The 72,089-nt window shown below is 43.9% G+C and overlaps 1 protein-coding gene across 2 annotated transcripts; it reads right to left on the bottom strand.

Annotated features, from left to right (window-relative positions):
- Nucleotides 1-18,918: 18,918 nt before the first annotated feature.
- On the bottom strand, nucleotides 18,919-63,275 carry TAPT1 (transmembrane anterior posterior transformation 1). 2 transcript variants are annotated; one of them, XM_084799196.1, is made up of 14 exons: nucleotides 63,036-63,275; nucleotides 54,771-54,901; nucleotides 44,001-44,119; nucleotides 34,686-34,848; nucleotides 33,565-33,700; nucleotides 32,761-32,858; nucleotides 32,523-32,592; nucleotides 29,103-29,183; nucleotides 28,309-28,418; nucleotides 26,731-26,790; nucleotides 26,385-26,453; nucleotides 25,662-25,738; nucleotides 21,803-21,963; nucleotides 18,919-20,936 (listed from the first exon to the last, which is right to left on the bottom strand). In XM_084799196.1, the coding sequence occupies exons 1-14, from the start codon at nucleotides 63,223-63,225 to the stop codon at nucleotides 20,707-20,709; spliced, it is 1,695 nt and encodes a 564-aa protein (XP_084655322.1). In that variant the 5' UTR covers nucleotides 63,226-63,275; the 3' UTR covers nucleotides 18,919-20,706. The 2 variants fall into 2 exon arrangements, with proteins under 2 accessions (XP_084655322.1, XP_084655323.1); XM_084799197.1 differs by lacking the exons at nucleotides 54,771-54,901; nucleotides 63,036-63,275 and adding an exon at nucleotides 47,669-47,774.
- Between the last annotated feature and the right edge of the window lie 8,814 nt (nucleotides 63,276-72,089).

The raw sequence follows: 72,089 nt of genomic DNA, 5'->3' as shown, positions 1-72,089 counted from the left end.
TCAATGTCTCTTCTACCCTGAACACTTAATACCCAACTCAGCCCCTCCTCCTTCTACATGCTTCCAGGGATGTGCTCCCAGGAGCCTCATTTGTGATTCCCAGCTATTGCACATGGTGTAGGTTAACTGCTACCCATAGAGGTTCCCAAGCTGGGAGGATGCCTTGGTAGTGACAAAGTGACACGAGTGGCATCCATGTGCAGGCTGCTGTCTATGGCATGTAGAGAGGAACCAGATGGTTGTTCCAATCATAGTGCCAGCCCTTGTCCCTTGGTGACAAAGCCATGACCAGGCCTGGGGACTCACTCTCACTCCAGGAAGCAGGTTGTTCAGTGGCAACAGAAGACAAGAAGGAATGTTTATGGAGAGCCTGTGCTTTCCCTACCATCAGCATCCTCACTCCTGTGTCTGTGCTCCATAGCACAGAATGAAGCATCAGTTCCTGAGATGAAAGAAGAAGCCCTTTGAAGGCTTCTGAGAAAGAATTTCCACCCTGAGAGAAAGGTCATTCAAGGAAAAGCTGCCTGTCCTATTCGTGGTTATGATTCCATGAAGTTAAAGAGATCTCAGGCCATCATTTTACACCCATGGACCAAACCTGAGGGCAAGAGTCAGTAAAGACAGGGCTGCCTGCCCCTGGATAACATTCAAAATAGCAGCAGAAACTAAATCACCTGCTCAGTCTGCTCTTGCATTGTTCCAGACACCAGATAAGGAATCCTTTCTTCCTTGATAATGAAATGCTAGAGCGTACAGGCACCATTTATAACTCAGCAGCAGCATCGGGTTCCGTGAGACTAAGTGAGCCCAAGGCTTTGCATTTTAAACAGTCTCTGGAATGACGCTTGGGTGGATGCTAATGCTGGCGCTGGCCTATGCTACACTTCTAGGAGCCATGGCCAAGACTAATTTTAAGAGCATGCTAGTATATATGAATGAGAGTAGCCTATGCAGGAAGTGCTTTTAGGCATATGGTATTAACAAGGCAATTATTTTACTTTGAATTTGACAACTGACATAAATGTTAGTTCAATTGATAGGGCCGGAAGCCAGCTTATTTTTCAGAAAAGAAAAGAGCCTTAGAAAATTTTATTTTTAACTTACCTTTGAAGGTGACGAAAACCTAACTCCAAAGGAGCTAAAACACAAGAAGAAAGCGAGGCCTGAGTTAATACAGAGACAACAGGAGATCACTTCAGGTACAGCTCAATTCAGTGCCTCGTCTACATGGCTTGGGCTTCCCTAGCACTGAGCAGCTTTCTTTGGGTGGTGGAGAATCTGAAGACTGGTACTCCGAGACTCCTATTCCACAACACCAAATTAGGACTCCAGAGGAGGGTGTCTCACCCACTTAGTGTCTGGACATAAAACCGCTTGACCCACGTGCAGAGGGTGAGAGTGGAGACAGCTACCAGGTCTAGGAAAACTGCCTGTGCCTGTGATAAGGCAGCTTACTTCAGGGTGGAGGAGGTGGGGGAGGAACTGCATACATTTAAATCAGGATATCTTTGTCTACTTAAGCTGGGCATGGTGGTGCATGCCTTTAATCCCAGCACTCAGGAGGCAGAGCCAGGCAGATGGCTGTGAGTTAGAGGCTAGCCAGGTCTACGAAGCAAGTCTAGGACAGCCAAGGCCACACAGAGAAACCCTGTCTTGAAAAACGTACACACACATATATAATTTTCTATACATGTATATATATATAAGTAGATTTTTCTATAATCAGAATTCTTGTTGGAATACCTGAGTGAAAAGATGCATTCCCCATGATTGCAGAGCCAATTCAGTCCTACTTGTAAATGTATGAGCACACACATGTGCACCAGTGTGTGCATGTGAACACGAATGCCGTTGGAAGCTCGAGGAAGGCATCAGACATCCTGTAGCTAGAGTTATGAGACATTGTAAGCCATGGGTATGAGCCCTGGGAACTGAACTCAGGCTATCTTCTAGAACAATACATGCTCTGCACCACCAGCCATTGCTCTAGGCTCCTCCAGGTCCCCTTAAAAGAGTTTTTTTTAAGTACATGGCAGCCTGGATCCTCTTTTTTATTTATTTTTATTTTTTTATTTTTTAGATTATTTATTATGGATACAGTGTTCTGCCTGCATCTGTGCCTGCTCGCCAGAAGAGGGCACCAAATTTCATATAGATGGTTATGTGGTCGCTGGGCGTTGCACTCAGGACCTCTGGAAGAGCAAGCAATGCTCTTAACCTCTGAGCCATCTCTCCAGGCCCCCGCTCCCGTCCCCAGGTCCTCTTGAAGCCTCCTGAGGTTGGCAGAGCAGACACCATGACACTCTGCTTTCCTACTGAGTCATCTAAGCCTCAGAGAGTTCTAGAAACTTCCCCTCCAGGGCACACAAGCTTTTCTCACACTGGCATGTCCTGTCCTGGCATCTGTCGCAATGTCCTCTCTTGCAGCACTCAGCTGCCATGGGCTTCATTGCTTCACTGAGCCAGGAGTTGGACCAGGAAGAGTGAGTGGATGGGAAGGTCAGGAGACTGAGGTTAGCCAAACGTCATCTCAAATATTTGGGGACCTGAATGCTTGAAAAAAGCCACATAAGCTCGCTAGAACTAATGAGTTGGCTCTCCGTCAGCACCCCCAGGAGATTACGAAGGCAGTTTCTGTAAATAAGCAGGGCTTACTGGAGATTTTCACAGCTGTCCCCAAATAGCTGGCTCTCTGTGTGATGGAGAGACCGGCCAGTCTTACTAGGAGATATGCTAATACCAGGGGACACCCCTGACTCCATACAGTGGAAATGAGCCTTCAGCACAGACAGGTGACATTCCTAGGCAGCTGTCCTCCACTCTGCCCTAGAAATGAAAGTCTTTGTGTGTGCATAGGACTCTTATCCTGGCCAGAGGACAACTCACCCACAGTCCTGTTGCCAGCTGGTCCCATCTGTTGCCACAAGCTCAAGGAGAGAAATGATTGCTAAGGTAACCATGAGGCCCCCCACCGGGGGTGGGGCGGCAAGGAGCAGACATGGACACACAGCAGCTGCTGTTACTGGGCATGCAGCCTGAGCTCTGCTCTAAAGGGAACCCCCCCCCCCAGGACCCCTTTGCCAGCCAAATCTCAGATTGGGGCATGTAGAGGTGCTTGGCTAGATCTACCTTCCGGGTCTTTGTAGTGTTTACAGAGGCCCATGGGGGGCATCTTTCTCATCTGGGGAGCTGCATAATGAATGTTTAAAAAACCCACATTAGCCTGCTAAAATAAACTCAAAGCTAGCCTTCAACAGCATTTAAAAACTATTTAGATCCCAAATACTTCACAGGAAGTGATCCTAAGGCCACCAGTAGTACTTTCTCCCTCTAAGGCATACTGTGTGTGTGTGTGTGTGTGTGCGTGTGCGTGTGTGTGTGTGTGTGTGTGTGTGTGTGTGTGTGTGTGTGTGTTGAGACAGGGTTTCTCTGTGTAGCCTGGGTTGTCCTGGATTAGCTTTGTAGACCAGGCTGGCTTTGAACTCACAGCGATTGGCCCGCCTCTGCCTCCCGAGTGCTGGGATTACACTCTTGATGTAGTGGGCTCTCCAGAATCTCATAGAAAGTGGCACCACTGCCCAGGGAATGGCGCAGAGGGACCATATGTGTGCAGGAAGCACTCACTGAAGGTCAATTGTCTCCGTTCCTTAGGAGCTGCTATAACAAATTACCACAAGCTTGGTGCTTTAAAAACAATAAAAAGTCTGATCCCTTACCCTTCTGGAGCCCAGCACTCTGTGGAAGTACACAGCATGTTTATAGGGCTGGATTCTCTCTGGAGGGCCTAAGGGAGATATTCTCCTGCATCTTCCACCTCTGGTGGCTCCAAGCAGTCATTGTCTGTCTCTGCATCACTGCCTGGTCTGCCTCCTCATCTTCAGATGGACTTCTTCTCTGTATCTCCTCCCTTTGTCTCCTTGTCAGGATATTCATCATTGGACTCCAGGCCTGACTTAGCCCAGGGTGATCTTAATTCAAATTTCTTAACTTGAGTTAGGGTTGTAGCTCAGCAGTAGAACCCTTTGTCTATCACTTACAAGGACATGGATTTGGTTTCTCAGGGCTTCAAGAAATACGTAGTTATGTTTGCAATGACCCTTCCCCAGATAAATTGTATGCACAGTTTCTGATGGACATATTTGAGTAAAGGTTGGAAAACATCCCACCTTCCACAGGCCCAGCTCTGTTTTAAAGCCTGGCTATAGCAGGAAACAGGGTAGAGAGGCCTCCATGACATTTCTGCTCCAGTAGAAGGGAAGCAAACTGCCACAGTGTAAGCCTAGCATGCTTTCAGATAGTGAAAGCTGCTGCGTTATTAAGGACAGGGAGAGCATCTGGGTAAGGATGGGTTCCTCATTAGATCAAATGATTGGAAAAGCTCTCTTACAATCCAATAGCTGGGAACCAGTTGGCTTACATCACTCACGAGTAAATGCCTATCTATCTAAGTAAAGGGATTGGAGACCAAGAAGATAAAAACTTGTTGACCTGTCTTTTATGGGGTATGCATTAGAGGGGAGGAACATTCCTCACAGGCCTGTGGCAGCCCATGATTGCTGAGGGGACCGTGATAGGAGTCAGTGGTAGAGCTGCTGTCTAAGGAACCCTGACTCTCTCTGGTTCGCCCACTCAGCACTTGCTGTGAATGTGGCATTTTATGTCTCAACCAGGATGTGGAGGGGGATTGTTCATGGGGCATGCGATTTCCTGAGGCTCCCAAACTGAAGACAATGGTTCTCTCACCTATTTTAAAATAACATGTTAGATATGGCTCCTAGAAGTGTCTGTGCAGAGATCTCTGCTCTCTCTGAACTACTCCAGAGGCGTTCAAAAGACTGATGGAGAAGACTGTCTCTCTCAGTACAGTGTCTCCTCTTTTGAGGGGAACAGAGGAGAGCAAGGTCTTTATCCTAAATGAGGAGAAAAAGCAAGAGAAGGAAGTGTGAGGAAGGTGCAGGGCAGGCCAGGTTGGTGTCTGACTTGACACTGATTATCTCATGAGCATTCAGGGTGCAGGCCCATTGTCACCTTGATAGCTGGCCAGAGAGAGCACAGTGGCCCTGCTGCAACATTGCTAGGCTGTGAGGTGGTACAAGTCCCTTTCCCAGTACTGTCCAAGGTATGTAGGGAGAAGTGGGGCCATTAAGGAGTAGCCTGCTTTCACAGACACTGTCAGGGCCAAGAGCGTGTAGGTTTTCTATGGAGCCAAGGAAGTGACAAGAAAGGGCACAGATGATGGAGACCTACATTAAAAGCCCTTGGTAAGAGGACTACTTCAGGTGAGGAGACATCCAGGGTGAGATCCTAGAGCAGAAATGAAAGGATTAGAAGACTCTGTGATTGGCCAGCAGTGACAGATAAGAGCAAGAGTAAAAAAAAAAAAAAAAAAAAGCGGCAACGCCCAGGGCCAAACATTGTGGAGCTTTGGGAATCCTACAGAAGAGGGGGAGGAAAGGATCGTATGAGCCAAAGGGGTCAAAGACACCACAAAACTCAGCCCACAGAATCACCTAACCAGGGCTCATAGGGGGCTTTCAGAGACAATCAGGGAGCCTGTATAGGTCTGACCTAGGCCCTCTGTGGATATGTTATGGTTACATAGCTTGGTATTCTTGTGGGACTCCTAACAGTTGGAGCAGGGACAGTCTCTGACTCTTTTGCCTGCCTTTGGGACCCTTTCCCTCCTACTGGGTTGCCTTGTCCAGCCTTAATATGAGGGTTTGTGCCTAGTCTTATGTCAACTTGTTATTCTATGTTTGGTCACTATCCCTGAGAGGCCCACCCTTATTTGAGGGGAAACAGAGGAGGAGAGGGTCTGTGGAAGAGGGGTGGGGAAGGGAGGACAGGAGGAGGGGAAACTTCGGTTGAGATGTAATATATAAGAGAAAAACTAATAGAAAAAAAGAAACAGGAGCAATGAAAGACTAATACAAGGGTCTCGCAGGAAAGAAAACACAAAGCACTGCTATGGATTGAATTGTATCCCTGAAATCTATATCAAACTCCTAACCTCTCAGTTCCCATGGCTATGAGCTGACTGGAAGGTGAAGTTGTGGTTGATGCAATTAGTTAAGTGGGCGGGGTGAGCTTTGCTCATAGGTGTCCTTATACGAGGAAAATGTGAACACTTCCATAAGCAATGGTACTGTGTGGACACAGAGGCAGACTGAAGTGCTGCAGCCACAGCCAAAGCAAGCTTGGTCTCCCAGAGCAGCCCAAGGAGAGGAAGGTTCTGGGGATACTTCCTAGGAGGATATTCCTGGCAACACTTTGACTTTGGACCACAGGCTTCCAAAACTGCTTAAGAATTAGACTTACATCGCTGTGAGCTACGCAGTCTTGGCACTTTGCCAGGCTTAACCACTAGCATGAGAATCAACCTCCAGGCATCTGCCATACAACAGGACCCCAGGGCCAGGTGCTACAACAGAAGTCATATAAGATCCTTCATCGTTCACATCTTCCTTCCTGGCTCAAATTGTTCCGGATGCTAGAAGAGCCAGACGCAGCACGTTTGATTGTTAGTGTTTCAATGTCAACTTGACAACAATTATCACTTGGAACAAATGTCTTTGAGAGAGTATCTTGATCACATTAACTGTCTGAGAAGAACTGCCCACTGTGGGTGGCAACATGACCTAGCAAGGGGATTCCGAAGTGTGTAAGACTCTTGTGGAGACAGTGAGCTGAGACAAGCTGTCCTTTCTTGGCTACGGGTGCTCAACGTACGGCCTGTTGTCTCAAGCACCTGATACAGGACTTCTCTGCAGCTGGGAACTCTTAGCTAAAACAGCCCTTTGTCCTCTGATCACTTTTTTATTGGAGCATTTCAAAACAAAGGGAACTAAAACAGCAAAGGCACTGAGGGAAGAGATGGTTGAGGGATACACGTGGTTCTATCCTGGCTTCTGTCTAGCCTGAGGGAAGAGAAACTTCTTTGAAATGGACACAATGGCTGAGGATGCAGTTCAATTGGTACAGTGCTTGCCTAGCATGCGTAAGGTCTAGGTTTGACCCTTAGTACCACATAAACCAGGCGTGGTGGTGCACACCTATAATCCTAGCTCTTGGGAGATGGAGGAGAAGGATCAGAAGTTCAAAGGCTCCTGAGATATTTTTACCATCTTGACAATGACCCAAACAAGTTGTTTTCCACACCTAGAGTGAGATCATTGTCTTAAATAGAAGAAAAGAAAACATAAACAAGAAACATTCAAGTGGAAACGGTTGATGAGCACTGGTCTAATTTCTTCTTGAACTCCCATGCTCCCGGAACCTGTCTCTTCAGAAACAGGAGGCAGGAGGTCTGCTGAGATTTTCATCACATTGAGGGCTTTTTCCTCAGTAAAAAGAAGGCTCTGTTCAGCTTCACTGAGAGGGTGAACACTGTCCTCCAGGGACAGATGCTTAATCTAAAGGCCAGGTCAACGAAGGAAGTGATCCAGACCTCAAGGAATTTCAAAATGCTCGGTGCGCAACAGCTTTCCCCAGAGGCTGGCCAGCAAATGGAACATAATGGTCAGAGTACCTATTCACAGCCAAGGAAATGCTTTCAAGGACTCAGTCCTTTGGGACCAGCCCATGTGCTACATAGGCTGGTGTTCACAGAACAGGACTCCCTTCCTGGTGGAGGGTGGGGTGCCTGAGACCAGCAATCTCTGGGTGACTGTCTCAGTGGGGCACCCAAGGTGAGGTACTCTGCCATCAGACTTTAAGAGAAGAAGCTGGCTCCTCTCCCCTCTCTGAATATCAAGGCAAATGGAGACTTAGTAAAGATATCTGAGTACCTACCAGGTGGTTTCATCTGGAACCCGTTGATAGGAGAAGAGCCTTAGGCAGGACCTCTAGGGATAATAAACAGCTATCTGAATTTTGTACTTTGTCATGTACAGTGAACCCAGAGGTAAATGACAAGGTGGAAGGACTTTGTGTGCCCACAGATCCCTAAAAGCAGGTCATCCTGTATACAGCAATAGGTTGCTTGTGGGAAGCACTAGGGTCCTCAGGAGGCAGAGGGGGTGAGTGGAATGTATTTGCAAAAGGTATGGTTCCCAAGCGAAGAAACACATAGGGCAGGGTCAGCAGGACTGGCTGGTTTGGATGATTTCAGTGGACTCTGGAATATTGGGGAAGTCAAGAATGATCTAGTAGGTAGGTAGCTTTGAGAAGAGTAGGGAAGGCCAAGGAGCCATCCTTGGGGAGAAGAAAGTTCAAGGATGGCTCTGGTTCCATATGAAAAGCATGCTGACTAACATAGCTAGAAAAGTTATTTTATTTAATTTTAAGATTTATTTATTATTTATACAGTATACTGCCTGCATGTGTGCCTGTCCACCACAGATGGTCATGAGCCACCATGGGGCTGCTGGGAATTGAACTCAAGACCTCTGGAAGAGCAGATGGTACTCTTAACCTGTGAGCCATCTCTCCAGCCCTAGAAAAATTATCTTAATCAAAAGCATGTGTGTAGTGCCCGGGTATGCGTATGTGTGTAGTGCCTGGTTATGTGTATGTGTGTTTACCTGTGTACACAGTACAGCCTCCAGCGTGATTCTCTCCTATCGTGTTTGTCATTGTGTATGCCAGGCTGGCCGGCCAATGAGCTCCCAGGAATGCTTCTATCTTAGTCTCCTATTTTGATGTAGGGTCTCTAGGGTGTGGAGGGTTGCTCTGGTGCTTTGTATTATCATGCTAATCATTACCCCCCCCCTCCCAGATCTGGTTGCTACCCAAATGAGCGGATTCACATACCCCCAAAATAACATTTGTAACCTTGCCTAAACACTTATTCCTTTTTGACAAATGGAGAAAGCCTACACACCTGGGCAGGCAAATGGGTTAGGCGGGCTTTGAGGACAGAGAGGATCTTGGGTAAGGGAGACCACGAGGGAGGAAGAGAAGGAGGAAGAAAGAGACAGGATCCGAGGAGAAGGAAATGGACCAGCTCCATGGCCTAGCGTGGGAAAGGAGCACATGGCTGGGTCAGTGTGGATGGAGAGATGAAGAGAGAACATTAACAAGTATTTTGGGGTCACAGATGGGAGGGAGCCTGCGATGGTTTACAAGGTAAATACCTGCTATGCCCCAGGTGAAGGTTTGCTCGAATTAAATATAACAGGTGTCTGTGTTTTCATTGATTGCTATCGGGTTAGCAAATACACTCGTAATAATAATTAACCTAATAATAAACGTTTATTAGGCCATACTTTTAAATTAACCACAAGATTGGGGTTGCACACACACTCCTCCCGCTTCTACTTGGGATGAATTTTCCACTGTCACTACCATTTTCACATGCCCCTCTAAAAGGTCCCAGACATCCCAGATGGCTCTGTCTTATTGGTTCTCTCTCTTGCCTGGTCTCCCTGTTTCAGCTTGTCTGTCTGTCTGACTGTCTGTCTGTCTGTCTGTCTGTCTGTCTGTCTCTCTCATGTCCTCATTCCAAGCATGGTGTGATCTCTTAGTGGCCTACCTTGGCCCCGGACCCACCAAAGGTAGCCCCTCTGATTAATCCTAACAGTGCATCTGGAAGAAGAGGTTCTGGCCTCATCCTCCACCTCTCATCTCAAGAAGCCATTTTCCTACAGTCTCAACTAAGCGTCCTACCCTTTTTATTGTCATTCCCTTTTACTGGTCACCTTGTGTGGCTGGTGGTGGTGTTTCAGACGGTAGGAGTCTTGCTTAGTCTCCTGCTGGAGAGGATAGGCTGGATGGCACAGTTGTTACCTGGAAGGAAAACCAGCCAGACAGCCTGGCTGTAGGTTCTTCTTGGGTACGACCAAGGCTTGTCACTTCTAAGGAACGGATGTTCCATCTGTAGTGGTGCTTGGATCTTGGTCCTTGAGGAAGTGCAGGAGTACAGAGACTTTGGTTCCTTCTGGGCTTGGTTTAGGCTTCCATTCACATGAGCTGGCTCTTTCTTAATCCCCTTTTTTATGGTCGATACCAGCCCCACCTTGTGAGCATTGCCTCTGACCCTGACTGGAACAATGTTAGACAAACTAAGTACAAGAATCGTCTCTATCAACTTTGCAATATCATAGGGCTGCCTTGTCCTTCCTGGACCCCAGGCTCCTCACTTAGAAACCAAGATAAGTCTTTCCTTGCTGGGGGGGGGGGGGCATTTAACACAGTATGTGGCTAACCACCCTCCCCCTGCATAGTAAGCCACCCACAGAAATGCATCTTTTCTTCTTCACTAGTTCCCCAAGAGCCAGCTGATGCTTATACAATCCCATAGGAGGTGGAGGGTTCTACAACCTCCCTTGGGTCTGATGGTTATGTCTCCTCTATAGACTAAGCCATGCGCTAAATTGCCAGCCAAGTCCTCAGTAGCCCAGATGGGCTGCAGATAGAGTTCATGGGCTAATGATGCTATAGATCTCGAAGCCAAAGCACCCAAGCTCTAGCCTCCCTGTGCCAGTGACCATGTCACTATGCTCTTCAGTGTTTCTTGGATTCTATCTCATCTACAAAAAGGAAGGGTGTGTGTGGAAGGAAGGATCTCACATATCCACTGTAGGATGGCAGAGAGCAGCCACAATAAGAGCACCCTACAAACAAAAGGCAGTATTGTCTGCTGGGGCCTTGGCGGGGGCGGGGAGGGGGGTGGCAATTTGATAAGACATGGGATGGGGCTATTGGTCAGTTGTGGCTAGTTAAAATGAGAGTTTCCTGTCACTGCATCATAACAACAGAGAGGGAAGGTGACATGCTCTAAGGTGAAATCCGTGGGCTGGGCGGTTGCATGTGAGAGCAGTTAGGAGCCGCTTCTGCGTATAGACTTGGCTTCCTAACAGGGGTCAGGGGCTTTTGTGGGGTGGGGAGTAGTGGTTATCTTGTAGCCTAATTAGAAGGAAGTTACAGGGCCCTGCAAAGTGGAGGCAAAGACTACTTCAGGATCACTCTTGTGTGCTAAATTGACAGAACTAATTACTTTGATTTTAATTAGGACACGTCGGGAACTTAATCTAAGTGACAGCAGGGTGCTGCCCTCAGGCCAATGATATACAGCCTAGAGTTGTATGTCAGACACCGGCATCTGGATAAACCTTTGCCACCAGTGATCTAGGACAGCCCTCTCACCTTTTCAGTTTTTCATTTTAATCGATTATTTGGGAATTTTTATATAACACACCCTGGTCATTTTCATTTTTCATTCCTTCAATATCTGCCCCCACCACCCATGGGGCCTCTCACCCCCCAAAAAAAGATTTAAAAAAAGTCCAATTTATGGTACCCATATACTCAGTGGAGCGTGGTCAAATTCCCAGTGGCCCCTAAAGAAAAGCGAGTCCTTCCCCACCCCCACTCCCACCTCCACCAGTAGCCATTTTTCTATGGAGAGCTACACTTCAGCATCCTTATCACAACTTATCACAACTTTTAAGATTTCTCTTTGAAACCGAGCAGTGGTGTCGCACGCCTTTAGTCCCAGCACTTGGGAGGCAGAGGCAAGTGGATCTCTGCGAGTTCGAGGCCAGCCTGGTCTACGAAGCAAGTCTGGGACAGCCAAGGCTACACAGAGAAACCCTGTCTTGGGGGAGGAAGGGGAAGAATTCTCTTTGATAGCTCCCTGTCTAGGTTGTTAGTTTTCTGTTTGTTTTGTTTTCCAGAGGGATGGGGTTGGAGTTTCCACAGAAACCATTTATGTCTCTCTTTCTGAACTGTGAGTCTGCAGTCATCGATGCCGCTGCGAAAAGAAGCTTCCTTCTCTTTTACAGTCAGCAGCAGTGCGGATCATGGACTTCCACGTGGCATCTTCTTCAGGTCTTATCTGGCCTCAAAAGTGAGAATAGTTAAACCATTCCATTTACTAAATAATATACTCAATAAAAACTAAATCCCGAAAGTATCAGGTCATGCGAAAATACCAGGGTTGGCTCTCATTGTTCTCCAGAGGGGCCCTACCTTCCCAGAGAGTGAAGATATTTGTTCTCTTTGTCTACTAGTAAACCACATGCATGTCTGGTGCTGAAGGAGTCCAGAAAGGGCCATCAGATCCCCTAGAAATGGAGTTATAGATGGTTATGAAACAGCATATGGGTGTTGGGTCCTCTGTAAGAGAGTCAAGGGCTCTTAGCCACTGAGCCATCTCTTGGGTCCCCAGATAGTGGTTTCCTACACATAGTGTATATATTACAAGAAAAGTCGTCCTTTGGGATTATTCTTTTTCTGTTAGTTGTGTGAATGAATGAATGATAATAAATTGGAGTTCCTTTCAAGTAAGATTCCAGGAGCATTTCCCCTGTGTCTGGTTTTCACAGGGCTGCTGAGGATTGAACCCAGGTGCTCACACTTGCATACTAAACACTTTAGCCACTGAATGCTCTCCATAGCCCCTGGTTTTGTTTTGGGGGCACGGTCACATAGCTCATGCTGCCCTTGAATTTCCTAAGTCATCAAAGATAGCCTTGAACTCTTCATCCTCCTGCCTCTACCTCTCAGGGGCTAGGGTTATGGGTGGATTGACAGGACTCTTCTGCAGCAGGCAAGGCCCATAGTGCAGGGCAGGGCCTAACCGGCTTTCTGGGTATTGCAGAGTGCAGCGGGCCTGACACTGAACATGCAGATGCCCTGCCTTCACACACAGAACCATCACACGCATATACACACACTGCCTTCTTTTTGCTGTTGAGTGTCTCTTCCTGACATCTGCCTCCCTTCCAGTCTTTGCCAATGGTCCCCGAGGCATTTAGGGCTAGTATGCACCAGGTGGTTGATTATGCTCGGGATACTGAATGCTTTCTGAGCTATGAGACATGCTCTATCATCAGAGCATGGAATCAATTTAGCAGGTTAAGGCCAGCACTGAAAAGCTACAGACAATATTCAGATTAATCAGAGCAAAGGCCAGTTTCCTGTATAGGTTTACTTTCTAGATAAAACCGTGCATGTACTCAGGGTTACAGTGAAAATCTTATTTCTTAATATGGATCGCAGTCAACACTCTTGAAAACTGCTGCTTTAGTTTAATCATAGGGCCTAAGTTCAATTTCCCAACTGCACTTGTTAAACGTAGCCACGGCATTTCTAGTTAGTGTGAGCAATGTTTCCAGCTGCAGGGGAAGTGCCTGGGTAGCTGTTGCCTTCCTGATTAAAGGAACAGGCATGGATTAGCATGTCATCTGCCTTTGCCTTGTTTCCCTGCCTCGAACACAAGTGTGATGCTTTGAGATGCAGCAGCCACCTTGAGACCAACAGGGGCACTGTCTGCTCTGTAACCAACATTGCCAGAAGGCCAGTGCCGAAGCTTCTCGCTGTGTGAAGCACACTGCCCCAACTGGCCTCTTGTGGAAAACTGCTGGAGATTGCTTGCAGTCCTGCGAGAATGTATTCTTTCCCATGGTGTTTATTTAGCCCAGTGTGCCCCTGTCCCAGACCCGCCCTCACACTTACTCTCACTGTGTCTGAAGGTTCTTCCTGTGGTGACTCTGTATCTACAGATATAATGACATATTTGGTTCATCTTGGGTCACGACACATCATTTCCCAGGGCACTGAGAGCACTGCAAGTACATGCTTGTTAGGTGAATTTGACAATGCAGGCAAGACACGAAGCTGTTTATATCTTACGCTGGGAGAGCAAAGAAGTATTATGAAGTAGCATCCTCGTGTCTCAGTAGCATCGTCGTATCTCACTTTTAAGCAGGCAGCCGTGCTTGAGGTGGGTGCTATTTCCACTCTGCTTATAGGGGAGGGAGCCTCAGCTAGGCAAGACGCTTGAGCCAAGTCCCTCAATGGGGTAGATATGATGCTGCCTGGAATCATACTAGGGCCCTCTTGACTACAAAGCCCAGCTTCTTCCACTGCCTCCAGCATGTAGCCTTCCAGAAAACAACAAACAAACAAAACTTGTTTTTGAGAAAAGAAGACCAAGCTCTTAATATCGGAGTTACTTCTTAGGGAGGATGTCCAGGGCTTCAGAAAGGTGCCGAGAGAGTGTAAATCAGGGGACAAGTCTCCCTCAGGTCTCCACTCAGTGATCTTTGAGATGAAGGACAGTGGCTGAGAGACTCAGCTCCTGCTTCAATCCCCCTCGGGGTGGAGTCTTTTAGGTGAGTGCAGGCGCCTGCGGAGTCCAGAAGAGTACACACACCACATCCCCTGAAACTGGAGTGACAGATGGTTGTAAGCCAACTGATGTGGGCGTTTAGATCTTAACTTGGGTCCTCTGGAAGACCAATAGATACTTTTAACCACAGAACTATCGCTCTATTCACTTTACTTTTTGTTTTAATCGTTTTATATATACATATACATATATATGTATATATATATAAAATAGTAAATTGCTATACTATAGTAAATAGTAAAGTACTACTTGAGGATCTAAACTAATAACACGTTTAAAATGTCGGTTATTTTCTTGAGCTAGAAAGGGCTTGCTCTCTGCACACCTAGTCCTCAGCATGGAGACAGCAGTGCTGAGCATGTCCTGCCCATGAACTGGGAGCCCTTTACAGTAAGCAGTGCCACGCTCTTGTCAGGCTCCTCCTTCCCCGGCTGGGCTTAGCACCTCTTGGAAAACCAGAGCCTCTGTTGATACCTGGACACCATCATCAGCCCTATTGTGCACATCCTGCAGTGTCCACTAAGAAGTCAAGGAGAGCTCACTTGAAAAATCCTGGGCATCACATAAATCCATGCTGTTCTGCCCTCCTTTAATGGTTCCTTAGAGAGAGAGAGAAAAAAAGATGCTTCCACCGTGTAAGCAAAACAATCCATTCCTAATCCAATTCTAAAAATAGCACTCTACAAAGCTGTCTATGGAGAATTTGAATCATCAGAGAGTCAGAAAATGTCAACTGACAGGAGAGTACAAGGGATGAAAAACCACTTACCTGGGCATGCTTTTTGCTGAGAAATGCTTTGTGTGTGCTGGGGGAAGCTCTCCCGCAGACTCTTGTGATGTCCTAAAGTCTAGCCTACTCATGCCTCATACCTCAGTAGCTTAGTTGAGAAAAAGGCTTTCTGAGCCTCAGCTTCCATGTGGGCCTTTGTCTGTAGGTGGAGGAGACACTCTCTCCCAGTAAGCTTTGTGCTCAGAAATAGGTGAGTGTACCTTCCGCTGGCAACAACCCACCAGACCCCCAAAAATGTGTTAAAAGGCTAGTTCCATGCAGGGACTCATCCGAAGCACAGATACTAAGCCAAAAGGTGTTCAAAGCTGGCTCTTTAAAGAAACACACATCAAAGGTGCCCTGGAGACAAGCCCTGGAAAGTGCCCTGCATATGGTTCCTGCAATTTAGATACCCTTGGTTAAAAAACCCAGAGGTCTGGATTGGGGGCACACATTCCCTGTTTCTCCATAGCTTCCTGTCTTTATCTTTCTTTTATCATCAAGCTTAGTGAACTAAAATCTAGCTCTCTGACTCTTGACTATTCTAACCAAGTGTCATTGGTTACCTGGCTTTTTACAAGTACGAGGCTCTTTTTCCCCCACTGGAAGGGACAGGACTCCAAATGTCTCAACCTTGGCTAAGTAGACAGTCACCCTGTGCTCCCTCAAGTTGGGGCATGGGGAATCTGGCTGGAAAGCTCCCTCATAACCATGATTGGTTCTCAAGACAGAGCCTTCCTCAGCTAGCCTCCAGAAAACCGAAGAAAACCCTGTGACTGGATTCTCAGCCCAGCCTCCCAGCGAAAGGAACCAACATTTCCGTATCTGCAAAATGGGGCTTTTGCAGGCATACAGTGCAGATCCACTGTGTGTGTGTGTGTGTGTGTGTGTGTGTGTGTGTGTGTGTGTGTGTGTGTGTGTACGGGCTGACACAATTCTGTAGACATGCTGTGTGCTCTTCCTCTGCTCCCTAAATCCTATCCTAACAAGGCACGTAAGTGCACTCCCTTCACAGAGGCTCCTGGTTTTAATTCTTGCAACAAATACTTGTGCCCGGAGCTGGGGGTACGAGGGCTGCAGCACTAAACATGGCAAAGCCTGTTGGAATAAGGTAGTCTCTTGTTACCAGTGCCGATGGAACACTAACAGGAGTGTCTCTGTCGGGGGTGTCATTTAGCTCCAACACCTACTAGACAAGATCTGCCCACGAGCTTACAGCACAAGTTCTTCGCTTTCATGCTTTCAAGTGACTGGGAAATTGTGCCTGTGTGCTTTCCTGTCTGCAGTTCACTGCCCGGGTTAACTCTATCGTGGCAGACGTCTCTGATCTTCCTAGTGTTTACGTTCCTGGGCAGACATAGTTCGAATAAAAGAATGTGCTTATACAGAGTAATTGAAATCTAGAAATTTGTTACCCACATTCCATGTTGCTAATCCCTTGAAAAAGAGATGTCAGGTGGCTGGCTAGCTCAGTGAAGAGACATTGCCTCAGTGAAGAAGTGGACATCGACTTCAGGCCTACACACACACACACACACGTGTATGCAGACCAGCACACATGTATACTCACACAGAACACCCTGTCCCGCCTCCACACACACATGTGCAGACCACACATGGATACATACACAGAAGGCCAGGTGTACCCTCATGAATTACTTGGTCTCCTCACTGCTAGATGAGGTTGTATGCTCAAAGCAAGACTGCACAGATTGATGCTGCTCTTCTGTTTCATTACTACACCTCAAGTGTAGCCTCACCAGATGGCAGAAAGCTTCGCTTTTCATTCCCTTGCCAGTGTTTTCTCTTATGGGAGTTTAGATCAGACACACCTTGTTTGCTCAGCAACCCCTGGGCATTCACAGTTCCCCACCTGTGAAGCACACTTTTGAGGATCCCTAAAACCTCCTCATCATGCCAGTTTCTTCTGAGTAACTTCCACCCTAACCCCCACCCCCCTGCCCTGTCATTGACATTCCCTCCCTCCCTTAGGTGTTTTCCAGGAAAACACTCTAAATCAGTGGCTCTCAACAAGGGAGGCCCGACCCTTTGGGTTCACAGGGTTCACCTAAGACCATTGGAAAACATCAATTTTTACATTACAATTCATAACACTAGCAAAATTATGGTTATGAAGTAGCAATAGAAATAATCTTATGGTTGGGGTCAACAACGTGAAGAACTGTATTAAAGGGATGAAGTATCTATCACGAAGGTTGAGAACCACTGCTCTAAACCATCCTGGATGTCTGAGACATTTAATGAGTACCACGTGCCGCACTGACCTGTACCACAGGGCTGGCATCTTCAACAAGCAGTGACATGGTACCCTCGACCTCCGAGATTTTTACTCTCCTGCCTGATTAACTTTCTTTCTACTTCTGGCTGTTGGGCTATATTTTTAAGTAACTTTCTCGAACTTTTATTTATTTTGTGTGCACGGGTGTGTTTGTGTGTGGGTCAGCGAACAAACTTGTGTGAACTGTTACTCTCCCACACTGTGGGTTCAGGGGATTGAACTCATGCTGTTAGGCTTGGCAGCAAGTGCTTTGCTTGCTGAACCTTCTTGCTGGCTCCTTATAAGCAGACTCTTACACACACTTTCCTGATAAAGGGGCAGAAAATATGTGCTCACTAAAATTCTATGAACAAATCAGACTTCGATGTTCATCTCCGGGTGTGCAGCTATCAGTTCTGAAACATAGGAGGAGCGAGCCTGTCTCCCCTGACAACTCACAGCAAACAGGGGCACTGCAGGGAGTGGTTCAGAAGCCTGCGTTTTAGATAGGTCTGACCTTCATCTCCTTTACCTGATGCTGTCTCAGACTGGTGTGCGTGCACAGACCTGCCCATCAGAGGCTGAGAACACAGGCATTTCCTGAGCTTGTTTCTCTCTCAAGACAGTCTTGAGTTTTCTAAGCTCATCAGCCATTTTCCTTTTCAGAGGCACCCTGGACTCAGTTTCTTCATCATGACTCTGCCATCCTGAGGTGCTGTGCAATATACATATGGTTGGGGCCAGCTATCAGCTTCTCTGGGTACCAGCCGGTGGGAAGAGGATGGATGTGAAGGTGACTCACGGTACTATGGGTGTTGACTCAAATGGCATACTCCCGTCTCCTGATAGCTGCCACTGGCACTTGTGCTCAAACAGTGAGGGGCCACGAAGCTGGGCAGCAGCTTTATACACAGCATGCAGGAAGGCTAGAGTCTAGCAGGTAACTAGCAAGGTTTTTTTTTTTTGATAACGTGTTGTTGTTGTTATTGTTTTTCCTTTCTTTTAGAAGCCCTGAGAAACTGCTATCAGATGCACACAGAACAAAGATCAGCTTGACACCACAACGTGAACTATCCTAGGCCTGCCATACACAGTTGATCACTGGGCAATTGTGGCCAGCAGACATGCCACTGTCAGTTGTGCCCAGCAGGCAGGGACTTTGATGCCCTTTGCTATCCTTTGCTCAGAACAGTTCCTGACACAGGAGGCAACTAACAAATCACTGTGGGAAAGAACACACAGAGCTGAGGCATGAGAACATAGTAATTTAAGACAATCTTGTGAACGCATTTCTGCCAAGCTAAAAGATGGACAGGGCAGGTGCTCCAGCGGTGGCAGGGCAGGGGATGAGGAGCTAATTCTAGCATGCTTCTTTCAAATGCTAGTGTAAGACCACAGGGAGCCAGGATAAATTCATCAAAGCATTTATTACTTTGATTAATAAAAAAAGCTAAAATGGGTCTGATGTATGTTATACCTTAACTAGACTATTTAAAAACCAAAGCGTGTCTTGAATGTGAATCCCGTATACGGACAAGTCGGTACTGATACTGTGATACCAAGATGCATTATAGAATGCTAACATCTTCATGTGGAAGAGATACTATGGTCTATGACCAACATGTAGGCCATTCTTTCAAAAACAAAAACGCAACTTTTAAGAATCATTTAGAACAAGAATAACTAAACATAAGTAAGATGGCCCTATTATTTATAAACTAGAGATAAGTTCTGAATAGTGACACATGCATTCCATCAAATATAATAGCAATCATTGCTTAAAGAAATTCAGTGACCTTTTTAAAAAAGATTATAAAATTGAATTTATTGAGTTTCACACAAGATGCACTTATAAAATTAGTACTGAATGCCATTATGACAGAAGTGAGCATCATCCACACTCCCAGGAGCATCTGCAAAGGAAATGCAATCTTCAGAAAACAGCGCAGAAACAGAAGATTCAAGCGAACGCAAAGATAAACGCAGGCCATGTTTTTGTTCTGATGAGGGCTTGTTTGGCAGAGCTTGCTTTCTCCACACTGCCCCTAGTTGCCATGGACACTTTCTTGATGGTAAAAAGAATAGTTTAAAAGTGGGGCTCCACTAAAACATACAGAAAAGAATAAAATGTTCATTTTAAATGAAAACTGCTTCCTGGTTTTACAAGGCATAGAGTATTTCCAACAGCTATCTTTAGATTCTGTTAGTGCAAAACATTAGAAACCCTCCTGTATCTCAAATGCGTAAAGCCAAAGCATCAAAACAACTTTTCTGTTCATCCAGGATGCAGGCAAACCATTTAAAACTCGCCATTGGTGCCCGAGGTGTTTCCATGAGAGTGGAGTTTCAGAAGACAGCACAGGAAATGGGTTAGGAGTACCAGCTTCTGGACAATTCAGAGTAGAAACCGTCAATTTTCTTTTTAAGAGAAGCATAGAAAGGATTCTCAAGCTAAAAATGGGGTGGTAAGAACCTGTCCTTGGATGCCAATAGCTAGGAATGAAGCAGGAACAACATCTTTATCTCAAACAAAAACCCGAAAGCACCTTTTGGTTGCTATTTACAGTGCCCACACTGTAGTACCCATTTACGGTCATGTGATGGTCACTCCCCAGCTCAGGCACCCACTGTTCCCTCCCCACACAGAACACAGACCTATGGAAGGACAAATGCATTCTACAAGCCCATCAAGGTGATGCTGCTCAGTCCATTGGGAATACTTTAAAACGGTTACTCAAAACAAAACAAAACCCAACAAACTAGTCTGTTGATAGCAACAGCTTTTGAATCTGTATACCAACCCAACAGCTTTTCAGCCAATTCCACACCAAATTTAACTTGTAACAATTGATGAAGCAATTAGCTTTAAAACAAAACCAGGTAACTACACCTGAAAGGTGACCTTGCTCTGTACCTTTTACTGTGTCGCACAGCTCACTTTCTGCCCTGAGAGTAACTGAGACAGTAGGAAGCATTTCCTAGTGACACAGGACTGAGAGCTCGCTGTTTCCTATAAGATGTTGCTATTCATCTTGTATTTAATTAGCCTTTTATTCTGATTAGTTCAGATGTATTGCCAAGGATGACTCTGGTGGTAAGAACATTTATCTGGTCTTATATTTAATAATTTTTTTAGTGCTTTGGCAGATGGAGTCAGGTTTGGAAAGTTTGTGAAAATAGTATGAGACTGGAAAGGTGATCATGGTAAAGCTTCACAGTTTTCCAGGTATGTTCTTATACTGAAGAGGCCTCGAGGAAAGCCCAGTGCTCTGGAAGCCCAGGATGACAAAGCAAAGGAACTCTTGCAGTGCTCTGGCCGGTGCCGGAAGTGGCGCTGCTGTTGGCCAAGCAGGAGGAAGTGTTCACCGTCCATCAGTGTCCCATAGTCAAGGCCAGAGGCCGGCGCTGTTCTGTGATCTGTCCTTCTGCCAGGCCACATTACTGGAAGAAAAGATACTAAGATTTGCTTGCCATTAATAATTTAAGTTTTTAAATAAATATTTAAGTGCCATTTTTAGCAAGTGTGTCCTGGTGTCCAGCATCTGTGGCCCAGGGCCCGGCATCTTCACCTCATTAGCCACACATTCAGTCGATCCGGTTGCCACAGATTGTGAACCTGTCTATCTCTAACAAATCTTTCTTTGAGGATCTGTGTTTTAGTTCAGAATTTTCCTGTGTTATGTCCTTCTCATCACCATCTGGAGTTGTCAGAAACTGATCAGAATTGCTGGTCACAAGTAAGGGTATGACATTTTCTTTCTGATGAACAGGCTGGCTGGTGACGGAAGCAGACAAGTTTTCTTCTGTGGAAAGGCCTGTCGGGAAGCAGATTCGCTGGGTTAGGAAATGATTTCCCTCTGAACATGGTAAACACTTATCAAACCACTTATCTTTCAGGGGTACTGGAAAGTAACCGTTCTCTTTCCTCTTAGATACAACTAAAAGCATAAGTGACACTGGGATCCACTGACCTAAAATTATATATTCAGCCCCTTCTCCCTTCCTTTCCCCATTTCCTGCCGTGACATGCTGGGGACTGAACCAGGGTTGCATGCTTGCTAGGTTCAGTGTTCAACCACTGCACTAACACTCTCAACCTCATACAGCACCCCTCCCCCGAGTCAATCCTTTTAAGAGAGCTTTAAACCAGAGTGAGCTCTAGATAAAGTGCTGCTATTTAAGATGCGCCCTGATGAGGTCTGCCATGTTTGCACTCTTGCAGGAACCTGCAGTCTTCGGCGACTCTGAGAAGGTGCAGAACCCAACACTGTCTTCAGTGTTGACTGCCCTCTTGCCTGGACCACCGAGGCCTCTCCTCAGTTCCTCTCAGTGGGTGTGTGTCGCAGCTCTTCCCTTTCCTGACCACAGTCACCGCTGTCTGATGCGTGCTGCACGTACTCCCACCCCATCCTCCCAGGAGTCCGGCTCAGGCTCACCAGAGCAGGGACACGGCGTTTTCCTCTCCTACCATATCTTCTGGTCATGACATGTAATAATAGGCGCTCGCTATTCAGCAACAGCAAATGTAGTAAGCGCTGGGTTAGGTGTATCTGTTCTAGAATCTAACTATTTCAGGAGCCATCAGTGAAGCAGAATGAAAGCACATCTCTGAGCATCACGCAGCCTTGGCTGAGCAGTAATTTACCATCAAGAATTCAGATGAGGAACGGAAGCAGCTTACCTTGAGAGGACTTGCACCTGCTCTGGGATTTACTGGAGGGTTTTCCGGGGGTGCTGGCTGGGGGAGGATTAAATAGCTTCTCTTCCATTTTGGCTTTCTTCACATATTGACATGATTTCCCCAGTAGCACAATGCTGTTAAGTATTTTCAGGGAGATCAACCTAAGAAAGAAACATAGTTGTGGGAATTCATCTAAGCCACGGTGTGAGCCAAGCTCCTGACCTCAGTTTTGAGCTGTGGGAGAGGTTGAGGGGACAGGCCCAGGAGTCAGACGACCTGGGCTATGGAACACCAGCTCCTTGCACAAAGCTTGAGTTTCCTGAGGTCATCACAAAGAGACTTCTGGTATGCTCTAGTTCATAAGAAATACATCAGACAATCCAACATGTATTCTTTTACTATAAAGTACATAGATTCATATGAAGAAAAACTAAGACAATTTCCGATTCCCTATGTGGCCCTCAGCACATCATCTATACTTTCTCACTGGGCAGAATGGGGTCTACTTACAAGGCTGTGGTGGGGATACAGGGGGAGCAAGAAGAGGGACCTGGGGCCAGTGTGTGAGTAGAGTCCTTTGTGGACTTGAGGAAACTTCTTCCCAGCTGATCGGAAAGGAGAGGACTGGGAGGAGCTCATTGCCATGCTCAGCACAGAGATGTTAGGCAAGCCTGCTCCTTTATGACTCTGCTGCTGTGACCTGCATCTCTCTCTCTCTCTCTCACACACACACACACACACTCACACGTGCACACACACGCACCACATATAATACATAGTCTACAAATATTCTTTTATGTCAGTTAATGTTCCTAAGTGATCTTAAGAATGCTTTGTGGTATGGGCTACGTATAAAACGTTCTTGTAATAGCCCCATTTCTGGACATCTGGATTATTTCTAACATTTTGCTACTATTAAAAAGTTTGTAATTAAGAAAAGTTAGCTTAATCTTTTACCTTATTAAAATAAATTGCTAGTAGTTATAATTACAGACATGGACATTTTGGGTCAATAATTAATATTTTAAAATGCCTGCTGTAATTATGGCAAGACAACTAGAGACCACAGCTTCCCGTTCACATCCTGTGGGCCATGACCGACAGTGCTAACATGAAGGAACAAGCAGGTTGCTGTTTCTGTGCCTGAGATGAAATACTGTCAGTAACATGGAATCATCAGCGGCTCAACCTGTAAGTGAGTCAATGCGGCAATCCCGACGACTTCTGCCTGGTCCTTAGGCCTTTCACTAGGGGCTCAGCATAGCAGGGAAGGCCCACGGTCCAGGCCCACTGTGTGCACACCATACCTTCACTCCTCCCCCGCTTCTGTGTTTCTGCCTAAGAGAATTCCAAACTTAACAAATCAATCTCCTACCCCAACTGCAGATTCCAGGTATCCTTGCATCATCTCCCTCATCTCCCAACCTCTAACTGTTGCTTCTGCCACAAGCTTCACTCACAGCAAGTGGCAGGTCTACTGCCATTACTGCTTGAGCCCAGGTCCTGTAAGCACACTTGAAGCTGTTCCTTTATATTTCATGTACAAGCAGTGTGCACCCAGACGTCAAGTGCTAACCCTTCTGCTGCTACCCTTGCATTTCAGCCTTGGCCACCTTTCCCCAGAGGCACCCACGGCTCCCCCCGTGCTCACAACTGAAGCGGCCTTCCTGTCTGGCGCTCTGCACCTCCGTACACCTCCAGTTTCTTCACACTGCTCAGCAGTAAGTCTCTTTAGAACGTGTCTCCTGTTGTTCTACGTGCCTACTACAATTTCAGAGACACCAAGGGGCACAAGTTGCCTGACGTCTTTTGGCTGATCCCGAGAGCCTGGAACCAGGCAGTCAGGCTGCTGAAGGGATGGAGAAGGGCAGTGGGGGGCATGTCTCCCTCCACAGCTGACAGCACATGTCCTCTCTGGAGAACTATGCAGAAACTTTGTAACAAAGGTTTTCAAGTATGCTATATGCAAACATCACTTTCTTGATTTACATTCAAACTATGAGAATAATTAACTTTAAACACAAATGGGAGCAAGTAGAAACAGGAACTATGCTAGGAACCAAAGGCAGGGTGTGCGAACCTGCACTTCAGAGGGGGCATCAGGATTTATATTTTGTTTTTTTGTTTTTGTTTTTTCGAGACAGGGCTTCTCTGTGTTGCCTTGGCTGTCCTGGACTCACAGACCAGGCTGACCTCGAATTCACAGTGATCCACCTGCTTCTGCCTCCCAAGTGCTGGGATTAAAGACATGTACCACCAACGCCTGGCTTATATTTTGTTTTTAAGAAATACTTTAACATTTTAGTCTAAGTACAAGGAATCTCCTTAAATATTAATCCTCAAAAATAACTCATACTTTAAAGTTTTGACATTGTCTTCAGTGTGCAGTTGGGACACCTTTGGCATATTAGTAAAAGAAAAGAAGAGAGAGGGAGAGGGAGAGAACACCAGTGTGATTACAGTCAAAGAAGACAAAGCTCAGGGAAAATGCACGAAGATGTGAAGAGTCCAGAACACAAAAAATAAAATCAATTTTCTGTCATGGACATTGTAATTCCTACCTGGAGAAGAAACTCCATGGTGAAATCTCTACTACTGTATAATTTAATGTAAAAATGTCAGACAACTTAAGAGAGCTGGGTAGGCTGTCATGTTGCCAGTAAGCTTAGCACTCAGGAGGCACTATGGTACATGGGACCTCTGGTACATAGTGCACTCAAAGCCAGCCTGAACTACATGAGATCCAGTCTCAAAACAACAACAGGGAGATGTAGTTCAGTTAGCAGAGTGTCCACTCAGCATGCACAAGCCCTGAGTTCAATGCCCAGCATAGCATAAGCCAGGTATAGTGGCACACGCCTGTACTCCCAGCACTCACTCAGTTACACCCCAGTGTTGTCACTGCAATCAGTCATGTCACCCGAACAAAGCTCTGGAAGAGGGCTGAGATAGGCACTGGGAAGCACTCATTTCTTGTAATACATGGGGGGTATCAAGTGCAGTCCATGGGAGTGGCCCTGTCTGAGTTGTTTGCACAGAGCAGTCTTGGGTACCTGTCACATGCCAGGCGGCATGTGGGTACCAGGAAGATACACGGCCAAACACTCGAATGTGAAACTGGAGCATCACAGATATCTTGGGAACTCTGTGGGAACCTAGGGCTGAAATCATTCCTGCTCTGTGTATCTGCTCCAAACCTTCTCCTCTGGAGGTGCTCAGGGCTATACGCTCCCATAGGCCAGCACTCTCCAACACACATGCCCATGTACCCACATACAGCAGCTCAGCCACAGGTTTCCCAGATTTCCCTTTGGGCAAAGTCATCAGAACTCAGGCCAGCTAATTACTTTAGCTCACTTTTTGAAAAACCGCACAGTGGCAAAATAACACATTATTATTATTATTATTATTATTATTATTATTATTATTATTATTTTCTTGTTACTATTTATGATTTTTAGAAATTACTTAAAAGTGTTTTCCTTCTTGCTTTTGTTTCCCAAACTGAAATGTAAGCTAGTTGTAACCAACAAGTTTGCAGAAGGTTCACTTGGCCAGAGCCACAAAAACTACATTTTTGCATCAGTTAGGTTGATGTGAAAGAAGCCCAGTATGCTGAATAACACAGGTGTTTCTAAATATGGGATAAAGGTGGCAATGAAAGACTTTCCCCTAAAAGAACCAAGTATAGAAGAAATATAAATCTTGAACAAAAAGACCTTAGCATAAACTTTTGATTAAAGAACTTAAGTACAAAGAATGGAAAAAAAATATTGGATGCAATTAGCTTGTATTACATCTTGTAGTTCTATACACTTTACTATACAGTCAAAACATATTCAAGAATAGTCAAGCTTACCCAAAATAGAAGAGTGCGACACAGGCATAGGACAGGATTCCTTGCACTTTAATTGAGCTTGTTACAACTCTGATGAGCTAAACAGAAACAAACCAAAACACAGAAACACAGACAACACAACGACAGAGTTATTAGTTAATAGTTAAAAATATTTTTCTTTCTTATTTTAACATTTTAGAGCTTATCTATTTTAACATTTGTTAGCTGACCTGCATACAGCTGCTTCTGATTAAAAGGCAGTTTTACATGCTGAGTCCAGTAGTTTAGAAGGGGAGTCAGCAAACCTTAACCACACTGCAATACTTGGTGCTGCTCACCACTCACGCTGTGCCTTCTGCATTTATTTCCTTAGTATAATTTCCCAGCACTTGATGGCAGCTAGCACATAACTGTCAAAGTGTCTCTAGAAAGAGGATCAAGTGATGATGCCTTTTCCAGGTATATCCATTAGAGAAGAAAATTCTTTGCCCAATGGGTAATCAAAAAGAATAGCCTCATTGTTAGGAAAGTTATCTGGATAAGCAGTCTCGTGGTGCCACTTTCCCTCTGAGTAGCTCAAAATCCAAAGGAATGATGCATTTAGAATTTAAGACAAACTTTCCTGGCGGTTACTTACCATTTTTTAAAATACCAAGACCTGTTGAAACAAAGTTACTGATAATATATACTGATGTTTTATGATGACGGCCATGCCATTACAAAAACAGAAAAGCATGAACTTACTAAGACAGCCAGCGGGAGAGGAATAAAGCCCATCCTCCGTGCTACTGAGTCACTGTAGTCTGTATATGCCTGCACGGAAAGGAAAAGAGGACTTGCTAGGTTATCAGCGTCTAGAAGCACCGTTCAGTGTCAGCACGCACTCTGAGCAGAGGAGGCCAGCACCAGCCATGGGACTCAGCAGAAGGATGCAGGAGCCTAACTGAGCAGCACACGTTTCTAATAAGAAGTTCTGCCATTACCACAATTAGTGTCTAGAGAAAGACAAGTTCAAGTCTGTAGTTTTATCTGTAGTACATTTAAGTACTGATAAGTTAATGTCAGACAACACCTTTAATGAAATACTTACATTTTTCTGTCGGCTGCTAACAAGGTCAAAAGCAAGGCTGGCTCTATATTCACTGTAGACCTGATGGCAAAAAAGAAAAAAATATGATGTAGTCTAGAAAAAAATACACACAATGGAAAGCTTTAGATTTTGTAGGTAAAAAATCTTCTTAACTACTCCAGGACAGATGCTAATGGCCAACCAGACACCTATACCTTGAGCAAGACAGTCTAAACTCCCCTGAGCTGCTCCATCCATGGGCTTAAAAAGGATTTGCTTCAAAGAAGAGTAATATCCTATGACTCTCATTCCCAGAGTTTAGAATTTAGGCAGAAGTGGCTATTTTAAGCAGTGCTATATGAAAAACTAATTCTGGAATTTTGAGTGAACAGTAAAGTCTTACAACTCTACTTAACCACCACAACAACACCTTCTCAGAAAAGGATGCTGACAGTGAGTGAGACAAAAACTGAGGCTGGACCGCATTAGAGCCACTGCAGCAGCCACCAGGGAGCTCCACAACTGTGTTCCCATTATCAGCATCAGCTACCTGAATCAAACCTTTCATTTTAATTTCAGATACAGAGAAATGACCCTATGAAAAAAGAACCATCCTGCATTGAGGAAGCCAAGAGAGAAAATGGTAAATTCATTTTTGATTCATGTTTTACTGAAAGCACAGAAACATGCTTCAAGCATTCAGCAAACCAGAAACAGAATTTTGCAACTGATAATACATTCAACTTTAAACCTTTGAGCTAAACAATAAGTAAGTACCAGTTTATGGTTTTCAAAAATATAACTCCAGAAAAATCAAGAAAGCCGCTGAGCCCATTCTCTGTTCTGGAACTATTGATGAGTCTGTGACAGGCCACGCCCCTCCTTCTCTGCATCTGTAGTGATTGACAGCCTCAGACCTATTTCTAAAGGCACTATAGAGAACGGCTACAGCACAAAGCAAACCCCTCACACTTCTTTAAGTGAGTTCACAAGTAAAATGTACAGCTCATCTCTTAGAATTTAGACACCTGTTTATATTCGCAGAAGAAAGCAAACTTATGCTGGGCAGTGGTAGCGCATATCAGCACTTGGGAGTTAGAGGTAGGCAGATCTCCAAGTTCGAGGCCAGCCTGGTCTACAGAGTGAGTTCCAAGACAGCCAAGGCTATATAGAAAAACCCTGTCATGAATCCCTTCTCCTGCCACAAAAAGGAAAAACAAACAAACAAACAAACAAACAAAAAACAAATCCAACCTTTATTTTTATCTAATTAATTAATTCATTAATTGTTTTTTAAAATATAATTTTGTTTTTGTTCTTGTTTTTTCAGACAGTTTCTGTGTGTAGCCTCAGTTTCAAACTTGCCTCTGCTACCCTGACTGCTGGGACTGAAAGCATGCACTATCACGCCAGTGAAAAGCCAACTTTTAAACAGGAAACATTTTGCAAATTCATCACAGTTTTGATAGCTCTATTTTTAAAATAGGCACAGTATGACTTTAATAATTCATTTTTCATAAGTACAATAAACCAAAGGCTACACCTTTATGATATTAAGGAGTCAAAAAACATGAAACATGAATTGCCAGAAATACATACATCTGCAGTGATGTCATTGAATTTGGTGATAAAGGCGTGCTTCACAATATCCACAGCAATTTCTGATGCAATCACCATAAAGACATCGGGAAATAACACCCAGAGGTGATCTACAAGTGTGGAAGAAACAGACAATTAGACTTCTTCAGATAAACACAACCTGTATCTCAGGCTCCCAGGCCCCGGGACCTCCAGCAGGCACACTCCAGTATTTTCAATTCACAGCAGAGAACCAGCACTCATTGCCAGCCATGATTCGCCAAATTAAAGGATAATGCTTATTCAACAGTTTGCACTGTCCTAGTACCATGTCATCTGCAGGCCAGCATCCAGCAGAGGCCCTGCTGTGAGAAGCCCACACACAGAGAGGTGACTAGGGAAAGGGGTTCTCTAGAAACGCCACAGCTGCCTCGGCCTGCCGATGACTACCTAGTGGCTGTGCTGAAGCTTGGTCCTCCTTGGCCACTGAGATACTGGTATACAACAATGTACTTCCCATACAAAATAGTGTTTTTGTTATTAGTTACCCAGAGCACAAACAAAAGAAATGAAAGGGGTGTGCTGTTTTAGTTTTTTGAGACAGGGTTTCTCTGTGTAGCCCCAGTTATCCTAGAACTCACTTTGTAGACCAGGCTGGTCTACACAGATCCACCTGCCTCTGCCTGCCCAGTGCTGGGATTGAACACTGGTGCCACCACTGCCCAGTGCTGGGATTGAACGCTGGTGCCACCACTGCCCGGCCTTGGTTTGCCTCAAGTGTACAGGGTACCGTATGTGCTTCAAGAGGGAGTTACCTGGGTTCCAAGAAAACTGTTCCATATTTCTTAAGCACACTATCAGCAAAAGCACATAATTTGTGAATCGTTCTTTAATATCTAAAAAAGAGAGAATTGAATGATAAGTACTAAAATGCATTAAGTAGGGAAATACTTAAAATACTTCTATTAAGACTTTTTTTTAAGGGTGTTTTTTGTTTTTGAATTCATGGAGTTCCTTTTTAGATACCAAAATTCACAGTGTTCAGGTCCCTTACACAAAACACCACTGTGTATCTGTATATAACCTATCACCTTCTGGTAGATGTTATCACCTCTACATCGCTCATAATATTTGATACATCTTAAGAGCAACAAATATAGTTGCTACGATACACTATGTAGGGGAGCAGTGACATGTAGGAAGTCTGCACATGTTCAGTACAGATGTGGTGTTTGTTTAGAATGTTCCCTACAGCCATAACCATGCATAAGCATAGAGGGCTCACTGCTGATTATTTTGTGTGTGCATATGTGTGTCTGCACACGTTCATGTATGTGTACATGCATGCACACTCACACATGTAGCAAGCCATTACTTCAATTTCCAACATATTTCTAATAAGAAAACTTAAAAAATTATTACTGTTCAACTTGGGTTATTAAATGCCTCCAGTAGTCTTTTAGGAATACATGACAACTGTTTTCATTTTATAGGAGAAAAATAGACTAAGAATAAAATACAAGACTTTGGGTAAAATAAACCTTGTGTGCTTCCAGGAAGCACACATCTAAACTGATAAGGAATGACCATGTAATTTCTTACTTATGAGAATACTGTCTGTCATTGTAATAGTATTGCTTGGAGGTATGTAGAGAATTTCATTACTGTGTGTATGTGTGGGATTAGGTTTCACAGTGGTATTTGCTTTATGTTAATAACTACCTGATTAATTGGAATGAATTTAGTAAAAATAAAGAACTGAATTTGTGTTAAAGACGTTATATATATATATATATATATATATATGTATATATATATATATGTATATATATATATATATATATATATATGTATATATATATATATTTTTTTCCCCCCCAGCTGTTATTTTCTACGAGTCCAAGATACCATGTAGTCCAGAAATAAGTACATGTGACAGCAAGCATGCATCGTCTGTGTATCTGCACAAGTCTGGCAGCTGTGGCTAGAAACTGTCATTCACATAGCACAGCTTCCACACACCCAACAGTGGCACTACCTGTCAGCACCCTGCATCTCAACTTCACCCCACTGTCCTCTGTGGGAGCGTCTTTGCTTCTCCACGTCCTCTTGTCGCTCTACAGTGTGACTGGCCTTTCTTTCCATTGCACATTCCCTCTAGGAGAGCTACCTTCACTGTCTGTGCCTTCCCTACATTCTTAAACTCCTCCAGGCAGTGCTGGCACCTTCCCTCCAGAGCTGCCAAGTGGGGCTTGTAGTGGGGCTTGTAGCGGGGCTTGTAGTGGGGCAGAACTGTACTGTCTGTGGGCACAAACGCTGTGCTATCTGTGAAGCAAGAGTATCAATTGTTATTCAATGCCATGTGTAAGGTATCTATAGCAATCAGTTTCGAGGCACACAGCACAGCTACACCTCCTCTGAAATGCATCATAAAATTGGAAAAGTATGTCTGGTTTTTAAGTATACATTTTGACTAGCTCCACAACAGTGTGTACTTCTTCACATGATTTCAAAGAGGGTATAACTTAAGGTCTGGTCTAGCATAGTTCCTAGCAAAGTCAGACCAAAGGGAGGAGACAATTCTCTGTATTCAGCTAGAGATGGATTTTAATTGATGGAGTTGTTTTTCTTAAAGTATCTTTAGCTGTAATTTTGTTAGTTATTCACAAATCTGCCTCTGTATGTGTACTAAATTGTCCCTAAATTTTATGAATGAAGTTAACAATGTACTCATTGTAACAAAGAAATGTACTCATCCTGCTGTCCCACTGAGAGGGGCCGGATGAGACAAACTTGGTTCTTAAGGCAATTATCTGGAGGGAAAGGAGCACGTCATCTGAAGCTAAGCAGGCTTCTGAGAATAATGGAGGCAAAAAGCAAGCTGAGCCGGAGCCCTCCAGTGTAGCTGGGCATTCACACTCACCTCATGCCAGGAGGCCCGGGTGCCTCTATCTTCCCACATTTGGCACTATCAGCTGGTAAGAGCATTCTGCTAGATAATGCAGCGATGTCTTATTGGACTTTCCTTTGTATTTCCCTAGTGATATTTTCCAGAATGATGCTAAGCACTGTTCTGTGAACTTAGTGGCCAGTCATGTATTTTCATTTTCTTTCTTTCTTTTTTCTTTGTTTGTTTGTTTGTTTTTGAGACAGGGTTTCTCTGTGTAGCCTTGGCTGTCTTAGACTCACTTTGTAGACCAGGCTGACTATGAACTCCCAGCGGTCCGCCTGCCTCTGCCTCCCGAGTGCTGGGATTAAAGGCGTGCGCCACCACTCCCAGCTGTATTTTAATTTTCAAAATCCAAGTCCTTCTGCTACTCTAAGTCGTATTACTCTTTTATAATTAATTGGTAGGATGAATAATAGGTATTCGGGATGATAATAAATGATAAAATCTTTTTCCACATATATATACATACACATATATATGCTCATTTTTTATTAACATAAATGAGGTCTGCCTTTTCAGTTTTAAAAAATATTTTCCCTTCATTTTAATTTAAGTGTATGAGTATTTTTCCTGCATTTATGTATGCACTGGATCTCATGGGACTGGAATTATAGATACAGGTCCTCTGACAGGGCAGCCGGCTCTTAACCTCTGAGCCACCTCTCTGGCCTTGTCTTTTCCTTTCTTTTTTTCTTTCTTTCTTTTTTTTTTTTTTTTGACACAGGGTTTCTCTGTGTAGCCTTGGTTATCCTGGAACTCGATCTGTAGACCAGGCTGGCCTGGAACTCAAAGATCCACCTGCCTCTGCCTCCGAAGTGCTGGGACTAAAGGCATGTGCCACTACCATGTGGGGGTGCCTTTTTATTTTTACTCAGCATAGATTGTTTTAAACTTTGAAGTTTAATTTATATATTGTTCTTATGGTAATTTTTTGTGTAATCTCTAAAAATGTTTCCCTATACAAAACTTGTGAATATATTCTTCTATATTTTATTTAAATATTTTAAAGATGTAGCACTTATGCGTATGGAAACAAACCACGTTGAATTAGCGTTTTTGAAGTACTGGGGTCAAAGTTCTTTCATTTAACCTCATCCAGATGTGACTACTACTAGATGAAAATACCTCACTAAATATTGATCTATTTTAGAAAACACGATTTTTAAACCTTTGAAAAATTCATTTTAAAATAAAATTACTTTTTATTAAAATGATATTCAACATTTGTTTATGGAAACTTTCAATGAATGTTAGTTAGAGCTACCATCAGAATTTAACAACTTACCACTGTTAGACATTTGAAAGAGATTATTCTTCTCAAACTTCTTGAAAACACTTCCTTTAATCTCGACAAACTGAAATAGCAACAGAAATACCATGTTCATCACTTTAACAGTCATAAAAATCAACTCTCTTCACAAAAAGCTTCTTAGACTAACAGGTAAGCGGGACTGACTCCTCACACCCAGCATCACCGTGAGCACCGTCCTGAGCGCCCAATGGGTGCGCCATCGCATACTCACATTGTTAGACATCATGATAGTGAGCAGAGACTTATTGTGGGAGTTAAACGCTACATTGAGAGTCGTCGCCTGAACCATGATGAGAATGGCATGTAGAACTAACAATAAGTCAAGGAAAACCCTTGTTTCAGAATTATTAACACAATGTCATGAAATTTTGAAAGTAAAAACTAGGGGAAATGACCATATTTTCTAAATCAAATCTGACCGACAAACATTTTCTTCTGGTCAGTTTTCCTACGTTTATCTGATGTAAACTTGATAGGAAGCAGAAGCAGGGAAGACATCTGCACATCTACTGTGTAGAACTGTTTCTCTGGACTCGGCACAGGGCTTATGGATTAGCCAGGCAGTGCTGGCACAAGCCTTTAAGCCCAGCACTAGGGAGGCAGGGGCAGGCAGAGTCCCGGCCAGCCTGCTTTAGAGAGTGAGTTCCAGCCAGGACTACACAGAGAAACCTTGTCTCGAAAACCAACCAAGCAAACAAAATCCCCAAACCACCACCACCACCAAGCCAAGCAAACAAAAACAGAAGCAGGCCCTCAAAGAGGTGTTAAACAATGGAAGAAATTCTGGTAAACGATGAGAGACTAAGAGATGTGCATCCTGTTTTATGATAATTCAAAGTTTTAAAAGTAAACATAAAAATAAGTCTAGAGTTGGTTTTCATTGCTTACGCAAGCAACACAGAATATTAAAACCATCTTCATATGCATATACACCATTACATGCAGGGACAGGTAGACAAGTACACAGGGTACAGTGCACTGGTGGCTGGAATGCCCACGAAGTCTAAAAGGATACAGACATAGAGGACAGCCATGAAGAAGTGAGGAATTACTCCGATGTGTGCTCTTTTTCTTTCTTTAGGCTCTGTGGCTGTCCAGTAGAGAGCATCTAAGATGTCTTGTCCGAATGAGGAGAACAGACGATCGGCTACCTGCAGAGACAAACAGTGGGAACGCGTTTCTTAGCTGGTCTGTTCAGTAGTCTCCTAGCAGTCAGAAGCCGAGGAAAGGAGCGGAGGCCCTGCTTAGCTCTTCCTCGCACTTACTCCCTGGCTCATGCTGAGGACGTGATACATCCATGGAGTCAAGAGGGCCTTGGCAAGTTAGGCCTTTGTAAAAACAAAACAAACACACAAAACCCAAAACTTAGAAAAAATTGGGGAATTTGATGTAAAAACGTCAAAGCAATTTATCTTTAGTACACCAAGCACAGTAATTAACAGCTACTCAGAATCCTTAAAATTCTTGCAAAACACACACACACACACACACACATACAAAACCCCCCAAAAAGCCCCCAAAACAAAACAAAAAATAAACAAACAAATAGCCCAAGAAAACAGTACATAAGTACGTTCTCGTACGTCTGCGATTGGACAGACAGCATGTGTTTTCAGAACTGTGCAGGCCGTGGGAATCTTTCTTCTACCTTAGCAGCTCTCAGCCTTTCTAACATTGCCAGCCTTCAACACAGCTCCTCACACGATGGTGATCCCCAGCCAGAAAGTGATTTCGCTGCTACTTCATAACTGTACCTTTGCTACTGTTATGATTCCAATGAAAATATCTGATATGTGAGTCCTGTGAAAGGGTCGGCTGACCCCCAAAGGAGTCACAACTCACAGGTTAAGAACCATTGCCTTAAGTGGAGGAGGACACACCTGCCTTTGAGGAGCTGCTCCCTTCAAGTATGACCCAGCAGCCATGGCTCAGGTGCCACCGCAATAAAAGCTCAGTCCCCAAGCCCCTCTAAATTTGAATCTGCACTGTACCGAGATCCTGCAATGAACGAAGTGCCTTTACTAGAAGCCATAAGCAACGCTCTTCCCCCACGCTGCTCCCAGGGCCTGCGGGCTTGAGTGCTGGCCAGCCTGCAGGCAGCGGCTGCAGAGCGAGCGGCGGGAGCGAGCGCCTTACCTCCAGCATGTTGTAGATGATGTAGAGCTTGATTACAGACTGCCCTCTGATCAGGTGGTACATCATGGAGTAGTCCACATAGTGCATCATGAAATAGCAGATCACCAAAATGACACCCTTCAAAATGTCACACACCTGTGCTGGCTGCAGCAAACGTCTGTCCCTGAAACATACAAGGAATGGAGATAGGAGTTTTACTCTATGTGTTCTCAAAACAAAACATCTTTACTGGACATGCAATTGCATACCGAGGTCATGATGAAAATCAGGCTGGTGTTTTAAAATCTTTAACAAGGATGGTCACCAAAATGTCTGTGTAACTGGACTCTTCCTGCTGCATACAGAATGTAAAATGTTAGACTGTAATCGGATCAAAACTGCAGAGAGTGGGCGGGCACCCACTGTTGTTCCTGCTTTAAAGCAGCAGTTTTCTCGGGGAGGCAAAGCTCACAGTACCATGGCTGCTGGGTCAGGCTGCCTACCCAGAATGCACTCCGCTCTGCACTTTGTCCACTGTACTTACCAACGGTGGCTGCACAGAGGCTGGGACTGCAGGCATACCTAGCTCCAGATCTTTCATCGTGCTTCACAAAGACCCACACATCTGTATAGTAATGTAGTCTCCGCCATGAACACAGACCATAATTTTTCTAACCCATTATTGACAAATTTCTAGTTTGTTTCCAACTACAAGCTAGCACAATGTACATGTGTAAAAATGTATCGTATTATAAAATCCAAAAATTCTCGGTGCACAGTTACATTCACTTGGTATTTTGGCCTCTGTGGAGGTTGTGCCAATGCATACTTCTGCTAGCAGCATACTGAGAAGCCTGTGGTCCACACGCACCAAGACAACACAGGATGTGCTTCTGAATCTTGGCCAGTTGCTCTAGCGAGAAACAGATCCCAGTATAATTATTAATTTACCTCAGGAATAGAGCTGGTAGTAGGTAAGGATCAAACCCAGGGCCTTGCTAATGCTAGTCACGTGCTCTGCCACTAAACTACATCGCCATTTAAACTAATCTTAAAAAAGATAAAAAGTGAGACAAGTCACATTCGTGCCTAGGCAGGAAGGCCTTGAACTTGCAATCTTTCTGCCCTGACCTCACTAACGGCTAGATTATGGGCCTATGCTATCAGGTCTTGCTCTGAGTGACTCTTTTATATATTTAAGATTTATTGAATTCCGAATAAATCCTTACCTCATATCTTCTTTACTTTTTTTTTTTTTTTTTTTTTTTTGCTTTTTCGGGGGGTGGGTGGGTTAGTGTTTATAAGACAACTCTTTGATTGTAGAAGCTAGTTCTTTGTAACATGACTTAAAATTTTTAGAATTAAAAATAAATTTTGTTTTCTTTTTTGTTTGTTTGTTTTGTTTTTCGAGACAGGGTCTCTCTATGTAGTTTTGCTGTCCTGGAACTAGTTCTGTAGATTAGGCTGGCCTTGAACTCACAGAGATCCACGAGTTGATTCTTTCTGACACTAGAGCTTAAAAACTAAGCCAGAAGCGGTGGCATACACCTAATAATCCCAGTGCTCAAGGAGGCAGAGGCTACAGAGAAACCTGTCTTGAAAGAAAGGAAGAAAGGAAAAAAGAAAAAGAAAGAAAGGAAAAGAAAGAAAGAAACAAACTAAGCCTAAGTTAGGGAAGGAAGCAATAAGATGAAGGGGAAAAAATACAGGAAAGAAGAAATTTAGGTTCCGATTTTCATGACAAGAAGGAATTAGTTTGCGGCTACTGCAGGCTTTTTTCCTCTGCATCAATGTTCAGGCTTCTGTTCTGGCAGCTTTTTACCTATAGCATATTCAACTGTAAGGAGCAAGAGCATCCGTTAGGCACTCTGGGCTCCTCTCTTTCACCAAGCTGTTGTGTGGGCTGAACTCATTTGCTACTGGGCCCCGGCCTCTGAGCCACACACCTACCTCTTGCGAGTTTCTTGGCTATCTGTTCTGCTCAGCTCCTTCTCAGCCTGTTCATATGAGCAGGGTTTTTCAACAGAACATGTAAGCCTTTCAAACTGTTCCTATAACTAGGCTGCGGTACCAGCTCTGAAGGCAGCTGTGACAGGACAGCACTCTTGCTCTCCACAGGAAGGGTTATAGTGGATAGGAAGCCAGTCCAGTGAGCCTACATGGAGACAGGCCCGGCTTTGTCAGCTGGATCACAAGCCCTCCAACACATGTGGAATCCTGACTGATTTTTCTTTGCAGCTCAAGTTAGAGCTCTGAGCAGAAGAGCACCCAGCATACCACCTCCACCATCATTACTTCCATTCAGAACTTTCCTTTCCCTAGTACTGATCCCCTCCCTCCCACAGTGACTCTGGCCTATTTTCCTGAAAATCAGGTAAATTTCACCTGGGTTTCCCACACACCTAGCTCAGTGCACTCTTGTGCGCCAAGGACTAACTGATGACCAGGGGATCTTGTGCCCCACTCCACACAAGGCTGGGGCTCGGATTGGTGGTGGCTCTGTCAAGAGCAAACATAGTTCTATTTCAACTATTAAGAAGAGACATACTGAATGGTCCTGCATTCCTGGGATTTAGGTGGCTGTTGCCCAACTGATGGCCAGGCAACACGCTGAGAGGCATCAGTGCAGGTGTGGCTCTTTTAAAACCTATTTACACCCTATCTAAAAGGCTATTAAAAACCACTGACTTTCAAGACTTAAAAAAAAAAAAAAAAAAGAAAAAGAAAAAGAAAAAAGCCTCAAAACTGAGAGAAATCAGCAACTCATATTTCACTGTATAATTTATAATTTGGAAAAATTATTATGTTAAGAAACAAACAAGCCTGTCATTTTATTAATTTCTACAAGACAGTATGAAACCCAGGAGAATATCCTGCACTGAGCCCTCAGCTATCTATCTGCCATCACCTTACCATCCTAACCCTGCTACAGCCATCACAGGTTTTCAAACTGAAGGGCTACTCTTCAAATACAACATAAAACTTGTTTTACACCCCCTATAAACAAGAATCTTCTTTCCACATATGCCTGTTAATAAAGAGAGGAAAGCATCAAAAACAAACAACAAAACCCCTTGAGTGGCACCTTAAAATATACCTATATGCACCACAGTTTCTCCAAGATCTCATCTCACAAATGAGTTTACCTAATTAAGACAACGTGAACCAATCAGAGCATTAGCTCCTCTCTTCCAGGATATTTTTAGATGAGTTTGTAAGCATTACAAACTCCCCAAAGAGGCTTACCTACAATGCTGCCAATCAACCCAGAATAAGTACCTGGATAATCCTTCAGGCTCAAGTCCTAGTTATGAAGGCTATTAAAAAGCAGTTACGGGCAGTTCCTTTAGCAAATACCGGAACTCTCTAGATGTCGGGCAAAGCAGAAAAACCAAACCAACCAAACCAAAAAACCACATTCATCTAATTTAGTTTAGATTAATTGTTTAGTTACGTGCCATGCAAGACAAGATTAAATAAGATATTTAATAGAATTTACAATAAAATAAAATATTTAACACAATTTAAAAGATATTCAAGTTAAAACACCTATACAGAAAGTAGATTCTCTGTATCTCTAAATTTTACCGTTTAATCACTACAAATACTTCCACTATAATGTAGTTATTACAATTGACAATTTCACATTATACATTTTACTACTAAGCATCTCTGAGCTGTTTAAAGTGCTCTTCGATTCATGGAAGTAGAACGATGAAGCAAAGAGAGATGCTCACTAGGAGGCGCCCCGCCCCTCGATGGTCTCCTGCTGAAGGGAAACCTGTCCTAGCAAGATCAAGAAGGAAGAGGCACAACCAAGGTAAGCGAGCCCTCCCGCCAGTTAACTTCAAGCCTCCAACAGCGGCCAGGGGTTAGCATGACTCATCTCACTGTAAAATATGCACATTTGAGGAGTGGGGAGGACAAATACTACTGAAATTTTAAAAATGAGTGTTCCATGTGGTTCATATTTTTAAGAGAAGGCCCTTTATAATTTTAAAGTAAACTGCAATAAAGTACTAAGAGCAAGATGTTTTCCTGAACTGAGAAACTGAACAGTTTTCGAGTTTCACTGACACACAGTAAAAAAAAAAAAAAAAAAAAAAAAAATCACTTAACACTTAACACTCAATAGCTAACATCTTTTTTGTATCTTGAATTAATTATATTAGAATGAAGTAGCTGATTTATGAAACTCTGTGTTTGGAATAGCACAAAATCAAAAGTGCTTCTAGGAACAATCGAGCTGTGCTGAGCCCTGGGGTAAGGACTGGGGTGTTTGCTCCACACAGACCCATACAAGTCTTTAGAGGTTACTTCACGGGTGATTTTCCCGAGTGACAGCATAGTCAAACACCGGGATCAACGTGGATAATGCTTAAGACCAAGTGAGGATGCTACCGAAGGATGGGGACTACATTTTCCGCAGTGTGTCTCCATCCTCAAATGGTTATGTGGCCTACGCTGGTGCTTTTGCTTTTTGTACTGAGGTCAATTTGGCCAAGAGTATAAAAGGAAAAATCAGGGTTTACTCACCACAAGGAGTCCCTGTGCCACCACACTCCATCCTATAAAGGAAGTGAAAGTGCTCCTCCCTTCGGTCTGATTTACAAGAGAGAAAGAGAGAAAGAAGGTTGTAATGTTGCTACGCTACTTAGAGCGTCATGGTGGGGAACAGGGGACGACAAAACCTGATGCTATGCAGGCTTCTACATAATAGTACGCTGCTCTCCACTGGTGCGCCACAGCGTCAGCCCTGGTAAGAGGGAATAATGGACACATTTGCTTCTCCAACGAAGACATCAAGAGCTCTCCCTACATGTTCTTGTGGTGGCATTAGTTACTCAGGCCAGAATCAAAGGCTTAATTTTGTGTGAAAAGAGAGAAGCATACATAGACTGTCTATATAAAGTAAATTTGAGCACAACTATAGTGAAAGAGGTAAGGCACATGGAAGAAAGCCAACAGGTTAAGGAACTTAAGAATTTGAAATTTATAGCTCTTTTGGGAAATAAGAATTCTCCAATGAGGTCAACTTTCAAAAGAAAAGATACTCTCCTAAAGCAAGAAAAAAATAAGTCAATGAAGTCTTCAATAGGAGTTATGTCTAAAATCAAGTCAAGGGACTGGGACATTTGCTTGCTTGAATTTTATTTACTCTAACAGTAAAAAGCAAACTACCCTAGGAATTCCTAAATTGACTCAGTTTGCTTAGCATTGTATAATGTTCAGCAGGGCTTTCTATACTCATAGCCGTCAGTTCTGCTTCTAGATTTTACCATTTTCCTCAGTAATCTCAGTCAATGTTTAACTTAAGTGTGACGAAGTGCTAAAGCACAATAATTGAAATTTTAGAAAGAGTCAGGATTCACACTGATACCACTTACATTACCCATAGACTTGGTTTTTGAAATACATTTAAATACACTTGGAAAGACATTGGATATCTATCAAGCCCAGATAACTCACATAATGACTCACAGCCTAATTCTGTTTCTATGTCTTCCTTTACTTACTGAAAACATTACCCCGATTTTCTCTAAAATGAAGCTATCTTACCCTATCTAGGAAAAGAAAGAACCTGCTTTCTATGACTCTAGATGGATTCCTTCCCTCCTTTCTTCCTCTCTCCCTCCCTCCATCCCTCCTTCCTTCCTCACCCCCCCCCCCATCCCTCATTGGGCAGCAGGGGTTAAGGGTGCTAATTCATCAGAAACAGACTCAAGCACTCTATGGCTACCAAGAAGTGCTACCCACTTCTTACAGGAGTGTAGTCACTGAGAAGCGGTACCCACTTTCTACAGGAGCAGTGCAGCATCCTCTGCGAGCAGCGTACGTCACCACAGACTCAGGATAACATCCTGCCAGCATCTCCAAAGGACATGACTCTAGCTGCTTGAAAGCTGGTGAAATGGTCTGCTGACTGGGCAGTCAGATGAGGACTGAGGTACTGCCTAGGCTACAAACCGTCCTAGTTATCATCCTTTGTTAAAGGCAATGTCTGTTTGCTCAGTTGTTATTAGTGGCAACAAAATCCAAACCTCAAACCAAACCCAAAACCACATCAAGATAGCAGAAGATCCAGGGACAGGTTCGAAGCAGAGAATCTGGTTTGCTCTTACAAGCCTCAGAGACGCTGCACCCAGGAGGAGGAGGAAGCCCTCACTGGGGGAAAGCAAAGGCAACGCGTCCTGCTGCTACTGCTCATTCTCTGGTCCTGCTGCAGGCCGTTCATGTCTCCATGTCATAAGTAACAGAACAGTGTTCATCTTTTTAGAAAAAAATTTAACAAAGAGACTAGGAAGATTTTTTTTTTCGACAAAAGACTGAAACAGAGGTGATAAAAATGCTAACAGCTGAGGAAAGTGTAAGATCAACTTCTTTGCAGGTTTCTAGTCAGACTTAAGGAAGAGCACCTTTTGCTTGCTGAGAAAGATGGCTCTAGGCAAAACAATCAAATCATCCTTAAGAGAAGTAGAGAACACTGGAAGGGAAGTTGTAGGATAGCAGAATTTAGCTATTGCTATATAATTCCATAAAAATAAAATGCACTTGGGTATTTGAGAGACACCTGAAAGATTTTGGGCATGATATTAAAGTAGTTTTGTTCAGAGTCATTTTTCACAGTATATTTTCAGTTCCATGCTTAACAACAACAACAACAACAAATTGCAGAGACAGTGTTTTCCCTGGTCAGAGAAAGCAACTGTGGCTCACAGCACTCTAACACACGCTGCTTTACTCAGACATACAATACGGATGGTGCTAAGACATTAAAAGCAGCGCTTCATATTGTTTGTACTACTGCCTGCTCTTGTACGGAGGATTCAAGATGGCTGAAGTTCGGCCACACAACTTTAACTGCATTCTTGTGTTTCATGAACTGTAACTTTCAGTTAATCTACATTGCAAATGAACTCTTAGAAGTTGTTTGTAAAAGGCTGCCCCCTAGAGTCCTCTTAGCTATAAAACCATGAAAATAGACATCACTTTTCCAATGTGGCAAGTTAATTTAGATTGAAACATGCTTCAAGCTAAAATTTTAAAGCAAGTATCTTTTTGACTAAAATACTAAAACTATTATAAAAAGATTGGCTATAAGAAGCAACAATCATTTATGTGAAGCAAAGTGGAGTAGACGATTTAAGAACTCCTGTTTTCTGCAATACCTCTTAATTCTCAGAATGGAATGGCTATTTGCATGTCCTGCTTCCCCAAGTGACAGAGGAACACAGAAATGACTTGGAGCATAAAGCAGTATTAGATGTCTCCAGAACAAGATGTGTCTTCAGGTAAGATGACTTCCACCATCCTCAGGAGACGGACTCTTGAACTTGAGACGCCACTGTCAGGCAGTGCATGTTACCCATGTGCTAACCACACAGAGAGGAAGGAACGAATCCAGAAGGAAGAGCCTCTAGGTTATAAACCCTCTTAATGCTCTGTCTACACCAGGTGCCAACAGCCAATCAGAACACTGCATGGGTGGAATACGAACCCGTTTAACACTGCTGCTCAAAGAATAGCTAAGAAGCAATCTCGCTCACAAAGTACACGTGGAGATCCCCGTGAGACCTTCCTTTGTGCCAGGCTGTGGCATTGGATTAAGCTAATTTCCCTGTATCTGCCTTCTTTAGCAGGCACACATGAAGATGGTCAATCGGTAGCATTTTACTGATTCTAAAAAGGTAACTAAAATGTCATGCTCTCACAGAGTTCTCAATATAGAAATCAGCACACAAAGTGAGGCTGCTAGCAGTAAAGCCCCATGCACGACACAAAGGTCTTTGAAAACGCTGACAAATGCATACAAGTCATCTTAAAAATTCTCCTTAAAGTACAAGGAAATACCTGACAGATGCTAAAGCTGGTGCTTAAATGCCTAAAAATATCTCTCCATCTGGTTGTTATGATTAATAAAACATGTGGCATAATTAAGATGAGAAAGATTACAGACATAATAACTTTCATAATACTGAGGTAAGCTGAATTCTTACAATTGCTTTATTCTCTGCAATCTTGCTAATAGTAATTTTTATTCCTTTTAGAACTAAGTCATTATATTATGTTTTTCATTAATTTATTTGTTCATTTTACATCCTATTTATTATTTCTATTCATATTACAAGCATTTCTTCCTTATTAAAATGGATTAAGGCTCATTTGAAAGGACTATATAAATTATTATTAAGTATAGGCTCATTTTCTACTTCAGAAGAAACTTTGTGACTTTAGTCTTTTAAACAAAACATAATTTTGAAAATGGACTGGCAATTTCTTAATTCAACTTCATTGCTGAAACTAAAATTCCAAGTGTTATGTTCCATTGAACATTCACTGTAATTAAAGGGAGTTTCACAAATTATTGTTCATTTCAGCATTTTAAGATTTCAAACCGAATAAGAATGTTTTAAAAAAATTTCAAAAGTGATGTGTTAGAATTGTAACTCAGACAACTATGCTACTAAAGCTAAAGGGGGCGCTCACAGAGCAGAGGCATGCTGGCATGACTGTCAGGAAGGAAGAAAAGCCCTGAAATCAAACTTCTGGCTCACCTCAAGAACAAATGCACACTGAGCTTCACACAGGCTGAACTTTCCACTTTTCTGTTTGGTCGAGCAGAAGTGAAAGAAACTGGTATTTACTACTGAGTGTTGTAGGCAGGCCCTCTGCTGGCATCGTGGGGTGCTGTAGGCAGGCACTCCACTGATAAGCTTTTTATAGCTCCAGGCTACGGAGGACAGGTACTGAGCTCTCAGTATCCTCTTGGGAAACAAGCTTAGGGGGGCAGGTACGCAGCACAGAGCACTAGCTACCCACAACTCATCTTTCCTGTCAGAATGATGGCATCACAGAGTTCTCTACAGTCACTAACCAGAAGTCTGTGACTAAGGCTTCAGAGGCCACCAACACAAGTGAAGTAGAGGAGGAAGCCTGCCAGGGAGGAAACCTGCCGAAGGGTGATTCCGATGCCCTCCCCAGCCTAGAACCTGGACCTCTCACGCATGAAGCCCAGGAGGTCTCATATAGTGGGGTTAGGAACACGGCAAGTCTGTCTCTACTTCTCGTCCTGCCTCTTCTACTCGGCCACACAGCCCTCGCCATCAGTGTCAGTCTACTGGCTAAAGCAAAGTTTTGGTTCAAAACCTCTCTGGAAAAAAATGCATATAGAAAATGCATAATATTACATAAAATAATTTGTATAGATAAGCAGTGTATGCATTAAAAGCCAAAGTGTGAATGAAACTGTGAATCATCTTTATTCTAACAACTCTACAAGTTATAAAAGTAGTGAATCTGATTAGACACTAAAAATAGTCAAAGATCTAAACTTACCTTAAGCCGTAGCAAGGCAGCGTGAAGAACCGGAAGAGTGCCAGAAAGACTCGCAGAGGAAGCAGGGTGAACACATACAGAAAGGCATCGAGGCACAGGAAAATCCCAAAGAACATGAGCTGCATTGGCAAAGAAAGAAAAGAGAGCAACATTCTTTAAACACATGTAGATACAAATTTCAAGCATTCAGGATTTCTAAACTTTATGAGAAATGAATTCCTGATAACTTGGTTTAAAAAACAAGACATTGGTCTTTTGTTCCTCTTCCCAGGATTTCCCATTTACCACCCACAGACGTCAAGTGCTCAAAAGACGGGCTGCTCCCGCGTTCCAGTACTTTAAAACATCAGAGAGACTAAGGAAGATCTGTCCCACAAGCTTCTTACGTCTTTAACCCTATTCTCCCATTTCCTGTTCATCAGAAAGAAGACTGCAATATACGCAGTTGACTGATTAAATTTGACATAATCTTGTGTGCATGGACAGCTGCTATACTTGGAAGGCCTTATTTTGCAAAAGTAATTGCTATTTAAAAAAAAAAATCTCCCCTATTTCTTACTGATGGGTACTTTCCATTTTCACTCCATAAATTTAGCAGGAAACTGCCTAAGAGGAAGGTGAGATCTTTTCATAGCTTGAAGTAACTGGATCTACTTTACCAATCTCTGCTACTTCAATAGTGGTGCCTTCCTATATTTCTGATATACTAACAGGGTCTGATGAATTTGCTTTCACCATAATACTACACAGAACTTTAGGCAAGAAACTGTCCAGCCTGCACATATTACCTAAAACAGTTTCTCAAAGATCTCATGAGAAAGCTCCAACTTCCAGACATAGATCTTTAAAGCGGTGATATGAGTGAAAAGGTCATTAGGACTGGTCCTGAGCCAACATGCATGCTACTTGGGAGACATAAAGTTTTGTGAGCCATAGCCTTTAATGGCTGAGCTAGCTCTCCAGCCTAGTGACACTTGTATAAAAGGGGGGATTAGGACATAGATGCACAGAGATGACCAGGTGAGGATCTCTGCAGAAGGCAGCTGTCCACAAGCCAAGGAGCAAGGCTTCAGCAGAAACCAACTCTGATATCCCTGAAACTGTGAGTCCCGCCTAGCAGGTACAAAGAAATCAGGAAACAGGATGTAGTTCCCACCCTTAGGAAGCTTGTAACTATCAGAGAGAGAAGCAGTCATGTTGGTGCAGGGCCTAGAGTTGCCATGGTAGACCCAATTGTGCCAGACAGGGAAGGTCTGATGGCCAAACCACCCTAGACAGATTTAGAAAAACACCTGAGTAACTTCTGAGCATGTGCTGTGCATAGACGGTGGGTTAAGCGGAAGAGGTGGCCTGGCAGAGAGGACAGGGAGGAGGTCTCTAAGGACGTGAGGTGCTGGCAAGAGCACAGAGGTGGACATAAAGACAGGGAAAAGTAAAGCTCCTTCTGCAGCTCAGCAGACTCTGTGCTGGTGTCCTCCATGGTGCACAGAAGCAGCACAAGTCTAACAGCCCTCCTTTCACATTTCAAGGTCACATGAACCCAGTAGGTGGGCAATATTTTTGATACACTGTGCAGGCCATGTACCAGGACCACTGGAGCAGGCAACAGACCCCACAGCAAAGACAAAGGAGAGCATGTGGCTACAATTTAAAGCCATTTCAGCTGAATGAGGAGAAATACTCACAAACATGAGAATATAAAATACAAAGGAAAAGCAACAGAAAGGCCCATTAATTTGCTAATATGGAAACAGGACAGTCCATCTTCTGGCATCACACTTTCTCCTAAACATTCTTCTAAATTCCTTACGCAGTGAAGGAACTAGAGATGTGTGCAGTGTGGGCCTAGCCCTGTGCAGAATATAATCTGTCCGCCACCCATGTACACAGTGACTCAGGATGCTGCGGTCTCTTGCCAGTGTCTGCAGTGTTCCAGGCAGCTGTTATGTGCTCAGCACTTAATGCTCCTAGCAGCTCTGTGAGGAAATGATCACCAATGCTTGACACATTAGGAAGCCGTGGATGTGAAGGATGGAATGCTGGCCCAAGATGTGAATTAGCAAGGGAACTAGCAAGTCTGTCTAGTCAGACCAAAGACAGGTCCTGGCCTCCATCTTTCATGCAGTTCAAACAGAGCCTCTCTACTCTTTCTACTTGTTTCACCAGTCAGGGTGGGTTTTCTTTTGGCTAATGTATATTGCAGTTTGCTTACTGTGCTTAAAAAAAGCAAAAATTTAATGAATCACATATTTAGACTGGCTGCTAGCCTTAAAATATGTTACAAATTAAAAGCTTTGAGAACACATCAACAAGAATAATGTATACACTCAAATCTTAGTGTGATAGCTTGAGAAGGCAGGTAACTTCTATTTCCTTCTTTTTAAAAAAATATTTTATTTAATTTTTAAATTTATGTACATTGGTGTGAAGGTGTCAGATCTTGGAGTTACAGACAGTTGTGAGCTGCCATGTGGGTACCGGGAATTGAACCCAGGTCCTTTGGAAGAGCAGGCAGTGCTCTTAACCACTGAGCCATCACTCCAGCCCTATTTCCTTCTTATTTAGACTAAATAACTATAAATTATTTAGCCATTCATAAGTAACTACGAATGCAAATTCCTTCTGCAGCACACCAGGTATGACTACAAAGTAATGACACTACTGACATAAAGCTTTTTTTCTGCAACACAAAATCTCCTGTCCTCCTTGAACATTCACTTTACATTTCAAAACAAATGCAATGCTGGGACTACCACAAAAGCAGCCAAATTCTCAATGAGCCCTTAAGTCCCAGTCTGCTGGATTAGCGATGGTCACAGGATGTGCATCGAATCCTGGATCCTTGTCACTTTCTTCCCATGTTCCCTCTTCAGGCCTGCTGCTGCTGTCCCACTGCACCTTCCCTGTCTTAGAGAATGGGAGCTCTTATTTACCTATTTCTCACCTTTATACGGAAGGCCTTTACAACAATCATGTTAGCTGCTTGCACTTGCATATAAGATAAAAAGAAAAAACTAAAAATACGGTAGAGAAATAGCACCCAAAAGCTGAGTGTAAAGACAATGTATCAAAACCATACACAGGAGCTCTGGACTTTACCTCTCTGCAGTCAGTTGCACACAGTTTCCTCAGAGAAGTAAGACAAGAGGTGACCCAGGGCTTAGGTGAATACCTTCCTTGGACCAGGCCACTCTTTAGTTTATCCCTTAATCCTTTCCTAACCAAACACTGTAGGGCTTTGTCCAGGCAGTTATTTTGACAACTAAATGAAATTAAATTCTAAGTATTTTGGAAACCCCATGGAAGAATCAGGTTTGTGTAGTGTTTATATTGGGAATTCGTGGGGGGCAATGAGGCATATGAGACAGTCAGGAAAGCTTTTCACAGAGGAGATGACACTCAGACTAGATCTTGCCACCCGGAGCATAGAAGATCAGAATTCCACATAGAAAGAGTGTGTGTGTGTGTGTGTGTGTGTGTGTGTGTACACATGCATTGTGTAAGCTGAGGATGCAGTCATATAAGGGGAATAAAATACCTTCATTTAATAGGTAAGGAGCTCAGATTCTTATTCAGCAGTTTTACATAAACCCACATGTAGGAGTCTGACTTTGAAAGTAATTGCTGTGCATTCAAGGACATCTGTAGAATAAATAATTTTCATGTACCTGAACTCAAAAATTCATGTCCCTAAGAAGGCTATACTCTAGGAGCTGGTCAACAAAAGGACTGCTGAGTCAGGTTCTTCTGTGATGGGTGAGTTTATGTACACACCTGTAACCACAGAAAGCAAAGGCATCTCAATCAGTGCATCACAATCATCAGCATCTAATCCGCTGCACATGTAACAGCAGATGCAGTTCTTGAAAGGTAAATAAACTGAGGAATTTAATTTGTAAAAAGATTATGCACAATGAATGACCATAATATTTTCTGGCCTCTCTTATTTGATGGTATATCCTAAGTACCCCACTTTTGCTAACTTGGTTAAGACTCTTTGAATACACAAGGTGAGATTACTATTTGTTATTTTTAATGGGACAGACAGAGCAGAGAGGGTCCTATTGAGAGGCTGGCCAGATGCAGGACAGTGAAAGTGTCTTTAAAGCCTTGTTACAGGGTGAAAGTTACCGTAATACTTGAGGCCTTCACAGCTCTTACAGCCATAGAAGATGACAATACATCTTGTAGGCTTAGATCTAAGGAAGAGATCAGCCTCATTAGGCTAGCAGTAAGCAGTTAAAAGTCAAAACAGCCTGAGTAAGGGATCATAATGGTGTGAGGTAAGACATCCAAAGCCATCAAGACAGAAAAAACAGCCTCCAAGTTATAAGTTTACAAACAGTTACCTTTTAACTTGCTGGATAATCTCCCTCCCTGCCTACAAAGTTGCTGAGAATTCACTGTCTGTGTTCCATGTATCAAGCCTTATTTCTGGAGGCCGCTGCTGGTATTGTCATCATTGCCTTAGGCCCGGATGATACCCCCTGGAGAGAAGGGGAGGGAGGCCCACAAAAGTGCTGGGATCCAGTCAGCCTGCTCCAACCTGCCTTCCTCCCAGGGAGTGGGGATCTGGGCCAGGTTGAGTCCCAGACAAAGGAAGGCTACATCCCAAGACAGCTTTAGAAGGATGCTTCTATAATTGCATTCTCATGGTTAGAAACCAAGATGGTGACTAAGAGGTCACTGACACAAACAGGGGTCTGAGTAAGCAGTATGTCAGTTTCACAAGGAAATTGAGAACTGTTTCATTGAAATCCTGTGAACTGGATAGCCACTACTACATTTTCTTTTCATATGACTTGTGATAAAACAAAAACAGCTTTACATGATGTCAAATTAAGTCATTACTACAAAATGAACTTTCGACTCATTCTGTTTAAACATTATCCCTGCTTACCCTCAAAAAAGAGAAAAGATTTCCTACAAGATACTGAAATCTTCCCTTTCTTGGAATTTTTGTTACCAGCTGTTTTCTCTGTTCCTCAGAATAAGCTCATGAAATGGGCTGGGGCCATTAGAATGAGAGTGGTTTGCACAGGCTCACGCATTTGAACGCTTGGTCCCTAGCTGGTGCAACTGTGTTGGGAAGGACTAGGAGATGTGCCCTTGTTGGAGGTGTGTCACTTGGGATGAGGTTTCAAGTGTCAAAAGTCCACACCAGGCCCAGGCTGTCTGTCTTTCTGTCTCTGGGTTTCCAGTGCCATGCCTGCCTGCCTGGGGCCATGCTCCCCAGCATGATGGTCACAGACTAACCCTCTGAAGCTGTAAACAAGCCCCCTTTATGTATGCTTCCTTTCATAAGTTGTCTTGGTCATGGTCATAGTGTCCCTTAACAGCAGTAGAAAAACAACTAACTAGGACAGGTTCATATAGTATCAGGCCTCTTGAGACAACCTTATCAACTTTCACATCTTAGATGAAGCAAGTCAAGTCCTAAAGAAACGCAGTTGAGCAGGCAGCTGATGCTGGAGCACATGCACCCAGTGTTCAGGGCACCCTCTCCCTTTAGGTTAACAGATCATACCTACTAATAACAACTCCGCACACCTTGTACATGAATGTGGAGGTGTACAACAGGCTCATGTGGTGACCATTTGGTTCCCAGTTGACGCCACTATTTTGGGAGATGCTGGGAATATTAGGGGAGTCTAGGGAGGAGGTAGGTTATGCCTCTGACACCCACTCCCAGCTCTAGGTTCTGCCTCAGCAGTAGCTAGAAGCCAGAGTCAAGGCCTATGCACTTGAACTTCTGAAACAGAATAAGCAAGTAAGTTTTGTCCCCCCTTAGTTGCTTATGTCAGTGCCAAAAATCTGACCAACACACATAACTATCTTTATTTGTAACCCTCAACCTGATAAATTTAAGGCTTATAAAAATATATGAGATTTGCTAGAGACAGAAAAATCTCAGGTTAGCCTGGCCTATACAATAAGTTCTAGGCAATTTAGTGAGCTGTTTTCAATGACAAAAACAGGACTGGAGTGGTTCAGTTGCAACCCTGTGTTAAATTCTCAGTACAACAAATTAAATAAATAATAAATACGTAAGTAATTGATGATAAAATTCTTTTAAAAACAGTAGCTACATTTAAGACTAAACAGTGGAACTTAGTCTGCAAAAAACGTATTTAAAAATAATGTACAAAGTATGGTAAAAGTGAAATAAATGACTGTCCAAAGCATGTAATTATAAGGTAAAAATACACATTCCTTGTAGCTTAACTTTTGAAGACAGACAAGGTTCATAAATGAGTGATTTTTATAAAAGTTTTACAATAAAATTATTGTAATCTATGTCTATCGAACCTACATATTGTAAACCTGTATATGCGCAACACGAGGAATAATGACGAAGAGGTAACTAAGTCAGTTGAAGATACTGATTTAGGGAAAGGTGTGTGTCATAAGGAATGGTCGTGAGCTTCCTTTGCTCATTTCCTGTCTACACTGACTGTTGCTGTCCTAGTGTGTCAGAAGCAGAGCTCTGAGGCTCATAACCCTTTTCTTGGCTGCTACAACTCAACATTCATTTCCCTAGTCTCCTGTGCTACAGAGGTGGGTGACCATGTGTTCATTTAGCCAGGAAGACACAAGGGGAATTGTGAGAGCTCCAGGAAAGCTTTGATTCTCTATGAAGTGCAGTTAAAAGGTGGCACTGCTGACATCTCTTTTTTCTGATTATAATGCAGATTTAATAACTTGTACTTGTCAACCTTCTATTTAACATCACTAAGCAGGAGGACCAAAAGCTAAGTGACCAAGACTGGGTGAAGCAAGGTCTTGGAGCCATGGCAGGCCACTGAGACCTCCTTTGATTACATTTGCTCAAAAGAAAGGTGAAAGCTGTGTTTGAGTAAGCCTCCTTTTCTGTTAGACACAACTAGAGCACCCCTAAAGAACACACACTGGGTAGTCTCATCCCAAAGCCTACATTCTAAACGCTTTAGCCATAAGATGAAGCCTAGAGCAGCCCACCTTCAAGTTCTTGTGGCTCCTTGTTCTCAACCAAGTGCCCATCTCTGAATCCTTGCAGCACCTTCTCCCACGCCACCTGGTGCATGTGCACACGCCCTATGACACTTGTTCACAATCTACCTCTTTCTTTCCTACCTTTGTCACACGCACACGCGGTTCCCTTTGCCCTGCCCTAATCTTCTTCTGCAGCTCACCTTCTAAGCAAACGTTCCCTCTGGAAAGTCTTAGTAGCATTTTACTTATACTGCTTGATGGCACTTGCCAATCTGTATCCTCTATTATAATTCAATTATTTTCCACCACGCTAAAATGTGAGTTTATATTTATCTAGATACTTCCATGCTACAAATGCCTAGGGCATACTATAAGTACTTAAGACAGAACCAATCAATCAATAAGCATGTGATCTTTATCTTCTTACATTAGCATATAAACCAATAAGGGGGTTTCAGAAAATGCTATGATGAGAAGGTTTTCTGCAAAATTATTTATTACAATTTTAGATTTACAGAGACTACAAAGCTAACCCTTGGGTAAGATATAATTGCAGGGCTGGAGAGATGGCTCAGCGGTTAAGAGCACTGTCTGCTCTTCCAGAGATCCTGAGTTCAATTCCCAGCAACCACATGGTGGCTCATGACCATCTAATATGAGCGCTGGTGCCCTCTTCTGGTGCTTGGGCATACATGCAGGCAGAACACTATGTAATAAATAAAATAAATAAATCTTAAAAATTTTCCTTTAAAAGTGCTCTCCTTAGCTATACGGCACATAGTAAATCATTCCCTAGTACCTGCGCCCACCAAAGTACAGCTGGGAAGTGAGTTCAGTTTGGAAGTCAACTTAGAAACTGCTAGCCAGCGCAGAAGGCATGGGTCTCTGTTCTCAACGAGGCTCTAGTTGTATCCCATTGAAGCTAAACTCTAAAACCTGTGAGCTCTGAGCCAGCTGTAGGCCATGTTACCTCGTGTGCCCGTCTGGTCCTTCATGAACAAGATCAGGTTTACCCCAAGAGGACCTGGTTTAAAGGAGGGCGGGAACACACTTTCTCTAAGGCCTCTTTCTCCCTGTGGCCAGCAACAGGAGAAAGGCTGTCAGACACTCGGCTCTTGCAGGGTTGCTGCAGTCGTGTCTAATGAAAGGAAAGCAGGAGATAAAGAAGGGACCCAGGGGAGCCTTGGCGCCAGGTCCCTCCCAAGCACCGCCTGCTGTGGCCTGCAAGCTTAATAATGAAACCTGTGGATGAAGACATTCATCGTGTTCCGTGGCAGGACGGAAGTTAAGGCTGTTAAAAGATTTTAAAACAATTCTACAGAGTTTGACAGGGAACTGGTCTACAAGCAGGACACCCGGCACCAGAAGGCGAGGGGACAACTCAGAAGTCACAGGCAAAGGCTGTGGAGCTGGGATCTGAAGGGCATCCTGTGAGAGAGCTGCCTTACTACTCTCTCAGTTTAGCACACAGAGAATGCCAGTCTCCTTGGCTTTATGGGGACAAACTGACATTTCCAAAGTGGACCACAAACAGTAGCAGAGCGTGGAAGAGCCTCAGGGCTTGCGTGGAAAAAAGAAAAAAAGACAAAGAAATTCACCCCCACCCAGATGAAGCAAGTACTCTAAAATGCCAGGGCCCTGTCCCAGGAGGAAGTTTGTAAAGGAGTGTTAACGCAAAGCTGCAAGCACTGTTAGAAACACAGGACAATGTCAAAGGTAAAGCTGTTGGTCCACTGGCGTACCATGCAGTTCCCGGGGTTATTTTGCTCCACATTAGTCCACAGTTTTGGTGAAAGACAGAACTGACTTTCCATGTTCTTAAAGTATGAACAGTCGTGTTTTGTAGTCCTTGTAAGCTTCAGAGAAGCAAAGAGTTCTCTGATTGTTAAGTATTGTCTAGATGATCATGTGAAAACTAAAACATTTCCCAAGAAAGCAGCCAATAGGTATTGTAGATTGGTATAGACAATGTTCACTGAGAGGGAGGCAATAAAATCATTTAGATTAACCTGAAAGTCAAATAGGCTCCCAGGCTTTCAGTGAGGTCCGTGTCTACGTTAGCAGTCGAGGAGAAGTGCACTCAGCTGACACTTATCACCCTCTCCATATTCCCAAAAGATCTGCAGCCAGCAGGGGAGGGAAGGCAAAATGGCTAAGCACTGAATGTTAATTCAAACATTTAACCTTCATACACATAAATGCAGTTTTATAAACAATGCTAACTCCTAGTACAGGCAATGTTCTTTGATAGCTTGATTCTTTCTTTAAAAAGGTAAACCCTGGCAGCAACACAGCACCTGCAACTTGATCCAACAGTGCTAAGTCTTATCAAGACCTCTGGGCATTTCCTCATCATGAAACATGATGTGTGCTTGCCACTTAAAAGCTGTTATGAAGGAAAATGAATGTGCGCACTGGGCTTGCTCTGATGAAGAACAGAACTAATGACTGCTGTAGCAAAGGGATCAGATACAATGGGAGGGAGACCCTGGTTGCACTCATGAAGCTTGGCTGTGCTTACAGTTAAAATCTTTCTGTCTTCTTCAGAGAAAAATGGTGTCTAGATTGCTCGCTGAGAGAAAAATTGCCTACAGGGAGGGCCAAAGCTAGTTGGGTATAGGCTAAATATGTTGTGTTTTATCCCAGACAAACCTAGATGTCAGTAAGAATTGGTTTCACCTTCTACTTCTTCCCATAACAAATATGTGTTCACGCTGCCAGCCCCAGACACAATGTTAGCTGAATCCCCAAAAGAAAATGTAGTTCCTCTGGTGCTGAGGCAGGAACGCTGCAGAGCCTCTGTCCTCCCACTCCCATCACCAGTCAGTCCCTCACTCCCCTCGCCCTCCTTAGAAAGGCAACCCCTGCTGATCAGTAGGCACACAAGGGGCCACTGCCTCCTCCTCAGCAGTCCTGCCGATCCGGCCCCGCACTGAGCTCCTCAGACTTCAGCAGGTGGCACTCTACCAAGGCCCTCTATAAAGTACAGATGCTGAAACTGCCTGTGCCCATGCTTCTCCTCAGCCACGGGGGTGTGCGGTGCTCCCCACTGCCTGCCACACCCCCTGCTTCACAATGCACGGAGAGAGTAAGCCCAGGAAGCTTCCCATAGCCACTCTAAAAGGAACACAGTTCTGAGGAAGCAGCTAGACTTGACAAGCCCTCTGCATAGAAATCCACGACTTAGCTCATACATCTTTCCTTGTAATAAGATTTAGACTCTCCCAGGACTCCTAACTCCATCAGCATTAGAGGAAAAGGGCTTTCCTGTCCTGACTGACCTTGCAACGAGATACTGGGGGCTTGGTGCTGTGTTTTACTTTAATGGGACGTTTTCTGTGACATGAGTTAAACAAGTCATCTTCTTCCTTAAGGTCTGTCACTTATATTTTCAAGTATGTGGCTATTCTAAGAAATTGAAAGCTCAGAAAAGGCTGAAATTAAATACCTTAAGTGGAAAAAAGGAGAAAGTGCTATTCTAGAAACACAGAGGTGAAGGAGGCTCAGAGAGCTCAGAGATGGAAAGTAAGTCCTGGGAAAAGCTGTTCGGATAAGACTCAGTACAGTAAAGTTTAGTAAGTAGCAAAGTGAAGGTACAAAGAGACTCAGCAACATTTCCCTCATTAAAAAAACCCAGCTGTTCCACGCCTCTTTCTACAAAGCAATCCTATATCCCCAAACATGTTCAATTACTTATCACATTACTTCCAATATTTTAAGAAGTCAACAGAGGCTGTTGACATTTTTTTCCATAATTAATACATTCAAATGATATTTGGAAATGAAAAAAAAAGGTACCTTTTCCAATTCTCTTGGTATCCGCATACAAGTATACACTCTCTCTCTCCGCTCTGTGTACTTGGCCTCGTTATGTTCGAGGAAGTACCCTCTTGTCAGCTCCGCACTGAGGAACCTCAGTAATGAAAGTTCTACAGAAAAAGAGAAAATGACACAAAACAAAAAGAACAGTGTTTATCAACAACTCACAGGTGAGCTGGGGCCATAGGTAATACACATAGAAAACAAAAGGAGACTGCTACAGTCACAGGCCTGTGCCTAGAAGAGGGACACCCAAATCCCTGGAGCGTGGTATTGGGGAACTACTGTTGTTGCAGATTGAAAATACCACGGGAGTGTGGAAGGGATGGTTCCTGAGAACCAAAGGAGCCAGAAGAGCACCTCTCTGACCAGTCCAGGGTCTCAGGGGGCTATCGGCCCAGAGGGCAGAGAGAGAACAGGAGCTGTGAAGACTCCATCAAGTATATATTCCAGCAGTCAGTCAAAAGGTGGCCCAGAGCCCTGAAAAGCATTGCTTTCAGCTGAGACTATGCCAGCGCGGCCATACTGACACAGGCCAGCGGTGTCCTGCTTGGGCGGGTCCCCAGAGCAGCAGAAGCGGGCTAGTGCTGCCACTTCTCCCCATCAAAGGATATTCCTGCTCTGTGAACGTTTCCCAATGCCGTGGAGTCACTAGCTACACAGCAGGAAGCCTTCCTTTCCTAGGCCAGTCCACCTGTCCACACTGCTGCTGCTGCTCCCCCAACGTAAAGGCTTCTGGAGCACTTGTATCAGTAGAGGAAGGCCAAACAGCTGAAATATGTTCCATCCTGCAGCACTTGAGGTAAGAAGCTGAGGTGGGGACCCCCACCTGAGATGGGGACACTTTCTGGTATGTCACACTTCCTCCAACTCCCACCACCTCAACCATCACTCCAAACCCCTTGTCTGAGCAACACCGTCTGACTCTGCAGGAGGTCAGAAGTTTTCAGACTGATCTCTGGGCTTACTCTGCAGTTCCTCTAACAAATGTAAGCGGGGACGGTTAAAATGAAGCTCAAGAAGCCCCCTGGAAGACAGAGACAGGCTTAGCAGAGGGTCTCTACAGTATGCCTGAAAGAGCTTACTCCTGGACCGCGATGAATCCCTAGCTCCAGGAGCTTCACATCACAGCAACTGCTTATTGTGCTTAAGCGGTATGTTCTACATAAGTGAACACACACACACACACACACACATACACACACACACACACACACACACACACCTCTATACACGAGACTAATAACATATTTGCAGAATTGGTGATACATTGAGAAGTATCTGGGAATGAGACTGGGGAGGGTAAGCCTTCATGGGGAGAAATGCCACCATTTCCTCACTGTGGCTTGGCACAGGGCAGGCAGGGTCACTGTACCATGGGCATCCTGCCTTCCCTTCACTGTGTATTCCAGTTAAGTCACAAGGTGAAGCAGACACAAGATACAAATGCTACTGCTTATATTACAGATGCTCGGTCTTAAAGGCAATGGTATAATCTCGTCCACACAGAGTAAAACTTTAGGCTAGGAACTTTCTAGAACTGTAACGAAATCTGAAGAGAAAAAGATGCTGTTGTGTGCTGCACTGCAAAAGAGAAATGCTAACAACAGAGAAAGCTCTGCTTATGCTCAGTTCAGTGCCAACTTCTGGCACTTTCCATCTCATCTTATTTAACACTGACTTTACTTAAAGACACCTACATGAACATAAGACGGATGACTAGTCCATGTTCAGCACGGGTGGAACTATTTAATAAACAGCAATGATACACTTATAAAAAACCGATCAACCCGGAAGTAGAAAGAGAATGAGTCTCTGGAAGAGAAGGGCTGCTGCATGCCAGGCAGGCACTGCTCTGACAATGGGGAGCTGGCACTCAGACCTCAGCCCATGGGCCTCAGTGATCATGATTATCAATGACAGCCCAAGGGGCCTGGGCCTAACCCCTGAGAGCTGTGCCACTGTGTCATCACAAGGGCGAGAGGCTTCCTGCCCTCAACAAGAGACAGAAGCTGGGCAGACCAGGAGTCTGTCATCTGTGTTAAAGAGACACGTAGACAGGTCATTATATAGTAGTTTTATTTTAAAAAGCAAAAATAAAACAAAGGTCTGGACACACCTTGCTTATTGGGCAAATTCTCTTCCACAGTGGTGTCTTCCTTGGTGACTGTGGAGGCCAGTTTTTGCCATAGTCAGTGTTTTGTTCTTATGTGGAGTCACCTGGAGAAGGGGCCCAGGATGGTCAAGTCACAGGCCTCAAGTTCTCAAGAGAGAAAACGGACCCTCCTGCCAGCTGTGTAACATCTGTTTCTGCCTTGCCTTCCACACAGATCCTTGAGGCACCTGACAGTGTATGTGTGTGAAAACCGATGGAAACCACAAGGCGTGATGATGCGCTGTCATGACCTCCAGCTCCTTTCTGCGTATCAACTGTGAAACAAGCATTCCTGGCGCGCCCGTTGTTACCCAGTTACCTATAAATGCTTTCCTGAGAGCCTGGCTACACGGTGGAAAGCACCCCAACAAGTACATTTAACAACCTACGTAACCTAAATGAAGTAGATGTCATAAAGAAGCTTAATATAAACAAAATGTTTCAGCTATACTCTAAGTACAAAAGAGGACTGTGTGAGGAAACTACGTCTAGAAATATAAGACTCTTAGTGTTAAACACCAGTTAGATTCTTAACTGCTGAGCCATCCCTCTTGCCCTACAATGGTAAACCATTAAACAATAAAAGTGTATTCTTTAAGTACAAACATTCGACTGTAAAAAAAAAAACAAAACTATAGCTATGGACATCTTACAGATGAAGAAAACCAAGGCACAGAGAGGCAAAGGACGTCCCCAAGGTCGCACCAAACTATACACCCAGTACTGTGCTTTCTTGAGACATGGAGGTCTGGCTGGTTGACCTAGAACTCACTGAATGTATCAGGCTGCCATCCAACGCGCAGTGATGCTCCTGCCTCTGTTTGCAAAGCACTAGAGTTATAGACATGAGACACACCATGTCCAGCACTCAAGAGCTTTTAAAAAACAGACACCTGCATTTTTTGTGAACACTCTAGTACCCTGGCGGCCCTCATTCTCTGCACTGCCACAGAACCTGCATTCCGTGTCGCTACACTAAGCCAGGGGACTCTCTTCTGAGACCATAAACCAAGTGCCATGTACCTTAACTTTCCAGCGTCCATCCCCGAGTAAGGACTAATGTGGCAGCTGTCTCTGCACACAGTCAACATCACGCTAATAAGCCGTAGAATGGTCTTTAAAGGTGCAGTAAAACAATGCTGACTAAAAACCCAAGCTTCATGGTAGGAAATATCTTGAAGGCCTTAACTTTCCTCATTATCAACAATTCCTGGACCCGGTTTAAGGGACGAGATCCTTCCTCTGTGAGACAATATACAGCGGTCTTGTGTCTGTTACTTCACATAACGCTCATAACAATTATAACTAAGAAGGGGACTTAATGGGGATTCACATAATACCAATGAAGAAACTGAGAAACTGAACAGATCTAGTCAAAACTCACTTAAAAGGACAAATGTGAGAGTGAGGCCTGGAACTGACCAGCAAACACAGCATGCTCTCTCCTCTCAGCGTACTACATCCAACCACCCACTGCTATTTTAGAGAAAAAGACCTGGCCAAAATATGATTTTGAATCATGCCTGATGAAGAGACTTGGACCTGACCTGTCAAGCTGGCCTTGCTGCTTGTATGGCACTGCTCCCCACGTCCTCACTCCCTGGAGAAGTCTGTACATTCTATTGAGGTAGTCAGCACTCAACTGCACTGTGGCTGTATGAAATACTCTCTAGCATTTGACAGACTTATCTGAGCTTACTTATTTTCCCTATGACTTAGAGTATAGTCTTTTGAAAATAGAGCTATTTTACTATATAATTATAAGTGTGTCTATATTAGAAGACTGTGAACATTAATAAAAGTAAAATAATCCCAAATCTAAGTCCAAATCAATTCTACTAGTATATTTTAATCAATATTCACTTATCACAGAAATGCTCTGTAAGCCTGTACCTTAAATTGAGAAATAAGAGTATAAATTCTTTTTCCTCACTCCTAAAATAAGAACTATTAGTCTTACTCATCAGAGACAGCTTACTTTAGAAATTAGAAGCTAGGATCAAAGGTATTTATTAAAAGTAATGAGTAATCATACATATATTTATATGTTCAGCAATGTCTAAATATATCTTTCTTAAAATAGCACTGCACATTAAAAAAGCAAATTGGAAAGGAATACTGACCAACTGTTAAGAAACTATTAAACATGCATGTCTCCAGCCTTAAGTAAAGGGAAATGTTTACAAAGTTTAAACATGCATCTAAAATATTAAGCCTACCTTTCTTAGCCATACTTTTGTACAGGGAAACTAGGGATTAACTTTTCTAGGAGACAATACAAAAGGGAGTTTCGCCTTCCTAAGTCAAATGTAAGGAAAAAAAAAACCATTTTGAATATTATATTCAAGTTCTTGAGGCTTTGGGTTGTTTTTGTTTGTTCATTTTGAAGACATGGGCTCTACATGTAACCCAGGCTGGCCTTGAACTCAGGATCTTCTTACCTCTGCCTCCCACTGTTTTTTTTAAAAGTTTATGGCCTAATTTAGGGCCAAAAAGAACAGAGCAGTCATGATTAGAGACAGAAAAAGGTATCAAAATGAAAGTGACATCCTAATGCTAACAAAGAAAGGATTAAAAATGTGAGAAGTGTGTCAATAATTCTCCAGCCAGCTTTAATTTTCAGGTACACAAACAATAGAAAACAAGGAATATGAATCGTTTGGGTCCCACTGGCAATCTTTGTGGGAACTGGTAACAGGAAACCAGTTGGCCTTTCTGGGTTTCAGCTTTCCCTTCTTCTCCTGGAGATACAGCAAGATGTGTGAAGGCAAGCAGAGCACAAGGGTGAGTTCCAGAAGTCAAATCACCATTACAAAGAGAACAACAGCCACACCACTGCTCCACCACACAGGACACTGTCGCCACACCTGACATCTGGCTTCTCCTTTGACAAGCAATGCTTATCTGCTCCCCTCCTGAGCTTGCCTTACTGGGAACTGTCTACTGCTCATAGCAGGTGTCATGCTATCTCACACCAAACCTGTTATGTCTCTATGGAGAGTAAAACAATTAAGTTTGAGTCTATTTGGTAGTGGTGCCATAGAGCAGAGCCAAGTGGATTAAGCAAGCAGTCTAAGTAGTTCAACAACTGAACGGGGCTAAGACCAAAGATTGCCTAATTGCTTAGTCCAACAATGACTTACTGGCCATCAATTCCCAAAGGCAAGTATGGCTATATAGAATCCCTCTCACCTACAAGTTTGCAGATGAGTAAAGGGGGAATAACACAGGAATAGGATGTGTATTACTTACGATCTTGTCTATGTCCAAAAGTGCAATATGAATGGCAATTTATCTTAAGAGTATGAAAAAAGAGCAAGGTGAGAGACTGTAGTTCTTGGTGACCACTGTTTCTAGAGTTTGAATTCAGTGACCATATAGGAATGGTGAGTGGAGGAGTGGGGTATCCATCTCTAACTGTGTTGAAGTATAAGTACTAGCATCCAGCATTTTTTTTTTAAAGCCAGGGTCTCTCTGTGTTAGCTTTGGCTGTCCTGGACTCGCTTTACAGACCAGGCTGGCCTCGAACTCACAGCGATCCACCTCCCTCTGCCTCCCAAGTGCTGGAATTAAAGGCATGTGCTACCATGCCCGGCGTCAGCATTTTTAAATAAATGAATATTAAAAAAAAAAAAAAGAAAAAAGATACTGCTGAGAATCAAACGATAGCAGTCTGCAAAGAAACAGAAAGAAAATATAACTTATATTGATGAATGCATATCATATTTATAGCTGTATATAGTTTAATTTTTCCTGAACAGCTAAAGTAGGAAGGGCAGGACTACAATAACAAAATGAACCTTAAACATTACACTTCAGTTTATTTTACTCAAAGTACCGATAAGCAACTGTCTATTCATTTAAAGAGAACCAGAGACTGCTAGGACTGATCAACAAATGTCTTATGATAAGAGCCCTGAATGTCTTAGGGAAAATGATAAAGGGGACATTGGAACTAAGTGATGGGTAGGACTATCAAGACACTAAGATTATGACTTAGCTTGCAGAGTGGAGGACAAGGCAAGTTCACAGGAGCCTTTACAGAGAATGGACAAGTAATACTTCAGTGTGAGCACCCAGTCTTAGCCTACTATGACTCAGGGAGAGATGTTCCCAGCCTCACACTAGGTGGTGTCCTCTGGCCTGGCTAATAAAGTTCCTGTATCATGGTAAAGAGGCAAAGGGAGGAAGAAGCAGCACTAGGAGGTGAACGACAAAGAGCGACTGGATTTCTACGCTCCAGGGGAAGCCGTTGCCAAGTGCAGAAGCAGTCACAGGTGGGCAGGCATCCACAGTGAGAGCTGCCTGGCTCTTAGAACACTGACAGAAGAGGGTGGTTCACAGCGAGCCCACACAGGAAAACCGCTAGCTGGTACCTCTAACTGAAATGTTACTGGGATGCTTGCCTAGATCTCTAATGCCAACCCCCCCCCCCAAACAGGAGTAACCCCATCTCTTCCAATATGCATGACGGAGGGGACCAAGGAACAAAAGGGGCCATCCCAATAGTCAAGGTGTCTCCCTAGCAAAGACTTTCTGCTATAGCTTTTAACCTGTTAAGTATATGATGCTTGATGTGCCACCTTGGTGAAGAATGAGTGTGTGCTATGATGCTAAGTTTACGTAGTAAGCCCAAGTATTCAGCTCCATCCCAGGAACGGTTACTTCTCTTTAGAAGTCGTCCAAGGTCTGTGTTAGTACCAGGGAGGAATAACTCTCCTCAACTCAGAAGTTCAAGGTCTGTGTTCGTCAAAGGCTCTTCCCAGTTTCATTGTTTTTCTTCACTCAAACGACATAAAGGTTTCCTGAAGCTCAAAAGCATTTCAAAGAAACTGTACTGAAACCTGGCCACATCCATTTGCTTGAAGTCAGCAAGTCTAGGTAAACAAGCAGCTGAGAGATCGAAGACTTTGCCTTACTTAGGTCCTGCCAATTTAGAAAGCAAACACTCCTGCAAGCAAGTGTTTAACCGACAGCTAAACCAAATAGAGAATGCTGAAGAAATTTTAAGTAGCTGGCTAATCAAAAAAGGCCAAACAAGGCACACAGCCTGTGCTGAAGTTTTCAAAGATACAGAGACCGATGCAAAACTCTATGTCCAATCTGAGAATTAGCAAGTCTTTCAAGATTTATCCACCAGTCTTAGAGACTTCCAGGACCAATTTCAATAGCCATAGTGAACGACGGAATCAATCTTATAACTTGAATGTGTATTTATATAAGCTGCAGGGCCTAGTCCACTGTACTAGCTTGGAATAAGTTGGAAGAAATGTCATCAAGTTGCTGTTCAAATATCTTGGACATACTATGTAAGAATTAAAATGTAGTGGCTCTTATACCCAACGAAACAGACATATCAAAATCTTCCTTTTTCTTCCGAGCTTAATACAAAGCTTCTGCATGAATACCACCGCCATTAGAAATTCTTTTAAAATAATAAGATCCTCGAACACACAGGAATTATAATATTTTAACAGTATGTTTTAAAGAGTTTATGGACAGCAGGGCTTAAAAGTGGTACATATTTTCTTGTGTGAGAAAACTGTTTCTTCTGGCTCAAGTTTTTAGTTTAGGAAAAGTCCACAGATAACATTTGAAGGGGTGTCGCACATTTCTGTGCCGGAGAAAACTACTGAACTTCACGGTCGCGACAGCACCGTCACCTGAGTCTATAAAAAATGTAATCGAAGGGCAAGTTAACAGGTTTCCTTGACTCGACTTCGCATAAAACACAGAGGGGGAAAAAGTCACTTTGGCATAGACATCATCTAGAAAACCCCGCGCGTCCCATTTTTGACCTCCTTCGGATGTGGGAGATGCTTGTCACTGTTGAGAGCGGCCGGGAGCAGTCAGTGACCAAGGACCGACGAGCTCCGGGGCGCACCTGGCTCGGGGATGGCCACGGGAGCGCCGGGCCGCGCGCACTGGCCGCCGGGGTAGCTGTCACCGGCCGCGGGGACCCGGGAGCCACCGGAGCGGCGGCCGCAGCGTCCCCGCCACCCATTGCCCGCGTCGGCCCCCTCGGTAGCCCGCCGCGGCCTAGCGCTGCCCGCCTGCCCGCTCGCCCGCCCGCCCGCCGCTTGCCTCACCTGCGCGGCCGCGGCGCTTCTCCCGCCGCCGGTCGCTCTCGTAGAAGCCCAGTGTCTCGGTGTGCTGAGGAGCCGGCCCGTGGCCGCCACCGCCCGGCTGCTCCGCCTCGCCGCGGCCGGTCCGCTCGGGGCCGTCCGCGCCGCCACCGCCGCCTTCTCCCGGGGCGGCCGCGTCGCAGACGCCCGCCATGTTCCGAGCGCCACACACTGTCCCCGCCACCTCCCTCCAGCCGCCCGCCCGGCCTCCGCCTCCCGCCGGCCCCTTCGCCGCCTCGCCCCGCCCCTCGCCCGAGCCCGGGCAGCCACCATCCGCAGCCCGCCGGCCGGCGCGCGCCATTGGCGTCAGCGGCGCGTGGGAGGCCGCGGTGGCCGCCGCCACGGCCGCCGCCATCTTCTTCCTGCCGTCGCCGTGGCGCGCGGCGGGCTCCGCGGAGCGGGGCGCGGCGCCGGGAGGCTCCATGCTGCCGGGCTGCGCGGCCGGGGACGGCGGGCGGCGGCGGGGCTCGGTGTGGCTGTCCGCGCGGCCGGAGCCCCTTGCGCCCGTGCGGTGGCCGGAGTGCGCGGGCGCGACCCGCTTAGCCTTGGCAGCCCGGCGACTGGGGCCCGGCTCCAGCTCCGTGGCTCCCGCCGGCGCCCCGGTGGCTCTGCTGTCTTGGCTGCATCTCTCCTGCATATTTATGATCATCTGTCACATTCCCTGTCCGTGGACAGTGTCCAAAGCCTAGCTCGGGGGAGCGTGCCAACAGGTGGGGGACTCGGCCCGATGGGCAGTGTGCTTGATGTACCCAACGCGCCGCAGACATTCTGGGGCTGCCTTTCGGGAATAGGGTTGTGTGAAGGCGGGTGTCAGCCAAGGTGGCCTGGTTCTGTCACCTGGTCACCGCTTTCTGTCGGTCTGTGACCATAACCCCTCACTGACTGTAAGGCTGGGTGGAAATGAATCACGCTCCGCCTGGAAGACCTAAACCTGGGCTTCCCGCGTGATTGCAGTGCGCTCCAGTAGCGCGCACAGTGGCCCCAGGATTGCTTTCTGTCATATTTCGGAATTTACCTGTATCGTTGCAACTTTTTAGTGAGCAAAAGCATAACAGATACGTGTTCACGCACTAATTTGTTCTACACTTAAGCCGAGAACCATGGAACAGGGCATGGTACATCAAGAGGATCCTGAGGGACAGCCAGATACCCAGCTGCAAATTCCCAGTTGGCAGTTCTGTGCTGTTGCAAGGCCATTTGACAACAGGGCAGGATGTGGGGAGAGGAAGGGTTAAAGAGGAACTTGCAAAGTCCAAAAATTCCCAAGACCAATCCATTGTAAGCTTTAAATTGCGGAAATCCAAACAATGCAGAGAATGTTTTTTTAAAAGTCAGGTTTTGTTTTTGTTTGGTCAAAATTGAATCTTAAAAACAATGTCCTTGACAAATCTTCAGAATCATGAAAATCAAAAGACACAAAAAGTTTTATATACTGTAAGGTTCCTTCTAATCCAAATTCCATTATCCTCAGATACAGTGCAAAACAACCCTCTGTTTTATCTGGGGATTGTTTAAAAGGCAACTGTTTTTACTGCTTGCTTTTCTTCAGTGTCTGTGTCGCTCATCAATCTCCTTAATTGTTCCTGCTAATCGCTTGGATTTTAGAAGGGAAAGACTCCCAAATATCCTTTGCTCTGAGAGCTGTTTGTAGCAATGGCTTTCTCTCATTTTGTGTTTCGGGCTGGGGAAAGACTATGTTCCAAAGGGTGTTGCTAATCTTAAATAGTCAGAGCAGAGAGGGGGGTTGGTCAGGGCAGTGAGCCCTGCCCAAGAATTGAAGGTGTCCTGGCTAGTGATGGATGCATAAGAAATTCAGAGGCTTCCTAGCTTCTCTTTTATGGGGCCTTTCCACTAGGTCTACACATCTAACATGAGAAACTGCATAATTTCAAGTTCACAGTCTGCCCAAAGTGGCTTTAAGCTCAAACAGCATTCTTTCCTTGTATAGGTATTGATAATTAAATCATCAAATAGCCTGTTGTATATACGAGGTTTTTTTGTGTGTGTGAGTTTTGTTTTTTCATTTTATTTATTTCTGGTTTCTTGTTTGTCAGGTTGTTTGTTTGATTTTGCCTCCCCCCCCCCCCCCCCAGTTTTTCAAGACAGGGTCTCTCTGTGTTAGCCTTAGCTGTCCTGGACTCACTGTGTAGACCAGGCTGGCCTCAAACTCACAGCGATCCGCCTGCCGCTGCCTCCTGAGTGTTGGGATTAAAGGTGTGCACTTAACAGGGTCTTTTTACTTAGCCTTGGCTGTCCCAGAGTTCACTATGTAGACCAGGCTGACCTCGAACTCACAGATATCAGCCTGTCACTGCCTCCTGAGTTCTGGGACTGAAGGCATGGACCACCACCATGCTCAGCTTGTATTTCATTTTAAAGTTAATTTGACCTATTGAAATGTATTTAGAACCCAGGAAAGCGTACTTTTAATCCCATGCCCAGCAGCCAGGTGTGGTGGTACACATGTGTACTCCTAACACTCAAGATAAAAACAGGACCAACAACTGGAAGCTAACTTTGGGAGGACATGAGACCCAGTCCTCCCGAACCCAAATATAATAAGTAAGCACTCAGAACCCTCAACAGTAAGTTACAAATAGCCTTCAAAGTCCAGAACCAGGAACATATATGTAGCAACCAAGTATAGTATTTATAAAGGAAAGACAGAGGTTTAGGATTATAGCACTATCATTTTAATACAAGAGCTTTTAAAAAGCAACCTTCTCCAATAAAGTATCAACTATTTTGTATTGTGTTGTAACACTAGACTTGTAAGGAGTATGCTGCTGGGGTGACAATGAAAGGAGTCTTCCAGCAGGGTGCTTTAATCCCAGCATCAGGAAGCAGAGGCAGGAGGATCTTCAGGCCAGTGTGGTCCTCATAGTGAGTTCTAGGACAGCTAGAGCTACATAGTGAGACCCCCATCTCAAAAACAACAATGAGTTGAGAAGCTGGGGATGTTGGTATAGCCACTGTGTGCCTATTGTAATTTAAAAGTGGCAAGAAACAAAACCTCCCCCTACCCCTCTTGAGACAGGGTTTCTCTGTGTAGCCTTGGCTGTCCTGGATTTGCTTTGTAGTTCAGACTGGCCTCGAACTCAGAGATCTGCCTGCCTCTGCCTTCCTGAGTGCTGGGATTACAGACCTGTGCTACCATGCCCGGCTCAAAACTGTTCTTTTTTTTTTTTTAAGATTTATTTTTATTTTATGTGTTTTGTGTTTTGCTTGCATGTATGTTTTGCCTGCTTATATATATGCATGGTCACTCCATTGCATGCCCAGTGCCCAGGAAGGCCAGAAGATGGCATCTGGTCACCTGGAACTGGAGCCAACATGTGGATGCTGGGAATCAAATGTGGCGCCTCTGCTGTGATTGCCTACAATGATGCTACAGTGTGATTTTTTTCCCCCCTGCATTAGTTCCTTCAAGGACTAGCCCGGCACAGTGCAGTGAGTATAGGGCTTGTAGTTACAAGCCTTGGGACTAACACTATCTTGACTATCTACGCATTTAGTTGTGTGTCCCTGGCATTAATATATAGGGCAAAAGGTACTATTTCCTTTTTGTGGTAACTTGGAATACCCCTTTATGATGTTTTCGGTTTTCTACTATAAACTGGATTCATCTCTTGATAGCACTTTCATCATATCTGTTGCCCTTGAGTTGTTTGAAATGAGTTCCTCACTTTTTTTTTTCTGAGTAAAAACAAAAACAAAACAAACAAATAAAACTTTCATGAAAACATCTGTGATCATTGAAAAGCTTGTCCTCTCTTTGACTCTCTAAGTAGAGTATTTGACCAAATAAGCAGGCGCGAGCCTCTCTCTGCTCCATTTTCCCTACTGTGAAATCACACTTGGGCTAGATTGTAATGGCCTCTTGAAACATCAAAACAATGCCAAAGTCTGTGTATCCCCCTGTTGGCGTATCGTTTCATCTATTTTATTGGGTTCTTATATCTACCACCCTTCTCCACCCCAGTCCAACACCCCAACACCAGGTAGGAGAGATAGAAGGTTTGGAGGGGAAAGGAGCATAGGCCTCTTTAGACTACTTCCTGCAGTTGAAGGTTGTTGGGTTCCTTGGGGGCAAGTCCAGTCTTCCTTTCAGGATATCTCCAACTTGTCATCAAACTGCAACAACAGCAAAGGGGAGCAGCAGCCACCTCCAGAGTGGCCCCCATCCATCTCCAGGCTCTGAAATGTATTCCCTCTCCACTCCCCAGAATTCAACTATCTGCAGCTGGCAAAGATCATGCCCCTGCTAATGAACGAGACAGTAATAATTATCAGGCTCTCAGGCTGTGGTTTGCCTCCTCAGCTCCCAGCTCTGTAACTTTACTGAGGAACACCAGGAACAAGTTTGTAGGATTATTCCAGTGGGTGTTCTAAAGGACACTGGTCTCAGGTGGCATTTGAGGGTGGCTGAAATAGTACTGGAAATGATTTCTGTAGTGCATTTCAGTCATGTAGCTGCAAAGACAAACTAGAATTTACATGTATAGTGATGCCTGTGTATCTACAAGAAATCTGCTTTGACAATAAAAACATGGCTTCTATTTCTGGCACCATGAAAGTCAATATTTAGTTCTGAAACTGTAGCCCTGAATTTAATTCATTTGCTGTTTTATGTTCAGAGAGAAAGAAGGGTTGTTTATATTTGTTGTTATTTTTACTATTTTTAAAATAAAAATATTTATGTGTGTATGGGTGTTTTGCCTGAGTGCACGTATGTGTACCATGTGTGTGCCTGCATCGGGCATAGACCAGGAGAGGGCCTTGGATCCCCTAGAACTAGAATTACAGATGATTGTGGGCCATCATGTAGGTGGGGGCTGGGAACTGAACCCAGGTATTCGACAGGATTTACAAGAGCTCTTAACTGCTGAGCCGTCTCTCCTGCTCCTGAGGGTTTGTTTTGAAGGTTGACTTTCATGTACCCCAGTCTGGACTTAAAATGAATGATTCTCCAACCTCAGCCTCCCAAGTGCTGGTATTACAGATGTGCTCCACTATGCCTAGCTCAAGAGTGGAAGATTTTTAAAAACTCTAAGCAGCTTTGCTGTAAGGTTAGAAATAAAAATAGACTCTTGGGCCTACAGTAAGTCTTTGAGCTAAACTGATGAGAGTTTATTGTATCTCTGGTTTTCAGTAATGTTTTATACCTCTGGCAATCTTTCATCCCTGCATGACTGATTCTCATGATTTTATTTATTTATTTATTTATTTATTTATTTATTTATTTATTTATTTGAGACAGGGTTTCTCTGTGTAGTCTTGGCTGTCCTGGACTTGCTTTGTAGATCAGGCTGGCTTTGAACTCACAGCGATGCACCTGCCTCTACTTCCCGAGTGCTGGGATTAAAGCTCAGCCTGATTCTCATGATGTTTTATCCCCTCTCTGTTTGTTCCTTAGAAACTAACTTGGTTCATTTTTAGAAGAAGTAACCACATCTGAATATGCCTTTGATTGTAGTGTATCCATCACAACTTAACAGTAACCAGGAAATTTTATTCCTAAGTGTTTCTTTAGCATGAACACACTTGACTGAGGTCATGGTAATTTGAACTCTGAAAATTATACGGACTATTCTGTTCTAATAATCCTTTGCTAAAAGGTTTATTTAGCCAAAGATACTGAGTTCTAAAAGGCAGGCTCTATCTATTTAGCTAGCTATCTAGACAGAGTTTCACTTATTTATTTATTTGTTTGAGATAGGGTTTCTCTGTGTAGCTCTGGCTGTCTTGGAGCTCATTCTGTAGATCAAGTTGGCCTCGAACTCATAGATCTGCCTGCCTCTGCCTCCTAAGTGCTGGGCTTAAAGCCACACACCATCCCCAGCAGCAGCAGGTCCTATTTGTGTGACAAAAATGTGAACATAATTTATGTTCTGTTAGCTAACAATTTTAAATTTATGATCATATATATGCTTGTTCTGTATAGGCATTTAAATTTATGGAAAATTCTAAAATACTGATGAAAAGGACCTAGGTAATAACATAGAAAGCATCTAATTCCAGGTTTCTCTCTTTGAGGTAAAAAGGTATTTCTCATCACAATTGAAAAAATAGTCATGTAAAAGAAAAGAAAGTCATGTATAAAAGGAATTTAACCAGCAACATGGCTGCTCTGGTAAGGAATCACATCCAAAGACCTTCTAGGTCTATGTGATCCAGCTGGAGTTCAGAAATGCCATGGATTATAGTATGATCTGGCTGAAATACAGAAACACCCTTAGTACATATCTTTAATCCCAAACAATATAGATAAGATTAGTTTGTAGAAGGAAGCAGTGATGTTTGAAAGTGAGGGGCAGACAGTGACAAATCAGAGAAGATTTGACAGAATGAGTCAGATATGCCCAACTCTCACGAGAACAGACAGGGAAGGGAGACAGTAGAGTACAGTACAGTAGAGTACAGTAGAGAGAGAGAGAGAGAGAGAGAGAGAGAGAGAGAGAGAGAGAGAGAGAGAAGACAGTACAATAGAGTTCAGTAGAGAAAGGAGTTGAGCTAAATTCAGTCAGTTGGATGCCAGCACAGTTCAGTTCATGGAGTTCAGAGGCAGTTTTTCCAAGCAAAGCAATGCAGTCAGAAGTGGAGAGAAGCCAGGTTGAATCAGTGAGCTTGTAGAGGAGTTTGAGCCTGAACCGCTGAGTTGAAGGATCCAGCCAGAGTTTAGAATGAGTGAGCATATTCTGCTGTTACACCTTCAAGATGACAATTCTGTCTGGCAAATAAAAGTGACGTTTAAGTCATGTCTTGTTTGGAACTACTTTAATCACTTAGTAAATTAACAAGTTTATGGAAGTAACTCACACCTTCCCTTATTCTTACAGCTATTTCTTAAAATTCTTTTTAACTCTACCAAACAAAGGCTTTCATTTTAAGATTCAGAAGGCAGAAAGATCTTAATATCTCCCAGTTGGTGTTGCTAGCCTTTCAGGGTGCTCCCTTACTCCTCAGTGGTGAGCTGTTTATTGCTGTGTTGAGCCACTTGTCACACAGTGGTTGGTAACTAGCAGGCTTTGTATACTATCTTGGATAAAGATTTTACCTTTTCCTAGTGTTTCTAATTGAAGTGTCATGGGGTTGCTAACTGAGTAACTGTTTTCTCCTCTCCCTTCTAAAGTTCTCTGGGCTCTGATCCTACTCTTGTAACTAGGTCTGGCTTTCTGTTCATTCACCCGAGAATCCATTATAGTGTCTGTTCGTTTCCCCTGGCTTCTGAGGCACTGGAAGGGAATGTGCCCTCTTGTTCTTACAAGACCCTAATCAGTGCACCTATTCCTATGGTAACCCAACTATTTATCTACCACTTTTGTCCTGATTATCACAAATCATTACAAATACATAATGACATTTCAAAATTCAAAATAATCCTTTTGGTTTGCGCCTTCCTGGTTTTAGAGATCCATCGGATCTCCATTTGTGCTGTTACACATAGTCTATTGTAGTCTTCGCTTTTCAGAAGTGAGCTTAGATTTGCAAGATGCTCCTGGCATTCCTTGTCCTGTGCCACTTTCAAATAATGAAAAAAACTGCTTGGCTTTCATACTACAACCTCTGGAGGTAGTCTCGCAGAAGAGAGCAGTGTAGTGGTTAAGTTTTTAAAACAGCAGTAAAAACAAAGTATGTATTGCGACTCTAGCCAGTGTTTGAGGACGGTTTGTATCCTTTATTACGCTTTGCCTAAGGTGACACAAACATTCATTCCCAGTCTTTTGAGCACATGTCCTCTGGTGACAGGTGTATGCTGGGTTAAAAATATGGCATATGTAATTCACACATAAATTTCTAATGCCTAAGAAAATTAAGGCTAAGCCAGACACCGATGATTATTCATCATCCTATGCTCACTCTGACCTTCCGTCCATATATGTAGCTAACTATATAATGTCGTTAAATGTATGAATGGAGACGTAGTTATAGTGCTACAAACCATTTTTAAATAATTGGTTTTGGTGTTTACTATGGTGCTGGTGTTTATGATCTGACAGCTGGCTACATACTCCTTTCCAGAACAATACTGTTTTACGAAATTTGGTTTTTACTTTTATAAGCTTGATAGAAACATGGTGTCTGGTTTATCTTAATGTAGCCATAAAAGTCATCAGTTTCATATGGAGTTAAAGGGACTAAAGTAAACTGATTCCATTGCCTTTGAAACTGAATGGAACTTAATGCTGTCCTTCACTCTGCATTAATTTCCAATTTTCAATCATGCCTCATGGAAAGAGCCCACTGGTGTCACTATCTGTGTTGTGCTGGTAGGTTGTATAGTTGCCTTCTACCTTGCAAATAAATATTTTCCTTTGTATTAGGAGTAATTTTTTTTTTTTTGCTTTAAAAGTAGCTAATCACAATTTATTTATTTATTTATTTTAGCTAATCACAAGTGTTTTACTAAGGCAACATTCATTAATCCTCCAGGGATGCAAGTAAACACAGGTGGACTCACTCATGCAAGCATGTGGTTTTAGCTGACAGATGGTTTTCTCAAAACAATCCGTGTGTGTGATGTGTGTGTGTGTGTGTGTGTGTGTGTGTGTGTGTGTGTGTATTAGAGTGGGTAAAATAGTTTGAGACTACAACACAGCATAGGATTTCCAGTGATGGCAAGAAATGTTCTTCAGAAAGATTATGGAATATGGCAGAAAAAGCTTCTAACTTGTGCTTGGGAAACCTGGGTAGGAGGCTGGCCACTGCTATCAAGAGACGTGCCATGTGCTTGCTGGCCTTGTTTTCCTAATTCAGGTAGCAAAGGACAAGCCAGATTCTCAAGAAATTTCCTTCTATTCTAGAAGTATGTGATTTAAGCTGTTTCTTGCTTTATTTTAGGATGTCGCTAAATGCTAACTTTGCATTTGCTTTTAATACTATTTTTCTTCTATTGGACTGTTGTCAGTTGTAATGTTTATCATGAATGGCTACTGTCAGTCCTCACACTGTAGTGCTCTTTCCCAGTGAACACTGTCAGTGTTCTTTTATGTAGTAGGTACTGTACAAAGCTCTAGC

The sequence above is a fragment of the Acomys minous genome (assembly GCF_964271855.1).
Source record: "Acomys minous genome assembly, chromosome: 10".
In the NCBI taxonomy this organism is placed as follows: Eukaryota; Metazoa; Chordata; class Mammalia; order Rodentia; family Muridae; genus Acomys; species Acomys minous.
The sequence above is the reverse complement of the archived record's forward strand: the minus strand, read 5'-3'. Positions and strand labels throughout refer to the sequence as shown.

Excerpts from the sequence above, each read along its gene's own strand:
- TAPT1 (XM_084799196.1), bottom strand. The coding sequence starts at position 63,225 with ATGGCGGGCGTCTGCGACGCGGCCGCCCCGGGAGAAGGCGGCGGTGGC. Across the intron at positions 44,120-54,770 it reads TACCAAGAGAATTGGAAAAG|CTCATGTTCTTTGGGATTTT; the intron begins GTACCTTTTTTT and ends TTGCCAATGCAG. Across the intron at positions 28,419-29,102 it reads ACAGTTTTCTTGGAACCCAG|ATCACCTCTGGGTGTTATTT; the intron begins GTAACTCCCTCT and ends CCACACTTGTAG.